General features: G+C 44.3%; 1 protein-coding gene across 1 annotated transcript; it reads right to left on the minus strand.

Annotated features, from left to right (window-relative positions):
• Window positions 1-1,817: 1,817 nt before the first annotated feature.
• ACER3 (alkaline ceramidase 3) lies at window positions 1,818-60,097 on the minus strand. Its single transcript, XM_056561164.1, has 11 exons — window positions 59,727-60,097; window positions 24,470-24,583; window positions 24,324-24,376; window positions 16,235-16,287; window positions 15,015-15,096; window positions 9,936-9,971; window positions 8,523-8,581; window positions 7,176-7,277; window positions 5,108-5,212; window positions 4,458-4,503; window positions 1,818-1,923 (listed from the first exon to the last, which is right to left on the minus strand). Exons 1-11 carry the CDS (start codon window positions 59,827-59,829, stop codon window positions 1,870-1,872), a joined length of 807 nt encoding a protein of 268 aa, XP_056417139.1. The 5' UTR covers window positions 59,830-60,097; the 3' UTR covers window positions 1,818-1,869.
• Between the last annotated feature and the right edge of the window lie 11,992 nt (window positions 60,098-72,089).

Raw genomic sequence — 72,089 nt, forward strand, 5'->3', positions numbered from 1 at the left:
TGTGGGGATCAGATGAGATAGCGGTTTGCAGCTTCCCCAACCTCTTTCGGTTTAGTACACATGCATGCTCAGCCAAGGTGAGCGTGCATACATAGCTGTTGGCAGCTTTCTCCCATCTCTCCATTCGGTAGACATGCATGCTAGGCCAAGGTGAGCATGCATGTATATAGTGGAAGTCAAGTGAAATAGCTGTTGGCAGCTTTCTCCCATCTCTCCATTCGGTAGACATGCATGCTAGGCCAAGGTGATCATGCATGTATATAGTGGAAGTCAAGTGAAATAGCTGTTGGCAGCTTTCTCCCCTCTCTCTATTCAGTATGCACACATGCTCAGCCAAGGTGAGCGTTCATGCATAGCTGTTGGCAGCTTTCTCCCCTCTCTCTATTCAGTACACACACATGCTTAGCCAAGGTGAGCATGCATGCATGTAGTGGGAATTATGTGAGATAGTTGTTGGCAGCATCCCCACCCTCTTTTGATTTTGTATACATGCGTGCTCAGCCAAGGTGAGTGTTCATACATACTGTGGGGGATCAGATTATATAGCTGTTGGCAGCTTCCCCACCCTCTTTCCGTTCAGTACACATGCATGCTCAGCCAAGGTGAGCTTTCATACATAGCTGTTGGCAGCTTTCTCCCATCTCTCCATTCAGTACACATGCATGCTCAGCCAAGGTGAGCATGCATGTAGTGGGAATCATGAGAGATAGTTGTTGGCAGCTTCCCCACCCTCTTTCCATTCAGTATACGTGTACTCAGCCAAGGTGAGCGTTCATACATAGCTGTTGGCAACTTTCTCCCCTCTCTACATTCAGTACACATGCATGCTCAGCCAAGGTGAGCGTTCATACATAGCTGTTGGCAGCTTTCTCTCCATTCAGTACACATGCATGCTCAGCCAAGGTGAGCGTTCACACATAGCTGTTGGCAGCTTTCTCCCGTCTCTCCATTCAGTACACATGCATGCTCAGCCAAGATGATTGTGCATGCATAGGGTGTGGGATCATGTGAGATAGCTGTTGCCAGCTTTTGTCCCTCTCTTTAATCAGTACACGTATGCTCAGCCAAGGTCAGTGTGCATACATACGGTGGGAATCGGCAGAGAAACATAGGGCCAGCTTTAGACAACTTGAGTTAACAAGGAGAATAGGAACAAACTGTAATCCAAGGTGTAACCTGTTGGCTAAACATTGACTCGGGGGGTATGAATACTTATGCACCGGACTATTCTGTGTTTATAAAGCAACATATGAGCTTATTCACCACTGGACGCAAAGCAAAAACCCCAAAGAACAAATGATGGGGAGGGGTGTGAATACTTTTTAAAGGGTACTGTATCCCCCCAGAACAGTTCCATATCCAGTCATCTATACCGTCTGCTCATGTTACACTGTGACCCCGACAGACACGGACGCTCTTATGGGGCGACTGTCCATACATCCCTCGGACCTAAACCGATAATACAGATTGTGCGTTCCGATCATCCCGCGGGGGGGACGAGGCTGTAATACTTCATCACCGCCAGATTAGAATCTGCGCGTCCCAGAAAAAAAAAAAGGCAATAATATAGGTAATGACTGACGTCACATTATACCAGGAGGATGATGGGAGCGCTGGTCGCTCCGCTCCTTCAGTCTCCAGTGGATGATGGTTGGAGTAGTCAGTTTGTAGTTGGCAGTACCGGTGTGAGGCTGTATATACTTCTGTATATAGGGGGCGCCACTGCACACACCAGGTGTATTGGGAATAGATAACGTGTAGTCTCTGCATAGGATGGCGGAGTCCTGCTGAGATCGGGGCAGGAAATCCTCGGAATGTTTTTAGTTATTTCTGTCTCCTTTTTTATTAGTTTTTTTTTTTAATCTTCCATCAAAGCTTCTTGGGAGACTCCACCATAAGGACCGGCCACATCCCACAGACAAACTGAGGAAGAACAGAGAGAGTGAGGGCACAGCGCCACCCCTATCTACAGGTTGTGTAAGGTACTGCAGCTAGGCCACATTCATTTAAAGGGGTACTCCTGTGGAAAACTTTTTTTTTAAATCAACTGGTGCCAGAAAGTTAAACAGATCTGTAAATTACTTCTATTAAAAAAATCTTAATCCTTCCAGTACTTTTTAGGGGCTGTATACTACAGAGGAAATGGTTTTCTTTTTAGATTTCTCTGATGTCACCACAGTGCTCTCTGCCGACCTCTGCTGTCCATTTTAGGAACTGTCCAGAGCAGTTTATGTTTGCAATAGGATTTTCTCCTGCTCTGGACAGTTCTTAAAATGGACAGCAGAGGTCAGCAGAGAGCACTGTGGTCATGACATCAGTGAAATCAAAAAAGAAAAAAGCATTTCCTCTGTAGTATACAGCCCCTAAAAAGTACTGGAAGGATTAAGATTTTTTAATAGAAGTAATTTACAAATCTGTTTAACTTTCTGGCACCAGTAGATTTAAAAAAATTAAGTTTTCCATGGGAGTACCCCCTTAAGGAGTATTCCACCCTTAGGGTATGTTCACACGGGCTGATTTGTTTTTTGCGGGTTTTCCGCTGCGTATTTGGAAGTGGGCGGGCTCTTCTCGTCTGTCCACAGCAGATTTTCTGCTGCGGACAGCCGAGAAGAGCCCGCCCACTTTCAAATTCCCAGCGGAAAACCCGCAAAAAAACATCTGCCCATGTAAACGTATCCTTAGACATCTTTGGAAAGGGGGGATAAGATGTCTAAGGACGGAGTACCCCTTTAAGGCTACATAAATTATATAAAAAAAATAACAATAACAATAATAAAACCCACCCTCATTTTTATTCTCCTTGTGTTTTTTTTTTAAATAGTGTTTTTTGTATCGGATTTTTTTTTTATGGCGTTTTATCCCTTCATTCAAGGATTTCTATATTAAAAAAAAAAAAAAAAGGGGAGGCCAATCTACATGCATAGATGGAGATGTATTTTTTTTCACCTATAGAAGTCTATGGGAGGAAAAGCACCACAATTTCGTGCAAAAAAATAAAAATAAAAAAAATTATGAAAAAATTAATAAAATGGATGGAGAAAAAGATTAAAGGGGTATTCCAGGAACAAACTTTTTTTTTTATATATATGAACTGGCTCCAGAAAGTTAAACAGATTTGTTAATAACTTCTATTAAAAAGTCTTAATCCTTTCAGTACTTATGAACTTCTGAAGTTAAGGTTGTTCTTTTCTGTCTAAGTCCTCTCTGATGACACGTGTCTCGGGAACTGCACAGAGTAGAAGAGGTTTGCTATGGGGATTTACTTCTAAACTGGGCGGTTCCCGAGACACATGTCATCAGAGAGCACTTAGACAGAAAAGAACAACCTTAACTTTAGAAGCTCATAAGTACTGAAAGGATTAAGATTTTTTAATAGAAGTAATTTACAAATCTGGCACTTTCTGGCACCAGTTGATATATAAAAAAAAACAAAAACATTTTTTTCCTGGATAACCCCTTTAAAGGGGTACTCCGGTGGAAAACTTTTTTTTTTTAAATGAACTGGTGTCAGAAAGTTTAACAGATTTGTAAATGACTTCTATTAAAAATCTTCATCCTTTCAGTACTTTTTAGCAGCTGTATGCTGCAGAGGAAATTCTTTACTTTTTGAATTTCTTTTATGTCTTGTCCACAGTGCTCTCTGCTGACACCTCTGTTCGTGTCAGAAACTGTCTGGAGCAGCATAGGTTTGCTATGGGGATTTTCTCCTGCTCTGGACAGTTCCTGATACGGGCATCAGGTGTCAGCAGAGAGCACTGTGGACAACACAAAAAAGAAATTAAAAAAATAAAGAATTTCCTCTGTAGCATACAGCTGCTAAAAAGTACTGAAAGGATGAAGATTTTTAATAGAAGTCATTTACAAATCTGTAACTTTCTGTCACCTGTTTATTTTCCACCGGAGTACCCCTTTAAGTGTTCGTTTTTACGGGAAAACTTGTACTATGATCATCTCCTGTTCTGTTTGGATCGGGACGTTATTATTTATTTATTTTTACAGCGCTCAACATGTGGCATAGATTATATAATAATGATATTGTTTGGGTCATAATGATCGTTGTGGAGATACCAAATATGTGTATGCAGAAAATCAAAAAAAAAAAATTAGGTGGAGGCTGGGAATTTTTTTTCATTTTTATTATTTTTACACTAGTCCCACTAGCTGATCTCTTATATAATACACTGCACAAGTGCTGTAGTATTCTGCCCGTCAGGGTAACACTGATTTCACATAGGCTTTGTGTTTTAGACTTCTTCACATTATTGAGTTTTGGCTGGAGCGCTCCAGTGTTAAGCTCCACCCCCTTCCCCAAAACTAGGCGGGGGTGGACCTGACACGCTCCTCTGAGGCCGGCCCTGAGCTCCACTGACAGAGGACCTCTCTACTGGTGTCAATTTAACTTGCCTTGGAGACACTACCCTTAGCAGTCACCAGACGGAGGTGTAACAGACACTTACCTTTACCTTGGGCCGATATTTAAGGAAAAGCGTCCTTGTATACAGGCTGAAACAGACAAGAGGAGAAGATCAGATTCTTACAGATTCTTACAACCTGACTACCCGAAAATTCAGAAACGACTCCCCTCCCTATGTTAGACCCCTAGGAGTCCAGGATGTTATGGAGTTTTATTAGTTGACCTACTGCTACAAGAACTTGTGGACCTCCATTCTTAAAGGGGTACTCCACTGTTCGGAACAAAATGTTCAGAACGCTTAGAGCTGACGCGGGGGGCTTGTGACGTTACAGCCCTGCCACCTCTGTTTCACACCCAGCCCCCTCAATGCAAGTCTATGGGAGAGGGCGTGACGGCCGTCACGCCCTCTCCCATAGACTTGCATTGAGGGGACGCGGTGTGACACCAATAGGGGGTAGGGCCATGACATGACGAGCCCCTGAAGCCGCCTCTTAGAGTATCCCTTTAAGATTGCTGGAGGTCCCGGACCAGTAGACAGACCCCCCCCACGATCACACATTCATCACTCATCCTGTGGACTAACGTTGTTTCTCTCCTGTTTCTCAGACAGGGTCGGAGCTCCTGATTGGAGGGACAGGAAGCAAAAGAGAAAATAAAACCTGGATTGGCGACCAGAAGAAAGTCCATAGTTACCTAAACAAAATGTGCAGGTAGGAGCCCAGTCCGGTCAGTATGTGCCACCAGGCGTGGAACTGGGTCACAGCCCCGAGAACAGGGGGCATCTTCTGTCGGACGTCCCTGCAAAAGGACAGAAGTGAAACTTTAATGTGGAGAACGTCTGTAAGAAAAACAGTCCGGCTCTCCATTATAGGATGTCTGAGGCCTCTGTGTAATGTGCTGGTCACCTCCCTGACAATAATGTAGACACCGATTGTGTATATCAAGACAGGGAGGCAGTACTATCTGTGCCTACATTACTAACAGGAAGGCAGTACTATGTGTACCTCCATTACTTACAGGAAGGCAGTACTATGTGTGCCTCCATTACTAACAGGAAGGCAGCACTGTCTGTGCCTCCATTACTAAAGGGAAGACAGTACTGTCTGTGCCTTCATTTCTAACAGTAAGGCAGTACTATCTGTGCCTACATTACTAACAGGAAGGCTGTACTATGTGTGCCTCCATTACTAAAGGGAAGACAGTACTGTCTGTGCCTCCATTACTAACAGGAAGGCGGCACTGTCTGTGCCTCCATTACTAACAGGAAGGCGGCACTGTCTGTGCCTCCATTACTAACAGGAAGGCGGCAATGTCTGTGCCTCCATTACTAACAGGAAGGCGGCACTGTCTGTGCCTACATTACTAACAGGAAGGCAGCACTGTCTGTGCCTACATTACTAACAGGAAGGCAGCACTGTCTGTGCCTACATTACTAACAGGAAGGCAGCACTATCTGTGCCTACATTACTATCTGTGCATACTTTACTAACAGGAAGGCAGTACTATATGTACCTACAATACTAACAGGAAGGAGGTATTATGTACATTACTAACAGGAAGGCCATTATAGGGATAGGAGAACTATCTTTGTCTATATTACTAAAAGGAAGGTGATGATATCTGTGTCTATATCTGTGCCTCAGATAGTACTGCTTCCTGTAAATGATATACTCCGTGCTCCATCTCTGCCTCTAAATCATTTAAGTACAATTGGCACTACCTTCCTGCCAATCATGTATATCACTAATATTTCCTCCCTGTCAAGGCTGTAGACACTGATAGCACAGACAACATACATCTTGCTGTAAAAGAATTGGGCACAGATAGTACTCCTAGCGCTGTCTTTCACTATGGACAATATAGGCACAGAACATACTGCTGCATTGTTTATACCTGTTAATTATGTAGTTACAGACAGTGCTACCTCCTCACTTCTCTCGGTAAACAATTTAAGTACAGATAGTACTGCCTTCCTGTACACAACGTTGGTACAGACAGTACTGCATCCTAGTTGCTCTTTGTAAATAATGTACATATAGTACTGCCTTCCTGCCTCTCATTGTAAATGAGGTAATCACAGAGAGCACTGCCTGCCAGTCTATTCTCTGTAAATAATGCTGGCACAAGTAGTACTGCCTTCCTGCCTCTCCCTGTAAATAGGTTAGACATAAATAGTACGGCATCTTTGTGTTCCCCAATACTTTCATGTCTCCCTGTCTTTTCTTGTAGGTATAAATATGTAAGCACAGACAGCACTAGGTTCTCGTCTGTTCCTGTAAATCATGTAGGCACAGATAGTACTATGTACCTATCTATTGTCATAAATGATCTTATTATAAAAAGAAACATTTCACATAAAAATTCTGAATATCTGTATGGCTCCTAGCCAAAACTTCTGGGCGCCAGAGAGGGGCGCTACGTGTGCCTTAAAGGGGTACTCCACTGCCCCAGTTTCCGGAACGTTTAGTCACGGCCACGCACCTCATGACGTCACCCCCCCCCCTCAATGCAAGTCAATGGGAGGGGGCGTGACGGACGTCACGCCCCCTCCCATTGACTTGCATTGAGGGGGGGGGGGTGACATCACAACCCCCACAGCCCGAACCCAGCATTCGGAACTAAATGTTCCAGACACTGGGGCAGTGGAGTACCCCTTTAATGTTGCCATCAACGTGAAGGTTTCACATTGTTTTGTTACCATATATACCCAAGATCCGCAGTATTGGCAACAGGAGAGCATGCCCGCCAACTCCATTCTTACCTCCACGTATCGCAGAAAATGTTGTCCACGTTCCAGAGCAAAAATCCAAGTAAAAACACTCCTAAAGAGGTGTAAGCCAGGCCCCTCAGCCACGGGTACACCCTGCAAGAAGACAAGCAGTAAGAAAAACATCCTCAGGATGGAGGGGAGTGGGTATTGTACGGGTCCTAATTATCACTATTACTAGTGGGAACCACAGGGGGCAGTATTGGAGGGAGTACTATTACTATGGAGACCACAGGGGGCAGTATTGGAGGGAATTACAGTTACTAGTGGAGACCACAGAGGGCAGTATTGGAGGGGATTACAGTTACTAGTGGAGACCACAGGGGGCAGTATTGGAGGGGGGGTTACAGTTACTAGTGGAGACCACAGGGGGCAGTATTGGAGGGGGGGTTACAGTTACTAGTGGGGATCACAGGGGGCAGTATTGGAGAGGTCACAGTTACTAGTGGAGACCACAGGGGGCAGTGTTGAAGGGGGGTTACAGATACTAGTGGGGATCACAGGGGGCCGTATTGGAGGGGGTTACACTTACTAGTGGGGATCACAGGGGGCAGTATTGGAGGGGTTACAGTTACTAGTGGAGACCACAGGGGGCAGTGTTGGAGGGGTCACAGTTACTAGTGGAGACCACAGGGGGCAGTATTGGAGGGGTCACAGTTACTAGTGGAGACCACAGGGGGCAGTATTGGAGGGGTCACAGTTACTAGTGGAGACCACAGGGGGCAGTATTGGAGGGGATTACAGTTACTAGTGGAGACCACAGGGGGCAGTATTGGAGGGGTCACAGTTACTAGTGGAGACCACAGGGGTCAGTATTGGAGGGGATTACAGTTACTAGTGGGGACCACAGGGGGCAGTATTGGAGGGGTCACAGTTACTAGTGGAGACCACAGGGGTCAGTATTGGAGGGGATTACAGTTACTAGTGGGGACCACAGGGAGCAGTATTGGAGGTTTACAGTTACTAGTGGAGACCACAGGGGGCAGTATTGGAGGGGATTACAGTTACTAGTGGAAACCACAGGGGGCAGTATGGGAGAGGTCACAGTTACTAGTGGAGACCACAGGGGGCAGTATTGGAGGGGATTACAGTTACTAGTGGAAACCACAGGGGGCAGTATGGGAGAGGTCACAGTTACTAGTGGAGACCACAGGGGGCAGTATGGGAGAGGTCACAGTTACTAGTGGAGACCACAGGGGGCAGTATTGGAGGGGATTACAGTTACTAGTGGAGACCACAAGGGGCAGTATTGGAGAGGTCACAGTTACTAGTGGGAGTATTGGTTGGGTCACGGTTACTAGTGGGACACAGGGGCAGTATGGGTTAATACAAGGGCCTTACCATGTAACTATATACACAGAACGGAGGACCAGGAAGGTCACCAGTAACCCGTACATCACCTGGAGAGACAAGAGGAAAATCACTCAATGCAGACGATACAGACCCTGCAGTGTGATGACTCTCAGCGCCCCCATCTGACTGGTCCCCTAAAGTACACAGAGCAGTATGGGGAGAGGCTCCTGCTGCAGACCATATCCCCTTTAAAGAGGTACTCCGGCCCTAATACATCTTAGGATAGGGGATAAGATTATGATTGGGGACCCCCGCAAACAGTCAATGTGCACCCACCTTTGTGAGCTCTCCGCAGCGCTGGAGGCTCTGAGTGCATAGCGTGACGACCACGGGGACGGAGTATCGTGACGTCATGACTCCGCCCCCGTGTGATGTCACGCCTCGTCCCCTCAATGCAAGTCTATGGGAGGGGCTGTCAAGGTGGGTGCGCAGTGACAGACTGCGGGGGTCTCCAGCGGCACCACCCTCGCGATCATACAACTTATCCCCTAGCCTTTGGATAGGCGATAAGATGTATTAGGGCCGGAGTGCCACTTTAAGTGTTTCTGCAAGGGATTGTGACATGAGCTTTGTATGTCAATCAACCAGTCAGGTAGGGGGTAAGGAGGGGTACCCAGGAGGTGAGCGATGCCTTGGCACTTAAAGGGGTACTCCCGTGGAAAACAATTTTTTTTTTTTATCAACTGGTGCCAGAAAGTTAAACAGATTTGTTAATCGCTTCTTTTAAAAAATCTTAATCCTTCCAGTACTTTTTAGGGGCTGTATACTATAGAGAAAATCCAAAAAAGAAACTGTCCAGAGCAGCATATGTTGGCTATGGGGATTTTCTCCTGCTCTAGACAGTTCCTAAAATGGACAGCAGAGGCCAGCAGAGAGCACTGTGGTCATGACATCAGAGGAAATGCATTTCTTTTTGGATTTCTCTTTAGTATACAGCCGCTAAAAAGTACTGGAAGGATTAAGATTTTTTAACAGAAGTGATTGATTTAAAAAAATAAAAATAAAAGTTTTCCATGAGAGTACCCCTTTAAGTAATTGTCCAGGCTGCTGAAGAGTCAGAGAGACGGGTTCTTCCCGCCCAGCTCCCTGTAAATGCAGTGTTTATCCAGCCAGGGTGCCTCCAGCTGTTGCAAAACTACAACTTCCAGCATGCCCGGACAGCCTTCGGCTGTCCGGGCATGCTGGAAGTTGTAGTTTTGCAACAGCTGGAGGCACCCTGGCTGGATAAACACTGTATAAAGTGCATTCACAAACACACCGGATGCAGATTTTACAAGGCAATTATGTATTTTTTTATGAGCACGTCAACAAAGCTCGTAAAATCTGCGGCACATATGGTGTGTGTGTGAATAGACCCTTAAAAGTATAACAGGTTTTTCTAGTCTTCGTGGGTAACCGTACCTGATGGAACACCGGCTCCTGCCATAGCAAGTAAACCTGATGGGGGGAAAACAAAGACACGCAACGTTACTGACGGCATCGCAGACACAACATCGATCTAAGTGAACAAGTTTCTATAGGAACCCTGACAATTTTCTGACTTTATTAAGTTTTTCACATTCAAAAAGGGCCACTAGGGGGAGCCATCCACACAGTCTACAACAGTCCTTCCCAAACAAGGTGCCTCCAGCTGTTGCAAAACCACAACTCCAAGCATGCCTGGACCGCTCAGTTGATCTGTCAGTCAGCCCTGTATTATTCACAGCAGTTCGGAATCCGCTTTACGGCGTGACTTGTAGCGGTTTAACTCCGTGCGCACCTCCAGCTCCTGTCCGTAGTAGTCCCCCACGTTTGAGAATCTGTTTTGCAGCAGACTGTAAAATGAGTCTGTACTGCAGTTTGGGATAGTGACATCTAATGGCCAGAATGAGAACTGCAATTTTAATTCATTCATCGGGCATGCTGGGAGTTGTAGTTCAACAGCTGGAGGCGCCCTGGTTGGGAAACACTGGGTCTATGGAATTTGGCAATGTTCAGAAGCCCCATAGTAAAAGAAGTAAATGAACCAAAAAATAAATAAATTAAAAAAAGAAAAGCAACTATGTTTTTCTAACTGTGTGATGTAGTTTTTTCTTCTCGTCTTGAATTTCATCTTGTCCGATATCCGGCTCCCAAGACTGGATAAAAGTAATGACTTTATTGATTCATATTAAAATCCAAAATGGAAAATGAAAATAGCTAAAAGCACAAACGAAACGCACCGACGCGTTTCGACTTGTATACAAGTCTTAATCATGGTCAACATAGAAGACAACGAATGTACCTTAAAGGGGTTATCCAGGAAAAAACTTTTTTTTTTATTTTTTTTATATCAACTGTCTCCAGAAAGTTAAACAGATTTGTAAATTACTTCTATTGAAAAAATCCTAATCCTTTCAGTACTTATGAGCTTCTGAAGTTAAGTTCTGTCTAAGTGCTCCCTGTCTCGGGAAACGCCCAGTTTAGAAGCAAATCTCCATAGCAAACCTCTTCTAAACTGGGCGTTTCCCGAGACAGGTGTCATCAGAGAGCACTTAGACAGAAAAGAACAACCTTAACTTCAGAAGCTCATAAGTACTGAAAGGATTACGATTTTTTAATAGAAGTAATTTACAAATCTGTTTGACTTTCCGGAGCCAGTTGAGATTATATTATATATTATATTATATATATATATATATATATATATATATATATATATATATATATATATATATATATTTTTTATAATATATATATATATATATATATATATATATATATATATATATATATATATATATATATATATATTTTTTATAATATATATATATATATTTATATAAATATAAATAAATAGGGTTTTTCCTGGAATACCCCTTTAAATACAATTCTAATGACGTCACACGCTGAAAACAGGTGGACTGAGGGGAAAGATAAAATGTGGAGTGGACACATACCAATGAAAATATATAGCACATGAAAAATATTAATGACAGACATATACCGTATTTTTCGACCTATAGGACGCACTGGCGTATAAGACGCACCCAATTTATAGGTGCAAAATCTAAAAAAATTAAGATTTTGAACCCAATAGTGGTCTTCAACCTGCGGACCTCCAGATGTTGCAAAACTACAACTCCCAGCCGTTGGCTGTCCGGGCATGCTGGGAGTTGTAGTTTTGCAACATCTGGAGGTCCGCAGATTGAAGACCACTGCTTAGGAGGTAATACTCACGTGTCCCCGCCGCTCCGGACCCGTCACCGCTGCCCTGGATGTCGCTCCATCGCTGTCGCCGTGTCCCCGTCGCTCCGGAACGTCTCTGCTGCCGGCCGGGTATCCTCGCTCTCCGTCGCAGCCATCACGTCGTTACGCACGTCGACGCACGTATGCGACGACGAGGAAGGAGAGCGCCGGCCATACAGGGGATCCCTGAACGGAGAAGACACCGAGGAGGCAGGTAAGGTCCCCCCCGGTGTCCTGTAAGCACTAACCCGGCTATTCAGTCGGGCTGTTCGGGACCGCCGCGGTGAGATCGCTGAACAGCCGGGTTAGTGTCACTTTCCCTTCAGACGCGGCGGTCAGCTTTGATCGCCGCGTCTGAAGGGTTAATACAGGGCATCACCGCGATCGGTGATGTCCTGTATTAGCCACGGGTCCCGGCCGTTGATGGCCGCAGGGACCGCCGCGATAGGTGTGTGTATTTGCCGTATAAGATGCACCGACTTTTTCCCGCCAGTTTTGGGGAAGAAAAAGTGCGTCTTATACGGCGAAAAATACGGTGCCGATCGACAATGTGTTTCGTAAAGCCTGACATGGATTTGTTAGTAATTCTACTACTGTCTGGTATGTAAAGATGCTCTTGTATTCTGGCTACAGATGAGCGAACTTACAGTAAATTCGATTCGTCACGAACTTCTCGGCTCGGCAGTTGATGACTTTTCCTGCATAAATTAGTTCAGCTTTCCGGTGCTTCCATGGGCTGGAAAAGGTGGATACATTCCTAGGAGACTCTTTCCTAGGACTGTATCCACCTTTTCCAGCCCACCGGAGAACCGGAAAGCTGAACTAATTTATGCAGGAAAAGTCATCAACTGCCGAGCCGAGAAGTTCGTGACGGATCAAATTTATTGTAAGTTCGCTCATCTCTAATTCTGACCTTCAGTTTTCTGCTCGTACAACCTACCTGGTGAGTTTGACAGTTGAGAAAACTTTTTATATTAAATTCTCTTTACCCTCAGTTCACCTGTTTTCAGCGCGTGACGTCATTAGTCAGAATTGTATTTAAGCTACATTCGTTGTCTATGTTGACCATGATTAAGACTTGTATACAAGTCGAAACGCGTCGGTGCGTTTCGTTTGTGCTTTTAGCCATTTTCATTTTAGATTTTAATATGAAATCAATAAAGTCATTACTTTTATCCAGTCTTGGGAGCGGGATTTCCTCTTTCCTTTTTGCTATAATAGAGCTACCTTTCCCACAATGCATTATGGCAGACGACTGCAAGGTATGATAATCGTAGAAATAATAGTATAAAAATAATAATTGTAATAATTAAATAACAATAATAAGTATTATAAAATAATTATTATTTTGTATTACTTATTTTTAGAGATGAGCGAACTTACAGTAAATTCGATTCGTCACGAACTTCTCGGCTTGGCGGTTGATGACCTATCCTGCATGAATTAGTTCAGCTTTCCGGTGCTCCCGTGGGCTGGAAAAGGTGGATATAGTCCTAGGAAAGAGTCTCTTGGGACTGTATCCACCTTTTCCAGCCCACGGGAGCACCGGAAAGCTGAACTGATTTATTCAGGAAAAGTCAGCAACCGCCGAGCCGAGAAGTTCGTGACGAATCGAATTTACTGTAAGTTCGCTCATCTCTAATTATTTTTATTTATTTCATTAATTAGTATTCATTTTAATATACATTTTTTTTCATTATTTTATATTTTATTATTATTTTAAAAAAATAATATTTTATTATTTTTATTTATTATGATTATTTATATTAGAGTTGAGCGAACTTACAGTAAATCGGCTCGTAGCGAACCTCGCAGCTCGGCTGTTGATTACTTTAGTCTGCATACATTAGTTCAGCTTTCCAAGGGCTCCAGTTGTCTGGAAAAGGTGGATATAGTCCTAGGAGACCTAAGACTGTCATCCCGGACTTCTCCTGGCAAACAGAGCCCTTGGAAAGCTGAACTAATTTACGCAGACTAAAAGTAATCAGGGGCCGAGCTGTGAGGTTCGCTACGAGCCAATTTACTGTAAGTTCGCTCAACACTAATTATTATTAAAATTACTAGTAGTAATAATAAAAATAAATAAAATTAGTAATAATAACAACAATAATGATAAAAAATACCGTATATACTCGAGTATACGCCGAGTTTTTCAGCACGATTTTTCGTGCTGAAAAAGCCCCCCCCTCAGCTTATACTCGAGTGAACTCTCCGCTTGTCAATCCCTTCTCAGTGGTCTTCAACCTGCGGACCTCCAGATGTTGCAAAACTACAACTCCCAGCATGCTGGGAGTTGTATTTTTGAAACATCTGGAGGTCTGCAGGTTGAAGACCACTGTGCAGGCCTTCATCATCATCCAGACCCCCCTTTAGTTTTGTACTCACCTCCTGGTGAAAACGTACAGCCCGGAACGACTAACCCTCCCCACCGGACGGTCCCTGCAGCATAGATGGCCCGGACCAGCTCACCCTTCCTTCCCACCGAGGGGAGGTGAGTAGAAAACTAAAGGGGGGGCTGGATGATGACGAAGGCCCGCGCAGTGGTCTTCAACCTGCGGACCTCCAGGTGTTTCGAAACTACAAGTCCCAGCATGCCCGGACAGCCGATGGCTGTCCGAGCATGCTGGGAGTTGTAGTTTTGCTACATCTGGAGGTCCGCAGGTGGAAGACCACTGAGGGGATTGACAGGCTGTGATGATGAAGGGGGGGATGATGACAGGGGTGAAAATTACAGGGGGTCTGGATGATGACATGGGGGAGGGGGGGGACGAGAGAAATTATGTATTTCCCACCCTAGGCTTATAGTCGATTCAATAACTAACTGAGTTTTTGGGGTGAAATTAGGGGCCTCGGCTTATATACGGGTCGGCTTATACTCGAGTATATACGGTAATAATTTATATAATTAATAATTATTATTTTATTATTATCACTTATTTTCATTATTATCACAATTATTATTTTCATTATTATTATCTTCATCATCATCATTATTATTATTATATAATCATTAATAATTGATAATTGATGATGAAATAATAATAATATGAAATAAAAATAATAATGATGATGATGATGAAATAATTTATTATTAATTATTATTATAATATGTTATTTCCTGAGTCCTTTTCTGAGTTTTCCCAGCAGAATTCAGAATGCAGCTCTGGAGGCGAATGATGCAAAAATGCATTTTATGACTGTCAGTGACATAAGTGTAGACTGGCTCTAAAGTGAACAGGTCGTACAACAAGGACGGACGAACGCGACACTTACGGTAGTTACTACTACACTGAAAAGTATTAAAAGGGTGAGCAGCAAATAATTATAGGAGTTTCTGTTCTTGAAACATTCGTATCTAAAAAAAAAAAAGAGATCCAAAGCGTTACAGTACGTTACAGACTCGTGTGTGCGCAGTTACATCATTCTACCACTAGATGCCAGCAGAGCACCACTATAAAAGTTCTATAAGTTCTGTTGCAGCGTTTCCCAACCAGGGTGCCTGCAGTTGCTGCAAAACTACAAGTCCCAGCATGCCCGGACAGCCGAAGGCACCCTGGTTAGGCTACACTAATCTATTTGTGAAACTACAACTCCCAGCATGCTCTACAAGAGCTTAAAGGAGAACTCCGGATATAAAAATTGTCACCTATACTGCCGGCGATAGGCTGAGCGGCAGTGTGAAAACACTTCAGGACACAAAATTCTTCACTACACCTGAGGCCGGGGCCGAAAACGTCACCCTGCCGCTCAGCCTATCGCCGGCCTTCACTGCGGCTGGTGATTGGCTGAGCGCAGTATGACTCATCCGACCACCGGCAACCAGGAAGTGGATTGCGGCGGAGACCGGAGCCGTTTACCGGAGGCCCCGGGGGAGCGGAGGAAGGTATGTACAGCTTTATTTTTTTTTTTTACTGCCGGCACTATGGGGGACAATTTTTATGTTCTGGAGTTCGCCTTTAAAGGGGTACTCCCCTGGAAAACTTTTTATATAAATCAACTGGTGCCAGGAAGTTAAACAGGTTTGTAAATTACTTCTATTGAAAAATCTTAATCCTTCCAGTACTTATCAGCTGCTGTATGCTCCACAGGAAGTTCTTTTCTTTTTGAATTTCCTTTCTGTCTGACCACAGTGCTCTCTGCTGACACCTCTGTCCATTTTAGGAACTGTCCAGATCAGGAGCAAACCCTCAAAGCAAACCTATTCTGCACTGGACAGTTCCTAAAATGGACAGAGGTGTCAGCAGAGAGCACTGTGGTCAGACAGAAAGGAAAGAACTTCCTGTGGAGCATACAGCAGCTGATAAGTACTGGAAGGATTGGGATTTTCTAATAGAAGTAATTTACAAATCTGTTTAACTTCCTGGCACCAGTTGATTTAAAATAAAATGTTTTCCAGGGGAGTACCCCTTTAAGTTTGGAGACCAGTAATGTATGGTAATCTACGCACTGCTTTTTGGGGCGTACGCCCGTACAGTACATGACGTGAGACTTACAGACAGTAGACGAACACGCTGCAGCTGTAGATCATCGGCAGCTCATCCAGAAGCTGAAAGAGAGATTTATTTTATTATAATTATTATTAATAATAGTAATACTAAAAATAAATAAAACTAGTAATAGTAATAACAATAATGATAAAAAAAATTATAATATTTTATAATAATATTATTAATTTACTATAAATTTTATTATTTTTAGAGATGAGCGAACTTACAGTAAATTCGATTCGTCACGAACTTCTCGGCTCGGCAGTTGATGACTTTTCCTGCATAAATTAGTTCAGCTTTCCGGTGCTCCGGTGGGCTGGAAAAGGTGGATACAGTCCTAGGAGACTCTTTCCTAGGACTGTATCCACCTTTTCTAGCCCACCGGAGCACCGGAAAGCTGAACTAATTTATGCAGGAAAAGTCATCAACTGCCGAGCCGAGAAGTTCGTGACGAATCGAATTTACTGTAAGTTCGCTCATCTCTAATTATTTTATTATTATTACTATTTTCATTATCATCACAATTATTATTTTCAGTATTATTTTCATTATTTTTATTTTCATCATCACCATCATTATTATATCATCATTAATAATAATAATAATAATAATAATAATAATAATAATAATTATTAAATAATAATAAAAAATAATATATATATTTATTTATATACCGTATTTTTCGCCGTATAAGACGCACTTTTTCTTCGCCAAAACTGTGGGGGAAAAAGTCGGTGCGTCTTATACGGCGAATACACCCCTATCGCGGCGGTCCCTGCGGCCATCAACGGTCGGGACCCGCGGCTAATACAGGACACCACCGATCGTGGTGATGCCCTGTATTAACCCTTCAGACGCGGCGATCAAAGCTGACCGCCGCGTCTGAAGCGAAAGTGACACTAACCCGGCTGCACTGGGAGGGACCTTACCTGCCTCCTCGGTGTCTGCTCCGTGCCGGGATCCCCTGCATGGCCGGCACTCTCCTTCATCATCATCACGTCGTCGCGCACGCCGCCCCGTCATCCAATAGGAGCGGCGCGCGTAGCGACGTGATGACAGCGACGGAGAGCGTGGATCCCGGGGAAGACTACGTCCGGAGCGTCGGGGACACCACGGGGACGCGGCGACAGCGATGGAGCGACATCCAGGGCAGCGGCGGGGACACTTAAGTATTACCTCCTATACCAGTGGTCTTCAACCTGCGGACCTCCAGATGTTGCAAAACTACAACTCCCAGCATGCCCGGACAGCCAACGGCTGTCCGGGCATGCTGGGAGTTGTAGTTTTGCAACATCTGGAGGACCGCGGGTTGAAAATCACTGTTGGGTTCAGAATCTTTTTTTTCTAGATTTTGCACCTTTAAAATTGGGTGCGTCTTATATGCCGGTGCGTCCTATAGGGCGAAAAATATGGTAAATATATTCAATGCAACAGCCTAATATATTGTCTCCATCTCTGCTTGCTGTCAGTCAACAGGAACAATCCAGTAATGGCAGCCACAGCCACTGGTTACTGGTCTGGACCACGTTGAAAGAAATGGTCGGCTGACGTCACTGCACCGCGGAGCGGGAGTACAGTAAAGGGGAAGCGCGGGCACTGGGTGCTGTGGGCAGGAACTACCATCAGCTTTGTTGCTCCACTGTCCCTGCAGACCGGGGACCTACTGCCATGAGCCATAACGATAGGTCCCCAGACCAGAGGAGCTTGTCCCCCTTTACCCGGCGGCGCAGGGATGGGAAGTGGTGAGTGGGATAGTGGATTGTCTCTTGCCTGTAGTCCTCTAAAAGTAAGTGTCTGATGCGCTCTGCAGTGCTGGAGACCCCTCACTTGTGGACCACTCTACCCCGGCGGCACGTGGAAATTCAGTGCAAGTTATTGAGTGGGTTTGGGGTTTAGCACACTGTGCCTCTTACCAGTACTGTCTCGGAACGTGATTGCCGGACTCGGATTTCCACCGGGGAGATGTTTGGTGGCCAGCGAGATGTGCGCAGTCCCGGGATCGTACTCTTGTATAATCCTTACGGTCCGGTTGGTAGTGGTGAGGATCGTTAGGGTGGCCAATGCTGAAGAAATTTGGTATAGGCTAGACGCGTTTCGAGACACTCTATGTCTTTTTCAATAGCAAGAGAAAGACAGAGGAGTGTCTTGAAACGCGTCTAGCCTATACCAGATATCTACAACATTGGCCACCACACCGCTCCTAATCACTACCAACCGGACCGTAAGGATTATACAAGAGTACGCTCCCGGGACTGCGCATATCTCGCTGGCCACCAAACATCTCCCCGGTGGAAATCAGAGTCCGGCAATCACGTTCCGAGACAGTACTGGTAAGAGGCACAGTGTGCTAAACCCCAAACCCACTCAATAACTTGCACTGAATTTCCACGTGCCGCCGGGGTAGAGTTGTCCACAAGTGAGGGGTCTCCAGCACTGCAGAGCGCATCAGACACTTACTTTTAAAGGACTACAGGCAAGAGACAATCCACTATCCCACTCACCACTTCCCATCCCTGCGCCGCCGGGTAAAGGGGGACAAGCACAAGGAGTCCCCAGCGCCGCAGAGCGCACTATCCTAAAAACCTCATTCAGCAATCATATATCAACACGGTGCCGCACGCAGTACAGTGATCCCTCAACTTACAATGGCCTCAACATACAATAGTTTCAACATACAATAGTCTTTTCTGGACCATTGTAACTTGAAACCAGACTCAACATACAATGCTATGGAATCTGCAAAACATGTCATTGGCTGGAAGAACCGATCAATCATAATGGATATTTCACTGGTAAAACCTGTCTATTCCTAAAGTGTATGCACTGACTGGTGTCTGGTAGCGCCCCCTACAGCACAGGGAGGTATTACATGTTCTGTACTCTTTACCTGTATTACTGAAGTGTATGCACTGACTGGTGTCTGGTAGTGCCCCCTACAGCACAGGGAGGTATTACATGTTCTGTACTCTTTACCTGTATTACTGAAGTGTATGCACTGACTGGTGTCTGGTAGTGCCCCCTACAGTACAGGGAGGTATTACATGTTCTGTACTCTTTACCTGTATTACTGATGTGTATGCACTGACTGGTGTCTGGTAGCGCCCCCTACAGTACAGGGATGTATTACATGTTCTGTACTACTCTTTACCTGTATTACTGAAGTGTATGCACTGACCGGTGTCTGGTAGCGCCCCCTACAGCACAGGGAGGTATTACATGTTCTGTACTCTTTACCTGTATTACTGAAGTGTATGTACTGACTGGTGTCTGGTAGCGCCCCCTACAGTACAGGGAGGTATTACATGTTCTGTACTCTTTACCTGTACCAGGGTTACCTGCTCCTTTGGACACCAGGTGAGGGCGACTCCATTACTTTTTTAGGACACTGTGTGTACTGTAATAGGACCCTGAAGAAGCTCCTGTCCTCTACATAGATTAGAGTTTCCCAAAGAGGGTGCCTCCAGCTGTTGCAAAACTACAACTCCCAGCATGCCCGGACAGCCGAAGGCTGTCCGGGCATGCTGGGAGTTGTAGTTTTGCAACAGCTGGATGCTCCCTGCTTGGGAAACATTGACCTAGACAGTGATTACAGCTCCCAGCAGATCTTTATTACTTTTATATGGAAGGATTTGCTTTATCTATATTAATTATCTACTTATTTTTCTATAATCCTCACTTTTTCCTATTTTTGGATGACATTTTGGTGGCTTCAGAACCAATTACCAGGTTTCCATAGAGTTCTGCTCTCAACATACAATGGTTTCAACATACAATGGTCGTCCCGGAACCGATTAATATTGTAACTTGAGGGACCACTGTACTTAGATACATTGTTACAAACTTCCGGCTACCTAGAATTGTGTGACGTTGCATTCTGCCATCTACAGCACCACCTCGGTCTGTATACACATAGCGCTACCTATATCCTGAGAATTGTTATTATACACGTTGATTCAACCATTTAATACGTTTTTATTCATTGTATGAACATACATACATACACACATATATATATATACATATATATATATATATATATATATATAATATATATATATATATATATATATATATCTACATATATATATATATATCTACATATATATATATATATATATATCTACATATATATATATATATATATCTACATATATATATATATATATATCTACATATATATATATATATATATATATATATATATATATATATATATATATCTATCTATCTCATCTCCTATCGTGGTCATCTGATCTCTGGTCCCTACCAAGGACACCACAGGAATTCCCATTGTTTTATGAATAAATTGTTACAACACACTGGACATTTCACATTATTTTTGACCATATACCGAATATACCGATTTATTTAAGCCCAGGCTGGAGGAACGTGTACCCCCCCCCCCCTACTACTCTATATGGATTATACTATAATCATTACAAAATGTCTCTAATATGGGGGTAAAATATTTGGGGAATGGGCCGTCAAGGAAACACTCAGGCAAAAAAAAAAAGGGTTGAAAACAACTGATCTAGGTCACAGCTCGTCAGTAAAGATCGGAGAAGTAAGTGTCCGCTCCCAGACGCCACATGTGAGATTACTGATAAGCGGTAAAATTCCCAGCCATGGGGTGTGATCACCTCTATATACAGGTTAAGACATAATCCCTCTATATAGGGCACGGCCAGGACTGTGCACACAATTCACACCAGGAAACCAGATAACTACTATAATACTGCTCCTATATACAAGAATATAACTACTATAATACTGTCTCCTATATACAAGAATATATCTACTATAATACTGCTCCTATATACAAGAATATAACTACTATAATACTGCTCCTATATACAAGAATATAACTACTATAATACTGCTCCTATATACAAGAATATAACTACTATAATACTGTTCCTATATACAAGAATATAACTACTATAATACTGCTCCTATATAGAGGAATATAACTACTATAATACTGATCCTATATACAAGAATATATCTACTATAATACTGCTCCTATATACAAGAATATAACTACTATAATACTGCTCCTATATACAAGAATATAACTACTATAATACTGCCCCGTATATACAAGAATATAACTACTATAATACTGCCCCGTATATACAAGAATATAACTACTATAATACTGCCCCGTATATACAAGAATATAACTACTATAATACTGCTCCTATATACAAGAATATAACTACTATAATACTGCCTCCTATATACAAGAATATAACTACTATAATACTGCCTCCTATATACAAGAATATAACTACTATAATACTGCCTCCTATATACAAGAATATAACTACTATAATACTGCCTCCTATATACAAGAATATAACTACTATAATACTGCTCCTATATACAAGAATATAACTACTATAATACTGTTCCTATATACAAGAATATACCTACTATAATACTGCTCCTATATACAAGAATATTACTACTATAATACTGCCTCCTATATACAAGAATATAACTACTATAATACTGCCTCCTCTATACAAGAATATAACTACTATAATACTGCCTCCTATATACAAGAATATAACTACTATAATACTGCCTCCTATATACAAGAATATAACTACTATAATACTGCCTCCTATATACAAGAATATAACTACTATAATACTGCCTCCTATATACAAGAATATAACTACTATAATACTGCTCCTATATACAAGAATATAACTACTATAATACTGCTCCTATATACAAGAATATAACTACTATAATACTGCTCCTATATACAAGAATATAACTACTATAATACTGCTCCTATATACAATATAACTACTATAATACTGCCTCCTATATACAAGAATATAACTACTATAATACTGCCTCCTATATACAAGAATATAACTACTATAATACTGCTCCTATATACAAGTATATAACTACTATAATACTGTCTCCTATATACAAGAATATACCTACTATAATACTGTCTCCTATATACAAGAATATACCTACTATAATACTGTCTCCTATATACAAGAATATACCTACTATAATACTGCTCCTATATACAAGAATATACCTACTATAATACTGCTCCTATATACAAGAATATAACTACTGTAATACTGCCTCCTATATACAAGAATATAACTACTATAATACTGCCTCCTATATACAAGAATATAACTACTATAATACTGCCTCCTATATACAAGAATATAACTACTATAATACTGCCTCCTATATACAAGAATATAACTACTATAATACTGTTCCTATATACAAGAATATACCTACTATAATACTGTTCCTATATACAAGAATATACCTACTATAATACTGCTCCTATATACAAGAATATAACTACTATAATACTGCTCCTATATACAAGAATATAACTACTATAATACTGCTCCTATATACAAGAATATAACTACTATAATACTGCCTCCTATATACAAGGAATATAACTACTATAATACTGCCTCCTATATACAAGAATATAACTACTAGAATACTGCTCCTATATACAAGAATATAACTACTAGAATACTGCTCCTATATACAAGAATATAACTACTATAATACTGCTCCTATATACAAGAATATAACTACTATAATACTGCTCCTATATACAAGAATATAACTACTATAATACTGCCTCCTATATACAAGAATTTAACTACTAGAATACTGCCTCCTATATACAAGAATATAACTACTATAATACTGCCCCTATATACAAGAATATAACTACTATAATACTGCTCCTATATACAAGAATATAACTACTATAATACTGCTCCTATATACAAGAATATAACTACTATAATACTGCCTCCTATATACAAGAAATAACTACTATAATACTGTCCCTATATACAAGAATATAACTACTATAATACTGCTCCTATATACAAGAATATAACTACTATAATACTGCCTCCTATATACAAGAATATAACTACTATAATACTGCTCCTATATACAAGAATATAACTACTATAATACTGCTCCTATATACAAGACATATAACTACTATAATACTGCTCCTATATACAAGAATATAACTACTATAATACTGCTCCTATATACAATATAACTACTATAATACTGCCTCCTATATACAAGAATATAACTACTATAATACTGCCTCCTATATACAAGAATATAACTACTATAATACTGCTCCTATATACAAGTATATAACTACTATAATACTGTCTCCTATATACAAGAATATACCTACTATAATACTGTCTCCTATATACAAGAATATACCTACTATAATACTGTCTCCTATATACAAGAATATACCTACTATAATACTGCTCCTATATACAAGAATATACCTACTATAATACTGCTCCTATATACAAGAATATAACTACTATAATACTGCCTCCTATATACAAGAATATAACTACTATAATACTGCCTCCTATAATACAAGAATATAACTACTATAATACTGCCTCCTATATACAAGAATATAACTACTATAATACTGCCTCCTATATACAAGAATATAACTACTATAATACTGTTCCTATATACAAGAATATACCTACTATAATACTGTTCCTATATACAAGAATATACCTACTATAATACTGCTCCTATATACAAGAATATAACTACTATAATACTGCTCCTATATACAAGAATATAACTACTATAATACTGCTCCTATATACAAGAATATAACTACTATAATACTGCTCCTATATACAAGAATATAACTACTATAATACCTGCCTCCTATATACAAGAATATAACTACTAGAATACTGCTCCTATATACAAGATATAACTACTAGAATACTGCTCCTATATACAAGAATATAACTACTATAATACTGCTCCTATATACAAGAATATAACTACTATAATACTGCTCCTATATACAAGAATATAACTACTATAATACTGCTCCTATATACAAGAATATAACTACTATAATACTGCCTCCTATATACAAGAATATAACTACTATAATACTGCTCCTATATACAAGAATATAACTACTATAATACTGCTCCTATATACAAGAATATAAATACTATAATACAGCCCCTTCTATACAGGGAATAAACCGCCTTACCTGCATCTCATATTGTAGCGTCATATGGAAGCACCAGGATCCCATCCCGACAGCTGTAAAACACAAGATCATTTATAAGTCACTACAATGGGGCAGACTTGGAATAGATGGGGAAGGGGCATGCTGGGAGTTGTAGTTGTACTCACCTGCTAACCCCAGGTAGGCCACCAAGTACCTGGTCTCCAGTCTGTCCCCTGAGGGCCGGTGGACGGCCCCGTAGATGGGCGGGAGGATCATGATCAGGTTGCTGACAGTGTTCCCTGTATGGAGAGAAGATTCGCTCTTTAGTTCCTCTTATACCGTATAAGCACCTGGTAGACCTGCCTTTCAGCAGCCTAGGAAAGACAGGTGACAACCCTGTAATAGTAATAACAGTGGTCCAATGGTGGTCACCCAGCTTTGCAAACCTCCTAATGGGCATTAATGTATAGCCAAAACATTGAAAAGGCTAGGAAAGCTGAATGAATGCTCTGTAGTTGCGTACCGCCACTGACTATTCATTCAGCTTTCCTACGGCCATTCGGGGGCCTGTAAAAGCTGTGGTAACCATCAGCTTTCCCATGGCCACTCTTACTATATAAAGCATTGTTTCCCCTACCAGGGTGCCTCCAGCTGTTGCAAAACTACAACTCCCAGCATGCCCGGACAGCCAACGGCTGTCCGGGCATGCTGGGAGTTGTAGTTTTGCAACAGCTGGAGGCACCCTGGTTGGGGAAACAATGATATAAAGGCTTAGAAAATAAACCTATGAGAGAGTGTTGGATGTAACTTTCTCAGCATCCTGAAAAACATTGTCCATGAATAATGGCTGCAACCCTGTGGGAGGGGTAACAGCAGCCGTAGTGACCAAAACCCAGCTTTCCCAGTCTCCTGAATGGTCAAATCCCTGCATCACTAAGCAGAAAGGCTGTTCAAGTGTCTAGGAAAAGCTTGTGATGAGCTCTGTAGGATTTGGCATCGGTGACCATGCACGTTGTCAACTCAGCTTTCCCAGCATCCTGAAGAAACCAACATGGCTGGAACTAAGCAGATTGGTGGTTGAAAAGCCGGAGAAACGAGTGGGAGTTGGTAGTGTTGGTATCACTTAGTATATTTACTGGCCATGTAGGAGTCTAAAGAAAACAGGGCACTAAGTACTGCAGAGAGTTCTCACTCAGCTTTCTAGGAATCCTGAAAAGGCCACATGCCCATAGTTATCATAACTAAGCATCCGGTCTACTGGGAAGTCTAGGAAAGCTGGGTGACAAACCTTGTGATAGAGTTGTAATGGTGACCCATATTTGCAGTCACCTAACTTTCCCAGGTTCCCGAAAAAACAACATAGAAGGAAGCAGATTGGCCACTAAAAGCCTAAGGCTCAAGTGCTAGTATCACTGGTCATACAGGAGTCTAGGAAAGCAGAGCACTAAGGTATAGAGTGAATATTGGGTTATTTATGTTTGGCTAAATATATAGTCGGGCCCCTAAAATGCGTGGGTGAGGGTTTTTTTTTTGTGGGGGGGGGGGGGGGCATTTCTACGGTTATTGTTTTAGGGCTGGGTAACAGATCAGGTACCTCCTACTCTCCAGGCTCGGAGAGGTTTGGTTTAGTCGTAGGGATAGAGAGTGTTAAAATTTTGTTAATAAATGCATACCGTATTTTTCGCCCTATAGGACGCGGCGGCGTATAAGACGCACCCAATTTATAGGTGCAAAATCTAAAAAAAAAAAATAACGATTTTGAACCCAATAGTGGTCTTCAACCTGCGGACCTCCAGATGTTTCAAAACTACAACTCCCAGCATGCCCGGACAGCCAACGGCTGTCCGGGCATGCTGGGAGTTGTAGTTTTGTAACATCTGGAGGTCCGCAGATTGAAGACCACTGGTATATGATTTAATACTCACGTGTCCCCACCGCTCCGGACCCGTCACCGCTGCCCTGGATGTCGCTCCATCGCTGTCGCCGCGTCCCCATCGCTCCGGAACGTCTCTGCTGCCGGCCGGGTATCCGCGCTCTCCGTCGCCGCCATCACGTCGTTACGCACGTCGACGAGGAAGGAGAGCGCCGGCCATACAGGGGATCCCTGAACGGAGAAGACACCGAGGAGGCAGGTAAGATCCCTCCCGGTGTCCTGTAAGCACTAACCCAGCTATTCAGTCAGGCGGTGAAATCGCGGTGGTCCCGAACAGCCGGGTTAGTGTCACTTTCCCTTCAGACGCGGCGGTCAGCTTTGATCGCCGCGTCTGAAGGGTTAATACAGGGCATCACCGCGATCGGTGATGTCCTGTATTAGCCGCGGGTCCCGGCCGTTGATGGCCGCAGGTAGAGATGAGCGAACTCACAGTAAATTCGATTCGTCACGAACTTCTCGGCTCGGCGGTTGCTGACTTTTCCTGCATAAATTAGTTCAGCTTTCCGGTGGGCTGGAAAAGGTGGATACAGTCCTAGGAGACTCTTTCCTAGGACTGTAGCCACCTTTTCCAGCCCATCGGAGCACCGGAAAGCTGAACTAATTTATGCAGGAAAAGTCATCGACTGCCGAGCCGAGAAGTTCGTGACGAATCAAATTTACTGTAAGTTCGCTCATCTCTAGTTATAAGCTACTAACATGATATTGGAGAGGGTTTTTACATTTTTTGGTTTTTTCTACCCTAGATGTTTTATGTGATACATTCTATCGCTAATAGTCCTGTATTCTGATGTATGATTTGATATGTTGTATATATATATTTTAGCTACCGCATATATTTTTTCCTTTCGAACATTGTATATTATTATGTTGGATATTGTGTAATGTCAGATATGAAGAAATAAATGCATAAAATGAAAATAAAAACTGCAGAGCTGTATGTGCTCCATACTCCAACCAGCTTTCCACGACATCCTGACAAGCCAATACCCCCCCCCCCCCCCCCCCCTAGTTTTCAGCTGGCCCACTCAAAAGTCTAGGAAAGCTGAATAAATGACCGGTAGTGCTATTGGTGGTCACAAAACTTTCCCAGCCCCTCCTGAATGGTCAAATATGACCAGATACATGTTTAGGAAAAAAAAAAAAAAAAACCTACGGAGAGGATGGCTGTAACTCAGCTTTCCCTGCATCCTGAAAACCCAACACACCCATAAGTAACATTACTAAGCAACCGGTCCCCTGAGAAGTCTAGGGAAGCTCAGCAATGACCCTTGTGAGAGAGCTGTAATGGTGACCATATTTGTCATCACCCAGCTTTCCCAGCATCCTGGAAAAAAAATAAAAATACTACATGGATGGAACTAAGACTGGACCTTAAAAAGTCTGGGAAAACAAGTTGAAGTTTAAGTGTTTACCATTCAGGAGTCTAGGAATGCAGAATACCAAGTACTGTGCTCCATTCAGGCTGTCACCCAGCTTTCCCGCCACCCAGAAAAGTTACATAGTTATTCCAAAGTAAGCAGCCGGTCCACTGAGAACTCTAGGAAAGATGGGCGACGACCCTTGTGCGAGCTGTAATGGGGACTACATTTGTCATCACCCAGCTTTCCCAGCACCCGGAAAAGTCAACACACCCATAGCTGTCATAGCTAAGCAGCCGGTCCACTAAGAAGGCTAGGAAAGCAGGGGGACAACCTTTGTGAGAGAGTTGTAACGGTGACTGTATGTGCCGCTACCCAGCTTTCCCAGCACCCTAAAAAGCCAATAATCGTGTAGTAATGGTTTAAGGGGGGACCTTTACAGACTCCACTCTTCTCCTGTAATAGAATCACTAGAATAGATTTGCCTGCGGGTTAGATAGGAAAATGTACAATCCCCGATTTTGCCGACACCGGATAAGGTGCGGCCGAGACAGATTTCCATACATGTTCTGGGGATTTGCATCTGTACAACGCCACAGCTTATGCTCCCGAGACACGGAGATGTCTGCGTAATCTCACTGGGGTGGGGGAAGGGACTGGGGCACCTACTATTACTTTAAGTCAGTGGTTCTCAACAAGGGTGCCTCCAGCTGTTGCAAAACTACAACTCCCAGCATGCCCGGACAGCCGAAGGCTGTCCGGTCATGCTGGGAGTTGTAGTTTTGCAACAGCTGGAGGCACCCTAGTTAGGAAATACTGCTCTATGTAGCTGTCGCATCATTAAGTTTACATCCTATATCACTAAATTCATAGGAATTAATTAATTAAAATTGCAGTTCTCATTCTGGCCATTAGAGGTCACTATCGCAAGCTGCAGTACAGACTCATTTTACAGTCTGCTGCAAAACAGATTCTCAAACGTGGTGAACTACTACGGACAGGAGCAGGAGATGCTTCATGGAGTTAAACCGTTACAAGTCACGCTGTAAAGCGGAATCCGAACTGCTGTGAAAAGACAAAAAAAATAAAAAAAAATTAAAAAAACATGGCCGACTGCCAAATAAATGTAGGCTACGAGTCGCTACAACCACGTTTTATGACTTATGTCATTTAAGTTTATTAAACTCTGAAGTTTGGGATAATTAGGAATCCGCCAAAAAAAAAACTCAGCGACGGAAAGATGCCGAAAAAAGGGGACTTTAGGATGTCACGGATACATTTTATGCATGCGCATTCTTTCTACTGCAACTTTGCTTCATTACACCTTATGTGCGTATGCATTGACTTTCCATTGAAAAAAAACGTATGCCAAACGATGCATCCAGTTGTGTCCGTTTTGCGTCTTTTTCGGTTTTGTCCGTTTTTTCCCGTACTCAAACCCGTAGCCTACCACGGTTTTTGGTCCGGGTGAAAAACCGTATTGCAATCTTTTTTTCTTCTTTTTTTTTTAACATGGAGTCAATGGGAACCGTACAGAACTGTATGTGCGTACGGTTCCATCCGGTTTTCACCATACGGTTTTTGACTTTGGCCAGTTTTTTTTTCTTGGAATTTCAATCAAACAAGTGAAACTTTATTCATAATGGAGTGAAAAGTTAAAAACGTATATTTTTTTTTCTTAAAAAGCGGATGTAACCGGACATCATTTTTCAAACCGTATACGGAATAAAATTTGTACACACGTTTTGATACAGTTTAGTCCGGTTTTGAGGAATCCGTTTTTTTTTTAAATCAAAAAACCTGATACGGGAACTGTATTGCAAAAACGTGGTGTGAACCCGGCCTAAGACAGGCCTCCTGTTTCATCAGTAGCAGCTGTTCTGTGTTTTTTTTCTACCCCCCCTTGCTTTATACTGCAGCTCTGCTTTGTTAGCAAACCAAGGAGTCCCAAGGAGTCCAGCACCGTATAGGTGTGGGGTCCCTATCTGCCATCGGGCCCCTCTACATCAGTGATCTCCAAACTGTGGACCTCCAGATGTTGCAAAACTACAACTCCCAGCATGCCCGGACAGCCAACGGCTGTCCGGGCATGCTGGGAGTTGAAGTTTTGCAAAAGGGAAGCCTTGATTTACCCTTCATGATCAGTGTGGATCCTCTGGAGGAGGCAGACAGGTGTTTGGCTGTCCGGCATGCTGGAGTTGAAGTTTTGCAACATCTGGAGGAAATTCCTCAAAACCGGACTAAACTGTATCAAAACATGTGTACAAACTTTAACCCCTATACCGTTTTAAAAATTATGTCCGGTTGCATCCGTTTTTAAGAAGGAAAAGCCGCATACGTTTTTAAATTTTCATTCCATTATGAATAAAGTTTTATTTGTTTGATTGAATACCAAGGAAAAAATAACTGTGCAAAGTCAAAAAACCGTATGGTGAAAACTGGATGGAATCGCACGCACATACAGTTCTGTACCGTTCCCATTGACTCCCATGTTAAAAAAAAAAAAAAAAAAAAACGTATACGGTTCAATACGGTTTTTCACCCGGACCAAAAACCATGGTAGGGGTGCGGTTTTGGATACGGGGAAAAAAAAAAACGGACAAAACCGTACAAGACGCAATAGGGAAACAACCAGATGCATCTTTTGGCATACGGTTTTCAATATGGATTCGTACGGTTTTCAAATTGAAAAATGTATACGGGAACTGTATTGCAAAAAGGTGGTGGTGAACTCGGCCTAAACCGGATGCAATTGTAGCAAATTCCTCAGCTGTGAAAAGTTCTGAATCTAAAGAAGAACATTCTTTTCCTTTATAGCAGTGTTTTCTCGACCCGAGTCAGTCAGTGCATTCTGGGAGTTGTAGTGTTGCAACAGACGGGGAACCTGGGGTCGACGAACGGTGACTTGCAGCAAGCAGAGGTCTTGAAAGGGCTAAACTAAGTAATTTGGAACGCAGCAGAACTCTTACAAAAATGGCCACTGGGTGGTCCCCAGCGCTGGCAGCGGTCATGACACACGAGAATGCAACTAAACCGAAGTCACGTGCCGCCCATTACCTCGCATCACTGACCTTAACACATCTCAGACGCACTGCGTCATGTGACCATAAGGAGAGATATACTGCGGGGGAACAGCTGAAGGACATCTCCATAGGGAAGCTAATCTAGATCCTCCAGGAGCCTGATCAGATGTATCCAGATCTCTATGGAGAAATTGTCCTGGTCAGATGGATCCAGATCTCTATAGAGAAACATGACCTGGTCAGATGGATCCAGATCTCTAGGAAGAAACATGACCTGGTCAGATGGATCCAGATCTCTATAGAGAAACATGTCCTGGTCAGATGGATCCAGATCTCTATAGAGAAAACATGGCCTGGTCAGATGGATCCAGATCTCTATAGAAACACATGACCTGGTCAGATGGATCCAGATCTCTATAGAGAAAACATGACCTGGTCAGATGGATCCAGATCTCTATAGAGAAACATGTCCTGGTCAGATGGATCCAGATCTCTATAGAGAAACATGACCTGGTCAGATGGATCCAGATCTCTATAGAGAAACATGACCTGGTCAGATGGATCCAGATCTCTATAGAGAACATGACCTGGTCAGATGGATCCAGATCTCTATAGAGAAACATGGCCTGGTCAGATGGATCCAGATCTCTCTAGAGAAACATGTCCTGGTCAGATGGATCCAGATCTCTATAGAGAAACATGGCCTGGTCAGATGGATCCAGATCTCTCTAGAGAAACATGTCCTGGTCAGATGGATCCAGATCTCTATAGAGAAACATGTCCTGGTCAGATGGATCCAGATCTCTATGCAGAAACATGGCCTGGTCAGAAGGATCCAGATCTCTATGCAGAAACATGGCCTGGTCAGATGGATCCAGATCTCTATAGAGAAACATGTCCTGGTCAGATGGATCCAGATCTCTATAGAGAAACATGTCCTGGTCAGATGGATCCAGATCTCTCTAGAGAAACATGTCCTGGTCAGATGGATCCAGATCTCTATAGAGAAACATGGCCTGGTCAGATGGATCCAGATCTCTATAGAGAAACATGGCCTGGTCAGATGGGTCCAGATCTCTATGGAGAAACATGGCCTGGTCAGATGGATCCAGATCTCTATGGAGAAACATGGCCTGGTCAGATGGATCAGATCTCTATAGAGAAACATGGTCTGGTCAGATGGATCCAGATCTCTATGGAGAAACATGGCCTGGTCAGATGGATCCAGATCTCTATGGAGAAACATGGCCTGGTCAGATGGATCCAGATCTCTAGGAAGAAACATGTCCTGGTCAGATGGATTCAGATCTCTATAGAGAAACATGTCCTGGTCAGATGGATCTAGATCTCTCTAGAAACACATGGCCTGGTCAGAAAAGTCATCAACTGCCGAGCCGAGAAGTTCTTGACGAATCGAATTTACTGTAAGTTCGCTCATCTCTAGTTATAAGCTACTACATGATATTGGAGAGGGTTTTACATTTTTGGTTTTTTCTACCCTAGATGTTTTATGTGATACATTCTATCGCTAATAGTCCTGTATTCTGATGTATGATTTGATATGTTGTATATATATATATTTTAGCTACCGCATATATTTTTTCCTTTCGAATATTGTTATGTTGGATATTGTGTAATGTCAGATATGAAGAAATAAATGCATAAAATGAAAATAAAAACTGCAGAGCTGTATGTGCTCCATACTCCAACCAGCTTTCCACGGCATCCTGACAAGCCAATACCCCCCCCCCCCTACTTTTCAGCTGGCCCACTCAAAAGTCTAGGAAAGCTGAATAAATGACCGGTATTGACTAGTGCTATTGGTGGTCACAAAACTTTCCAGCTCTCTCTCCTGAATGGTCAAATATGACCAGATACATGTTTAGAAAAAAAACAAAAAAAAACAACCCTACGGAGAGGATGGCTGTAACTCAGCTTTCCCTGCATCCTGAAAACCCAACACACCGTAAGTAACATTACTAAGCAACCGGTCCCCTGAGAAGTCTAGGGAAGCTCAGCAATGACCCTTGTGAGAGAGCTGTAATGGTGACCATATTGTCATCACCCAGCTTTCCAGCATCCTGGAAAAAAATAAATAAAAATACTACATGGATGGAACTAAGACTGGACCCTGAAAGTCTGGGAAAACAAGTTGAAGTTTAAGTGTTTACCATTCAGGAGTCTAGGAATGCAGAATACCAAGTACTGTGCTCCATTCAGGCTGTCACCCAGCTTTCCCGCCACCCAGAAAAGTTACATAGTTATTCCAAAGTAAGCAGCCGGTCCACTGAGAACTCTAGGAAAGATGGTGACGACCCTTGTGCGAGCTGTAATGGGGACTACATTTGTCATCACCCAGCTTTCCCAGCACCCGGAAAAGTCAACACACCCATAGCTGTCATAGCTAAGCAGCCGGTCCACTAAGAAGGCTAGGAAAGCAGGGGGACAACCTTTGTGAGAGTTGTAATGGTGACTGTATGTGTCGTTATCCAGCTTCCCAGCACCCTAAAAAGCCAGCAATCATGTAGTAATGATTTAAGGGGGGACCTTTACAGACTCCACTCTTCTCCTGTAATAGAATCCCTAGAATAGATTTGCCTGCGGGTTAGATAGGAAAATGTACAATCCCCGATTTTGCCGACACCGGATAAGGTGCGGCCGAGACAGATTTCCATACATGTTCTGGGGATTTGCATCTGTACAACGCCACAGCTTATGCTCCCGAGACACGGAGATGTCTGCGTAATCTCACTGGGGTGGGGGAAGGGACTGGGGCACCTACTATTACTTTAAGTCAGTGGTTCTCAACTAGGGTGCCTCCAGCTGTTGCAAAACTACAACTCCCAGCATGCCCGGACAGCCGAAGGCTGTCCGGTCATGCTGGGAGTTGTAGTTTTGCAACAGCTGGAGGCACCCTAGTTAGGAAATACTGCTCTATGTAGCTGTCGCATCATTAAGTTTACATCCTATATCACTAAATTCATAGGAATTAATTAATTCAAATTGCAGTTCTCATTCTGGCCATTAGAGGTCACTATCGCAAGCTGCAGTACAGACTCATTTTACAGTCTGCTGCAAAACAGATTCTCAAACGTGGTGAACTACTACGGACAGGAGCAGGAGATGCTTCATGAGTTAAACCGTTACAAGTCACGCTGTAAAGCGGAATCCGAACTGCTGTGAAAAGACAAAAAAAATTAAAAAAAAATAAAAAAAACATGGCCGACTGCCAAATAAATGTAGGCTACGAGTCGCTACAACCACGTTTTATGACTTATGTCATTAAAGTTTATTAAACTCTGAAGTTTGGGATAATTAGGAATCCGGCCAAAAAAAAAAACTCAGCGACGGAAAGATGCCGAAAAGGGGACTTTAGGATGTCACGGATACATTTTATGCATGCGCCATTCTTTCTACTGCAACTTTGCTTCATTACACCTTATGTGCGTATGCATTGACTTTCCATTGAAAAAAAAACGTATGCCAAACGATGCATCTAGTTGTGTCCGTTTTGCGTCTTTTTCGGTTTTGTCCGTTTTTTCCCGTACTCAAACCCGTAGCCTACCACGGTTTTTGGTCCGGTGTGAAAAACGGTATTGCAATCTTTTTTTTCTTCTTTTTTTTTTAACATGGGAGTCAATGGGAACCGTACAGAACTGTATGTGCGTACGGTTCCATCCAGTTTTCACCATACGGTTTTAGACTTTGCCCAATTTTTTTTCATGGAATTTCAATCAAACAAGTGAAACTTTATTCATAATGGAGTGAAAAGTTAAAAACGTATATTTTTTTTTTCTTAAAAAGCGGATGTAACCGGACATCATTTTTCAAACCGTATACGGAATAAAATTTGTACACACGTTTTGATACAGTTTAGTCCGGTTTTGAGGAATCCGTTTTTTTTTAAATCAAAAAACCTGATACGGGAACTGTATTGCAAAAACGTGGTGTGAACCCGGCCTAAGACAGGCCTCCTGTTTCATCAGTAGCAGCTGTTCTGTGTTTTTTTTCTACCCCCCCTTGCTTTATACTGCAGCTCTGCTTTGTTAGCAAACCAAGGAGTCCCAAGGAGTCCAGCACCGTATAGGTGTGGGGTCCCTATCTGCCATCGGGCCCCTCTACATCAGTGATCTCCAAACTGTGGACCTCCAGATGTTGCAAAACTACAACTCCCAGCATGCCGGACAGCCAACGGCTGTCCGGGCATGCTGGGAGTTGAAGTTTTGCAAAAGGGAAGCCTTGATTTACCCTTCATGATCAGTGTGGATCCTCTGGAGGAGGCAGACAGGTGTTTGGCTGTCCGGGCATGCTGGGAGTTGAAGTTTTGCAAAAGGGAAGCCTTGATTTACCCTTCATGATCAGTGTGGATCCTCTGGAGGAGGCAGACAGGTGTTTGGCTGTCCGGGCATGCTGGGAGTTGAAGTTTTGCAAAAGGGAAGCCTTGATTTACCCTTCATGATCAGTGTGGATCCTCTGGAGGAGGCAGACAGGTGTTTGGCTGTCCGGGCATGCTGGGAGTTGAAGTTTTGCAAAAGGGAAGCCTTGATTTACCCTTCATGATCAGTGTGGATCCTCTGGAGGAGGCAGACAGGTGTTTGGCTGTCCGGGCATGCTGGGAGTTGAAGTTTTGCAAAAGGGAAGCCTTGATTTACCCTTCATGATCAGTGTGGATCCTCTGGAGGAGGCAGACAGGTGTTTGGCTGTCCGGGCATGCTGGGAGTTGAAGTTTTGCAAAAGGGAAGCCTTGATTTACCCTTCATGATCAGTGTGGATCCTCTGGAGGAGGCAGACAGGTGTTTGGCTGTCCGGGCATGCTGGGAGTTGAAGTTTTGCAAAAGGGAAGCCTTGATTTACCTTTCATGATCAGTGTGGATCCTCTGGAGGAGGCAGGCAGGTGTTTGGCTGTCCAGGCATGCTGGGAGTTGAAGTTTTGCAACATCTGGAGGGCCACAGTTTGGAGACCACTGGTGTAGATCAACACTATTTCAGATGCTTCGGAGATTGGGTGTGTATACGTTTTCCAGCCAAGCCCCACCATACATCCACACGGGCACACACCCCGAGGATGCTGGGAGTTGTAGTTTTGCAACATCCAGAGGCCCATATTTTGGAGATCACTGCCCTAAATACACCTCAGCTTTTTAGGAGCACTATCTAAGGCCGGGTTCACATCAGGTTTTTGCAATACAGTTCCTGTATCAGGTTTTTGAGAAATTCCTCAAAACCGGACTAATCTGTATCAAAACGTGTGTACAAACTTTAACCCGTATACGGTTTTAAAAAATGATGTCCGGTTGCATCCGTTTTTTTTAAGAAGGAAAAGCCGTATACGTTTTTAAATTTTCATTTCATTAAGAATAAAGTTTTATTTGTTTGATTGAAATTCCAAGAAAAAAAAAACTGTGCAAAGTCAAAAACCGTATGGTGAAAACTGGATGGAATCGCACGCACATACAGTTCTGTACGGTTCCCATTGACTCCCATGTTAAAAAAAAAACAAAAAAAAAAAACAAAAAAAAAAAACGTATACGGTTCAATACGGTTTTTCACCCGGACCAAAACCGTGGTAGGGTGCGGTTTTGGGTACGGGGAAAAAAAAAAAAAACGGACAAAACCGTACAAGACGCAATAGGGAAACAACCAGATGCATCTTTTGGCATACGGTTTTCAATATGGATTCGTGCGGTTTTCAAATTGAAAATGTATACGGGAACTGTATTGCAAAAACGTGGTGTGAACTCAGCCTAAACCGGATGCAATTGTAGCAAATCCTCAGCTGTGAAAAGTTCTGAAGCTAAAGAAGAACATTCTTTTCCTTTATAGCAGTGTTTCTCGACCCGAGTCAGTCAGTGCGTTCTGGGAGTTGTAGTGTTGCAACAGACGGGGAACCTGGGGTCGACGAACGGTGACTTGCAGCAAGCAGAGGTCTTGAAAGGGGCTAAACTAAGTAATTTGGAACGCTGCAGAACTCTTACAAAAATGGCCACTGGGTGGTCCCCAGCGCTGGCAGCGGTCATGACACACGAGAATGCAACTAAACCGAAGTCAACGTGCCGCCCATTACCTCGCATCACCGACCTCAACACATCTTAGACGCACTGCGTCATGTGACCATAAGGAGAGATATACTGCGGGGGAACAGCTGAAGGACATCTCCATAGGGAAGCTAATCTAGATCCTCCAGGAGCCTGATCAGATGGATCCAGATCTCTATAGAGAAACATGTCCTGGTCAGATGGATCCAGATCTATATGGAGAAACATGGCCTGGTCAGATGGATCCAGATCTCTATAGAGAAACATGGTCTGGTCAGATGGATCCAGATCTCTAGGAAGAAACATGACCTGGTCAGATGGATCCAGATCTCTATAGAGAAACATGTCCTGGTCAGATGGATCCAGATCTCTATAGAGAAACATGTCCTGGTCAGATGGATCCAGATCTCTCTAGAGAAACATGTCCTGGTCAGATGGATCCAGATCTCTATAGAGAAACATGGCCTGGTCAGATGGATCCAGATCTCTATAGAGAAACCTGACCTGGTCAGATGGATCCAGATCTCTGTGGGGAAACATGGCCTGGTCAGAGGGATCCAGATCTCTATAGAGAAACATGTCCTGGTCAGATGGATCCAGATCTCTATAGAGAAACATGGCCTAGTCAGATGGATCCAGATCTCTATAGAGAAACATGGCCTAGTCAGATGGATCCAGATCTCTATAGAGAAACATGGCCTGGTCAGATGGATCCAGATCTCTATAGAGAAACATGGCCTGGTCAGATGGATCCAGATCTCTATAGAGAAACATGTCCTAGTCAGATGGATCCAGATCTCTATAGAGAAACATGGCCTGGTCAGATGGATCCAGATCTCTATAGAGAAACATGGCCTGGTCAGATGGATCCAGATCTCTATAGAGAAACATGTCCTGGTCAGATGGATCCAGATCTCTATAGAGAAACATGTCCTGGTCAGATGGATCCAGATCTCTCTAGAGAAACATGTCCTGGTCAGATGGATCCAGATCTCTATAGAGAAACATGGCCTGGTCAGATGGATCCAGATCTCTATAGAGAAACCTGACCTGGTCAGATGGATCCAGATCTCTGTGGGGAAACATGGCCTGGTCAGATGGATCCAGATCTCTATAGAGAAACATGTCCTGGTCAGATGGATCCAGATCTCTATAGAGAAACATGTCCTGGTCAGATGGATCCAGATCTCTATAGAGAAACATGTCCTGGTCAGATGGATCCAGATCTCTCTAGAGAAACATGTCCTGGTCAGATGGATCCAGATCTCTATAGAGAAACATGGCCTGGTCAGATGGATCCAGATCTCTATAGAGAAACCTGACCTGGTCAGATGGATCCAGATCTCTGTGGGGAAACATGGCCTGGTCAGAGGGATCCAGATCTCTATAGAGAAACATGTCCTGGTCAGATGGATCCAGATCTCTATAGAGAAACATGGCCTAGTCAGATGGATCCAGATCTCTATAGAGAAACATGGCCTAGTCAGATGGATCCAGATCTCTATAGAGAAACATGGCCTGGTCAGATGGATCCAGATCTCTATAGAGAAACATGGCCTGGTCAGATGGATCCAGATCTCTATAGAGAAACATGTCCTAGTCAGATGGATCCAGATCTCTATAGAGAAACATGGCCTGGTCAGATGGATCCAGATCTCTATAGAGAAACATGGCCTGGTCAGATGGATCCAGATCTCTATAGAGAAACATGTCCTGGTCAGATGGGTCCAGATCTCTATAGAGAAACATGTCCTGGTCAGATGGGTCCAGATCTCTATTGGGAAAGACGTCCTGGTCAGATGGATCCAGATCTCTATGGAGAAACATGACCTGGTCAGATGGATCCAGATCTCTATGGAGAAACATGGCCTGGTCAGATGGATCCAGATCTCTATAGAGAAACATGGCCTGGTCAGATGGATCCAGATCTCTGTGGAGAAACATGTCCTGGTCAGATGGATCCAGATCTCTATAGAGAAACATGTCCTGGTCAGATGGATCCAGATCTCTATAGAGAAACATGGCCTAGTCAGATGGATCCAGATCTCTATAGAGAAACATGTCAGAGATCTCTATAGAGATCTGGATCCATCTGACCAGGTCATGTTTCTCTATAGAGATCTGGATCCATCTGACTAGGACATGTTTCTCTATAGAGATCTGGATCCATCTGACCAGGACATGTTTCTCTATAGAGATCTGGATCCATCTGATCAGGCTCCTGGAGGATCTAGATTAGCTTCCCTATGGAGATGTCCTTCAGCTGTTCCCCCGCAGTATATCTCTCCTTATGGTCACATGACGCAGTGCGTCTGAGATGTGTTGAGGTCGGTGATGCGAGGTAATGGGCGGCACGTGACTTCGGTTTAGTTGCATTCTCGTGTGTCATGACCGCTGCCAGCGCTGGGGACCACCCAGTGGCCATTTTTGTAAGAGTTCTGCTGCGTTCCAAATTACTTAGTTTAGCCCCTTTCAAGACCTCTGCTTGCTGCAAGTCACTGTTCGTCGACCCCAGGTTCCCCGTCTGTTGCAACACTACAACTCCCAGAACGCACTGACTGACTCGGGGCGAGAAACACTGCTATAAAGGAAGAGAATGTTCTTCTTTAGATTCAGAACTTATCACAGCTGAGGATTTGCTACAATTGCATCCGGTTTAGGCCGGGTTCACACCACGTTTTTGCAATACAGTTCCCGTATACATTTTCAATTTGAAAACCAAGAAGGGATGGGCCGAGCTGGCATAATGCTTCGATAAGCCATACTGTCCACCATTACACCTCCTCCACCACACTAGACAGGAAGGGCTCATACATTCTGCTTGGGACAAAGAGCCACAGAGATCTGGATCCATCTGACCAGGCCATGTTTCTCCATAGAGATCTGGATCCATCTGACGAGGCCATGTTTCTCTATAGAGATCTGGATCCATCTGACCAGGACATGTTTCTCTATAGAGATCTGGATCCATCTGACCAGGTCATGTTTCTCCACAGAGATCTGGATCCATCTGACCAGGCCATGTGTTTCTATAGAGATCTAGATCCATCTGACCAGGCCATGTTTCTCTATAGAGATCCGGATCCATCTGACCAGGTCATGTTTCTTCCTAGAGATCTGGATCCATCTGACCAGACCATGTTTCTCTATAGAGATCTGGATCCATCTGACCAGGACATGTTTCTCTATAGAGATCTGGATCCATCTGACCAGGCCATGTTTCTCTATAGAGATCTGGATCCATCTGACCAGGACATGTTTCTCTAGAGAGATCTGGATCCATCTGACCAGGACATGTTTCTCTAGAGAGATCTGGATCCATCTGACCAGGACATGTTTCTCTATAGAGATCTGGATCCATCTGACCAGGCCATGTTTCTCCATAGAGATCTGGATCCATCTGACCAGGTCATGTTTCTCCATAGAGATCTGGATCCATCTGACCAGGCCATGTTTCTCCATAGAGATCTGGATCCATCTGACCAGGACATGTTTCTCTATAGAGATCTGGATCCATCTGACCAGGCTCCTGGAGGATCTAGATTAGATGGATCTAGTTTCTCTATAGAGAAACATGTCCTGGTCAGATGGATCCAGATCTCTATAGAGAAACATGTCCTGGTCAGATGGGTCCAGATCTCTATTGGGAAACATGGTCTGGTCAGATGGATCCAGATCTCTATAGAGAAACATGTCCTGGTCAGATGGATCCAGATCTCTATAGAGAAACATGTCCTGGTCAGATGGGTCCAGATCTCTATTGGGAAACATGGTCTGGTCAGATGGATCCAGATCTCTATAGAGAAACATGTCCTGGTCAGATGGATCCAGATCTCTATAGAGAAACATGTCCTGGTCAGATGGATCCAGATCTCTATAGAGAAACATGGTCTGGTCAGATGGATCCAGATCTCTATAGAGAAACATGTCCTGGTCAGATGGATCCAGATCTCTATAGAGAAACATGGCCTGGTCAGATGGATCCAGATCTCTATAGAGAAACATGGTCTGGTCAGATGGATCCAGATCTCTAGGAAGAAACATGACCTGGTCAGATGGATCCGGATCTCTATAGAGAAACATGTCCTGGTCAGATGGTTCCAGATTTCTATAGAGAAACATGGTCTGGTCAGATGGATCCAGATCTCTAGGAAGAAACATGTCCTGGTCAGATGGATCCTGATCTCTATAGAGAAACATGGCCTGGTCAGATGGATCCAGATCTCTATAGAGAAACATGGCCTGGTCAGATGGATCCAGATCTCTATAGAGAAACATGGCCTGGTCAGATGGATCCAGATCTCTATAGAGAAACATGGCCTGGTCAGATGGATCCAGATCTCTATAGAGAAACATGGCCTGGTCAGATGGATCTAGATCTCTATAGAAACACATGTCCTGGTCAGATGGATCCAGATCTCTATAGAGAAACATGGCCTGGTCAGATGGATCCAGATCTCTATAGAGAAACATGGCCTGGTCAGATGGATCTAGATCTCTATAGAGAAACATGGCCTGGTCAGATGGATCTAGATCTCTATAGAAACACATGTCCTGGTCAGATGGATCCAGATCTCTATAGAGAAACATGGCCTGGTCAGATGGATCCAGATCTCTCTAGAGAAACATGGCCTGGTCAGATGGATCTAGATCTCTATAGAGAAACATGGCCTGGTCAGATGGATCTAGATCTCTATAGAAACACATGTCCTGGTCAGATGGATCCAGATCTCTATAGAGAAACATGGCCTGGTCAGATGGATCCAGATCTCTATAGAGAAACATGGCCTGGTCAGATGGATCCAGATCTCTATAGAGAAACATGGCCTGGTCAGATGGATCTAGATCTCTATAGAAACACATGGCCTGGTCAGATGGATCCAGATCTCTATAGAGAAACATGGCCTCGTCAGATGGATCCAGATCTCTATGGAGAAACATGGCCTGGTCAGATGGATCCAGATCTCTATAGAGAAACATGACCTGGTCAGATGGATCCAGATCTCTGTGGCTCTTTGTCCCAAGCAGAATGTATGAGCCCTTCCTGTCTAGTGTGGTGGAGGAGGTGTAATGGTGGACAGTATGGCTTATCGAAGCATTATCCAGCTCGGCCCATCCCTTCTTGGAACTCTGTCAGCAGTACAACCATCCACAAGGGTCTTCTAGTCATGGATCACTTCCAGGAACATGACAGTTTTCCTCGCGTCCTTGACCTTCACCGTCCTCAGATCCTAATTCTATCACCATCTTCGGGAACATGTAGAACGGGCTGTTCAGGGCACGTCAGGTCCTCCATAGAATGTGTGAACAATCTTGTACAGCGTCATCACCTCGTGTGATCTAGGTCAGGATGATCTGAAGGCCAGATGATGGACAACGTACTACTAGAGGGGAATCTCTAAGGGGACATCTGGTCTGGATCAGTGGTCTCAAACTGTGGCCCTCCAGATGTTGCTAAACTACAACTCCCAGCATGCCCGGACAGCCAACGGCTGTCCGGGCATGCTGGGAGTTGAAGTTTTGCAAAAGGGAAGCCTTGATTTACCTTTCATGATCAGTGTGGATCCTCTGGAGGAGGCAGACAGGTGTTTGGCTGTCCGGGGATGCTGGGAGTTGTAGGTTTGCAACAGCTGAAGGGCCACAGTTTGGAGACCACTGGTGTAGATCAACGCTATTTCAAATGCCCCGGAGATTGGGTGTATATACGTTCTGCAGCCAAGCCCCACCATACATCCACACCAGCACACACCCCGAGGATTAACCCGGCTTTACAGAAATAAAAAGGAAACACACCGCTCTGGATCAGGATCAAATATTCCAGAAGATGTTTACTCAGCGTGAGAGCCTCCACTACATCTGAGGTAAAGAGGCCGAGACGACCGCACCTCTCTGCTGTGTACACACACAGCACAATGGAGGAAGCCCCCAGCCTGGTGTACAGTGACCCAACACCTGGGCACAGATATGGGCATCAATTGTGACTGTAGGGACTAGTCATGGCCAAGGTCACACACCCCATTACCAAGGTCACACACCCCATACGGCTCCTGCTGGACCTTACTGGGTCACTAAAGAGGAGTTAGACGTCTGGTGGCTGCTCAATGCCATAAAGTGAAATAAGGCGAGTGGTAATGATGAAGGGGGGGGATGATGATAGGCGGTGATGATGAAGGGGGGGGGGGGAGGGGGGGGGGGATGAAGACTGGATAATGATGACAGGCGGTGATGATGAAGGGGGGGTGTGGGATGATGACAGGGGGATGATGACAGGCGGTGATGAAGGGGGGGTGTGGGATGATGACAGGTGGTGATTATGAAGGGGGAGTGTGGGATGATGATAGGCGGTGATGATGAAGGGGGGGGGGGGGAGGGGTGTGGGATGAAGACTGGGTAATGATGACAGGCGGTGATGATGACAGGGTAATGATGACAGGCGGTGATGATGAAGGGGGGTGTGGGATGATGACAGGGGGATAATGACAGGCGGTGATGATGAAGGGGGTGTGTGGGATGATGGCAGGGGGATGATGACAGGCGGTGATGATGAAGGGGGGTGTGGGATGATGGCAGGGGGATGATGACAGGCGGTGATGATGAAGGGGGGGTGTGGGATGATGACAGGGGGATAATGACAGGGGGATAATGACAGGCGGTGATGATGAAGGGGGGGGTGTGGGATGATGACAGGGGGATGATGACAGGTGGTGATGATGAAGGGGGGTGTGGGATGATGACAGGGGGATGACGACAGGCGGTGATGATGAAGGGGGGGGTGTGGGATGATGACAGGGGGATGACGACAGGCGGTGATGATGAAGGGGGGGGTGTGGGATGATGACAGGCGGTGATGATGAAGGGGGGTGTGGGATGATGAGAGGGTGATAATGACAGGCGGTGATGATGAAGGGGGGGTGTGGGATGATGACAGGGGGATGATGACAGGCGGTGATGAAGGGGGGGTGTGGGATGATGACAGGTGGTGATTATGAAGGGGGAGTGTGGGATGATGATAGGCGGTGATGATGAAGGGGGGGGGGGAGGGGTGTGGGATGAAGACTGGGTAATGATGACAGGCGGTGATGATGACAGGGTAATGATGACAGGCGGTGATGATGAAGGGGGGTGTGGGATGATGACAGGGGGATAATGACAGGCGGTGATGATGAAGGGGGTGTGTGGGATGATGGCAGGGGGATGATGACAGGCGGTGATGATGAAGGGGGGTGTGGGATGATGGCAGGGGGATGATGACAGGCGGTGATGATGAAGGGGGGGTGTGGGATGATGACAGGGGGATAATGACAGGGGGATAATGACAGGCGGTGATGATGAAGGGGGGGGTGTGGGATGATGACAGGGGGATGATGACAGGTGGTGATGATGAAGGGGGGTGTGGGATGATGACAGGGGGATGACGACAGGCGGTGATGATGAAGGGGGGGGTGTGGGATGATGACAGGGGGATGACGACAGGCGGTGATGATGAAGGGGGGGGTGTGGGATGATGACAGGCGGTGATGATGAAGGGGGGTGTGGGATGATGAGAGGGTGATAATGACAGGCGGTGATGATGAAGGGGGGGTGTGGGATGATGACAGGGGGATGATGACAGGCGGTGATGATGAAGGGGGGTGTGGGATGATGGCAGGGGTATGATTACAGCGGTGATGATGTAGGGGGGATGATGACAGGGTAATGATGAAGGGGGGATGATGACAGGGTAATGATGAAGGGGGGATGATGATGGGGGTTTTAATGAGGGGGTCTGGATGATGACATGAGGGGATGATGTATTTCCCACCCTAGGCTTATAGTTGAGTCAATAACTTTTCCTGGGTTTTTGGGGTGAAATTAGGGGCCTCGGGTTATATTCGGGTTGGCTTATACTCGAGTATATACGGTATATTATATATACACACACACATAGATTATATATATATATTATTATTAATAATTATAATGAAAAAAATTTAATATATATATATATTTTATTTTTTCATTATAATTATTGTTAATATATATATATATATTCAGAATTGTTATAATAATTTTATAATTGTTAATATTGTTTTTAATAATGATCTTAATTATCGATTAGAGTTGAGCGAACTTACAGTAAATTGGCTCGTAGCTCGGCTGTTGATTACTTTAGTCTGCATAAATTAGTTCAGCTTTCCAAGGGCTCCAGTTGCCTGAAAAAGGTGGATATAGTCCTAGGAGACCTAAGACTGTCATCCCAGACTTCTCCTGGCAAACAGAGCCCTTGGAAAGCTAAACTAATTTACGCAGACTAAAAGTAATCAACAGCCGAGCCACGAGGTTTGCTACGAGCCGATTTACTGTAAGTTCGCTCATCTCTATTATCGATGATATTATAAGTAATATTTTTTGTTATATATTTATTCATTATTATTATTGAAGATGATCATCAATAATTATTATTATATGTGTGTGTGAATTCTGTAAAATACATTTTTTACTAACATGTTTTTTTTTCTATTTTATATATCATTTTTTATTTTATACATTTCAAACAATTGGAGAAATATCTAATTCTGGACAGTACATGAACATACACATCGGAGAGGGGGAATTTATCATTAGCGCAGATTTCAGCACAACGCGAAATCTGCAGCCCAAGTGTGTAATTTTCCCCCACTTGCTGCCCAAAATTAATCCCGTTGCTCACGTCGCTTCATAAATTTGCGAAAATTACAGGAAGCCTCTGGATAGTTAAAAACAAACAACAACAAAAAAGTCTGAAGCCTCATGCGCAATCTGGTCACTGTAGTTCATTTGCACTAAAACAAAAAAAAAAAAAAAACACAATCTAACTCAAAAGGCAAAATGCCATTCATAGTGCTAGAAGAGGAGCGCGCCCGGGACCGGAAGATGGCAGGGGCACAACATGAACCAGATGTATCAGTACACCCTCAGCCACTGTGCAAGGGTCGCCAACAGCAGTGATATATGGCCGACATCCATGCTGCTTAAGGGGTACTCCGGTGGAAAACTTTTTTTAAATTCAACTGGTGTCAGAAAGTTAAACAGATTTGTAAATTACTTCTATTAAAAAATCTTAATACTTCCAGTACTTATTAGCGGTTGTATACTACAGAGGAAATTATTTTCTTTTTTAATTTCCTTTCTGTCTGACCGCGGTGCTCTCTGCTGACACCTCGGTCCATTTTAGGAACTGTCCAGAGCAGCATTTTTTTGCTATGGGGATTTTCTCTTGCTCTGCACACACACATGGACAGAGGTGTCAGCAGAGAGCACTATGGTCAGACAGAAAAGAACTCCAGAGCTGTACTCACTAGTCTGCTGGTGGGGTCACTGTGTACATACATTACATTACTTATCCTGTACTGATCCTGAGTTATATCCTGTATTATACTCCAGAGCTGTACTCACTATTCTGCTGGTGAGGTCACTGTGTACATATATTACATTACTTATCCTGTACGGATCCTGAGTTATATCCTGTATTATACTCCAGAGCTGTACTCACTATTCTGCTGGTGAGGTCACTGTGTACATACATTACTTATCCTGTACTGATCCTGAGTTATATCCTGTATTATACTCCGGAGCTATACTCACTATTCTGCTGGTGGGGTCACTGTGTACATACATTACATTACTTATCCTGTACTGATCCTGAGTTATATCCTATATTATACTCCAGAGCTGTACTCACTATTCTGCTGGTGAGGTCACTGTGTACATACATTACATTACTTATCCTGTACTGATCCTGAGTTATATCCTGTTTTATACTCCGGAGCTATACTCACTATTCTGCTGGTGGGGTCACTGTGTACATACATTACATTACTTATCCTGTACTGATCCTGAGTTATATCCTGTATTATACTCCAGAGCTGTACTCACTATTCTGCTGGTGAGATCACTGTGTACATACATTACATTACTTATCCTGTACTAATCCTGAGTTATATCCTGTATTATACTCCAGAGCTGTACTCACTATTCTGCTGGTGAGGTCACTGTGTACATACATTACATTACTTATCCTGTACTGATCCTGAGTTATATCCTGTATTATACTCCGGAGCTGTACTCCGACTCTTCCATTCATCTATTCATAGAATTCTTAGAAATTTTAGCAATAAAAACAAAAATGTCTCGATTTTGTCATGAAACCTAATAAAACTCCATTAGTACAATGGAGCGCACTGTGGGAGCGGAGACCTTGTAGTAATAGTAATAATAGGTGTAGTATGGCGGTATATATGCGCAGGGAGCCTGTAATAAAGTCTGGACGCGCCTTTGGCTGTCCGGGCATGCTGGGAGTTGTAGTTTGGCCACAGCTGGAGGCACCCTGGTTGGGAAACACTGCTATATACTGATCCCTTCACATATACAAGATCCCTGGTTGCTGGCAGTAAATTAAAGGGCTACAATTGTTTCCACAGCTGGTGGGTTGTTACATTATATCGTGTAGGGAATTGTACAGTGGATACAAGTGTAACAAAATAGTGACAAAATACCGACCCGACATTTGCACAAGTACTTGTATTCGGATACCTACAGACCATAAAAAAAAAAAAAAAAAATCCTACTCACCTTCCCTACTCTCCCGCACTGAGGCCTCTTCATCGTTCGCTCCGTAGTGGGTGGGACATCATGTCATCACACGGCAGGACCTGCCCCGGGACATCCCGTCATCACGCAGCAGGACATCATATCACCACACGGCAGGACCTGCACCTCGGGACATCCCGTCATCCCACAGCAGGACCTGCACCTCGGGACATCATGTCATCCCACAGCAGGACCTGCACCTCGGGACATCATGTCATCCCACAGCAGGACCTGCACCTCGGGACATCATGTCATCCCACAGCAGGACCTGCACCTCGGGACATCATGTCATCCCACAGCAGGACCTGCACCTCGGGACATCATGTCATCCCACAGCAGGACCTGCACCTCGGGACATTCAGTCATCACACAGCAGGACCTGCCTCGGGACATCCCGTCATCACACAGCAGGACCTGCCTCGTACATCATGTCATCACACAGCAGGACCTGCCTCGTACATCATGTCATCACACAGCAGGACCTGCCCCGGGACATCCCGTCATCACACAGCAGGACCTGCCCTGGGACATCCAGTCATCACAAAGCAGGACCTGCCCTGGGACATCCAGTCATCACACAGCAGGACCTGCCCCGGGACATCCCGTCATCACACAGCAGGTCCTGCACCTCTAACAGAGCTGAGGATGCGGAGAACTCAGTGCGGGAGCGGAGGGAAGGTGAGGGGGATTTTTATCATTTTCTTTTGGAGGGGACTTATTGGGGGAAACTAATGGGGACATCTACTTAATAGGAGGTTGCCTACCTACCTGACTACTGGAGGCTTCAACCAAAAAGGGGAAGTTTCCCTTTACTGGGGACCTGCCCCGGGACATCCCGTCACCACACAGCAGGACCTGCCCCGGGACATCCCGTCACCACACAGCAGGACCTGCCCCGGGACATCCCGTCACCACACAGCAGGACCTGCCCCGGGACATCCCGTCACCACACAGCAGGACCTGCCCCGGGACATCCCGTCACCACACAGCAGGACCTGCCCCGGGACATCCCGTCACCACACAGCAGGACCTGCCCCGGGACATCCCGTCACCACACAGCAGGACCTGCCCCGGGACATCCCGTCACCACACAGCAGGACCTGCCCCGGGACATCCCGTCACCACACAGCAGGACCTGCCCCGGGACATCCCGTCACCACACAGCAGGACCTGCCCCGGGACATCCCGTCATCACACAGCAGGTCCTGCACCTCTAACAGAGCAGAGGATGCGGAGGCTTCAGTGCGGGAGCGGAGGGAAGGTGAGGGGGATTTTTATCATTTTCTCTTGGAGGGGATTTATTGGGGGAAACTAATGGGGACATCTACTTAATAGGAGGTTGCCTACCTACCTGACTAACTAACTACTGGGGGCTTCAACCAAAAAGGGGAAGTTTCCCTATGTATCTACTGGGGACTTATACCCTACCTACTAGGGGCTTCAACCTAATAGAGGGATTCCCTATTTGCCTATCATCAGGGGTTTCTACCTGAAAAAAAAAAAAAAAAAAAAGGGGGGGGGGGGGGGATGTCCTACTTACTGGGGGCTTCAACATGAAAGGAAAGATTCCCTACCTGCTGGGGGCTTCTACCTGAAAGAGGAGTATTCCCCACTTTATCTTCTGGGGGCTTCTACCTATAAAAGGATTGTGGGGAAAAAAAAAAAATAAAGAGTGGGGGTTGGGGGAGATTCTCTACCTACCTACCTACCGGGGACTTCAACTTAAAGGGATACTCTGGAAGAAATTTTTTTTTTTTTTTTTTTATATCAACTGGTGCCAGAAAGTTAAACAGATTTGTAAATTACTTCTGTTAAAAAAAATCTTTATCCTTCCAGTACTTATTAGCAGCTGTATGCTACAGAGGAAATGCTTTTCTTTTTTTATTTCTTTTTTGTCTTGTCCACAGTGCTCTCTGCTGACACCTGATGCCCATATCAGGAACTGTCCAGAGCAGCAGAAAATCCCCATAGCAAACCTATGCTGCTCTGGACAGTTCCTGATACGGACATCAGGTGTCAGCAGAGAGCACTGTGGACAAGACAAAAAAAGAAATTCAAAAAGAAAAAGAATTTCCTCTGTAGCATACAGCTGCTAATAAGTACTGGAAGGGTAAAGATTTTTTAATAGAAGTCATTTACAAATTTGTTTAACTTTCTGGCACCAGTTGATTTAAAAGAAAAAAATGTTTTAAAGTGGAGTACCCCTTTAACAATCTTCTGGGGGCTTCTACCTAAAAAAGGATTAGGGTAAAAAAATAAATAAATAAATAAATAAAAATAAAAAGGAGTGGGGGAGATTATCTACCTACCGGGGTACCTAAAAGGGAAGCATTTCTACCTACCTACCTACCTTCTGGGAATTCTACCTTATAGGGGGGTTCCCTACCTATTGGAAGCTTCAACCTAATTCGGGTGGGGAATTCCCTACCTACTGGGGGTATATCTTATGATGTCAATAAGGTCCAAAAGCATTGGTAAAATATTGGTACGCCGTCTTTAAGGGGTACTCCACTGGAAAATGTTTTTTTTTTTTTTTTTTTTTAATCAACTGATGCCAGAAAGTGAAACAGATTTGTAAATGACTTCTATTTAAAAATCTTAATCCTTCCAGTACCTATCAGCTGCTGTTTGCTCCACAGGAAGTTCTTTACTTTTTGGATTTCTTTTCTGTCTGACCACAGTGCTCTCTGCTGACACCTCTGTTCATTTTAGGAACTGTCCACAGCAGGAGAGGTTTGTTATGGGGATTTGCTCCTACTCTGGACAGTTCCCGACATGGACAGAGGTGTCAGCAGAGAGCACTGTGGTCAGACAGAAAAGAAATTCAATAAGAAAAGAACTTCCTGTGGAGCATTCAGCAGCTGATAAGTACTGGAAGGATTAAGATTTTTAAATAGAAGTCATTAAAAAAACCTGTTTAACTTTCTGGCACCAAAATTTTTTTTATGTTTTCCAGTGGAGTACCCCTTTAAACGTCCCCCCCATCCCAAAATAAATGATATCAGGACATCTATACCGAGAAAAAGTATCGGCCTTCCTATACATGTTCCCGTACACTGAAAGCAAGCGGAGATCTTATGATTAAAGTGTATGAGAGATCTCCAGAACGTTTTATTTATACAAGAGCATGGTGACCTAAACCAGTTGGCGAACTACAACTCCCAGCATGCCCGGGAGCGCAGACGGACACTCGCAGGTTGCAGTTGTGTGCCCCAATGATGTGCGTGTTGTCACTGCGGACAATAGCGTTGTCTACAATAGGAGATTGTGGAAGGACGCGGTCATGTGACTGCGCACTTTAATCGAATTCCCGAAGAGCACAGTGACCTCTCAACCAGTTTTTAGGAAGGTGGGGGGGGGAAGGGCAATCTTGAAGTTCCAGACAGAATTGGTGCCGCAAAGTCCTGATTCCTACAAAGAGAGATAAGGAAGACGCGATAATCTGCAGAGCAAGGGTCAGGATCGGGAGATGACACACAGTAGTACCAGCTTCTTAAAGGGACAGTCAAATAATAAGCTGCATGATTACTAGCTGTTGCAAAACTACAACTCCCAGCATGCCCGGACAGCCGTTGGCTGTCCGGGCATGCTGGGAGTTGTAGTTTTGCAACAGCTGGAGGCTCCCTGGAGGGAGGTGAACAGAGTTTTGAGAGCAGAACTTATCTCTATCTATATGTTAATGATACAGGTCTATACAGGCGGTATTCAAATGAGGAGGGAGGGGCGGGTTATACCGGGGCGGCCAGAGATTAATCATATATAGATAACGAATGATAGAACACACCACCTGTTCTCCCACATTAGTCAGCGCATTCCTGTATACTGCACCAGAGCGCGGAATAGTGAGCGCAGCTCTGGAGTATAATACAGGATATAACTCAGGATCAGTACAGGATAAGTAATGTAATGTATGTACACAGTGACCTCACCAGCAGAATAGTGAGTACAGGTCTGGAGTATAATACAGGATATAACTCAGGATCAGTACAGGATAAGTAATGTATGTACCCAGTGATCTCACCAGCAGAATAGTGAGTACAGCTCTGGAGTATAATATAGGATATAACTCAGGATCAGTACAGGATAAGTAATGTAATGTATGTACACAGTGATCTCACCAGCAGAATAGTGAGTACAGCTCTGGAGTATAATACAGGATATAACTCAGGATCAGTACAGGATAAGTAATGTAATGTATGTACACAGTGATCTCACCAGCAGAATAGTGAGTACAGCTCTGGGGTATAATACAGGATATAACTCAGGATCAGTACAGGATAAGTAATGTAATGTATGTACACAGTGACCTCACCAGCAGAATAGTGAGTACAGGTCTGGAGTATAATACAGGATATAACTCAGGATCAGTACAGGATAAGTAATGTAATGTATGTACACAGTGACCTCACCAGCAGAATAGTGAGTACAGGTCTGGAGTATAATACAGGATATAACTCAGGATCAGTACAGGATAAGTAATGTAATGTGTGTACACAGTGATCTCACCAGCAGAATAGTGAGTACAGCTCTGGAGTATAATACAGGATATAACTCAGGATCAGTACAGGATAAGTAATGTAATGTGTGTACACAGTGACCTCACCAGCAGAATAGTGAGTACAGCTCTGGAGTATAATACAGGCTATAACTCAGGATCAGTACAGGATAAGTAATGTAATGTATGTACACAGTGACCTCACCAGCAGAATAGTGAGTACCGCTCTGGAGTATAATACAGGATATAACTCAGGATCAGTACAGGATAAGTAATGTATGTACCCAGTGATCTCACCAGCAGAATAGTGAGTACAGCTCTGGAGTATAATACAGGATATAACTCAGGATCAGTACAGGATAAGTAATGTAATGTATGTACCCAGTGACCTCACCAGCAGAATAGTGAGTACAGCTCTGGAGTATAATACAGGATATAACTCAGGATCAGTACAGGATAAGTAATGTAATGTATGTACCCAGTGACCTCACCAGCAGAATAGTGAGTACAGCTCTGGAGTATAATACAGGATATAACTCAGGATCAGTACAGGATAAGTAATGTATGTACCCAGTGATCTCACCAGCAGAATAGTGAGTGCAGCTCTGGAGTATAATACAGGATAACACTCAGGATCAGTAATGTGGGTTGTAGTATTAGATATCGCTCCCCTCTATCACTACAAGCGCCCCCTGTAGGTCACAAAAGGGGGAGATTTATCAAAACCTGTGCAGAGGAAAAGTGGACCAGTTGCCCATAGCAACCAATCAGATCGCTTCTTTCATTTTTAACTAGGCCTCTGCAAAATGAAAGCAGCGATCTGATTGGTTGCTATGGGCAACTGGTCCACTTTTCCTCTGCACAGGTTTTGATAAGTCTCCCCCATTGTCCCTTCAATCCATTCCATACACAGCTCGGCATTCCTTCCTATACGTGTCATGTGACCGCGCTCATCCCTTTAGACTTCGGGGTTAATGTTGTGTCCCTGGAACATGAATACAAGGCCAGGATCCAGGAAACAGGTGGAGCATGACAGACGGTCAGAAGCGTCCACCGAGGAGACGGGGATATTACTGCGCACACGGAGGGAGAAGAGCGCCGAGCGCCTATAAGGAGTTGGCCAAGCTACATGACAGCTTCATCCACCAACAGCGCCTCAACTGTTCACAGGATGTTTGCGGTATTGCGGTTCAGCCACATTTACGTCACTGCGGCTTAGGAGCAATACCTGACACCACCAGGTGTGGCGCTGTTTTCAAAAGACAGTCTAGAGCAGTGGTCTTCAACCTGCGGACCTCCAGATGTTGCAAAACTACAACTCCCAGCATGCCCGGACAGCCAACGGCTGTCCGGGCATGCTGGGAGTTGTAGTTTTGCAACATCTGGAGGTCCGCAGGTTGAAGACCACTGCTCTAGAGTACCAGAGAACCTGCTCATGATAGATTTGTCCCAAATGTAACTTAATAACGTACTGGGGGCGGCTACACAACCATAATACATTTGGCTGAAACCAGTCAAGCAGAATGGGATGACCCCCCCCCCCCCATCATGCTGTGGATGGATCGATCCATTATTGTAGGTAATGACTGTGCATTGGTTCAGCCCACAGATAGCTAAGAAAATGGGGGAGATTCATCAAACCCTGTGTAGAGGAAGAGAGGTGCAGTTGCCCATAGCAACCAATCAGATCGCGTCTTTCATTTTTCAGAGGCCCTTTTTAAGAATTAAAAAAAAAAAACTGATCCGATTGGTTGCTATGGGCAACTAGTCGACCTTTCCCTCTCGACAGGTTTTGATAACTCTCTCCCAATGAAAAAGCAATCCCAAGAACAAATAGTTAAAAAAATATATATATATATATTAAAAAAAAAAAAAAAAAAAGTGCAGTAAGACGAGAATGTGAGGAAGAAACGAGAGAAAGACGACAACATAGAACGAAGCCGCTACATGATCTCGGTTATCACTCACAGGTTTATATTAGATTGATAATAACGGAGCTCTTTACTTCAGGGCTCCACATATCCCAAGCGCCAGGTCACCATGGCTACTGGGAACCTCATCCTGACACCTAGGTGTTTGTCAGGCATTAGCAGCGTATAGAGATTCTATACATCCCGCAGTGTATACAGAGATTCTATACATCCCGCAGTGTATACAGAGATTCTATACATCCAGCAGTGTATACAGAGATTCTATACATCCCACAGTGTATACAGAGATTCTATACATCCGGCAGTGTATACAGAGATTCTATACGTCCGGCAGCGTATACAGAGATTCTGTACATCCCGCAGTGTATATAGAGATTATATACATCCCGCAGTGTATAGTGCATCTCCTATCACTGCTGTCACCCTCCCTCCTGCTGCACCTCCTGTCACTCTCCCTCCTGCTGCACCTCCTGTCACTGCTGTCACTCTCCCTCCTGCTGCACCTCCTGTCACTGCTGTCACTCTCTCTCCTGCTGCACCTCCTGTCACTGCTGTCACCCTCGCTCCTGCTGCACCTCCTGTCACTGCTGTCACCCTCCCTCCTGCTGCACCTCCTGTCACTGCTGTCACCCTCCCTCCTGCTGCACCTCCTGTCACTGCTGCCACTCTCCCTCCTGCTGCACCTCCTGTCACCCTTCCCTTCTCTTGCTGCACCTTTTGTCCCCCTCGTACCTGATCCAGCCCAGTCAATGGTGTAAAACACTATAATATATATTATATATATATATATATATATATATATATATATATATATTTATTTATTTATTTTATTGTAATTTTTTTTTTTTTTTTTTTATAAAATCACAGAAAAGTGAAACTACACAAAAGTGATTACAGCTCACGGCACAAAAAAAAACGGGAAAAAAAATTGCGTGGGTTGTAAAAAAAAAAAAGAAAAACAAACAATCTGGCTCCTAGATTCAAAGCTATGGGTGGAGAGGCTCATTAAGACAGAGTTCCCCCTTTAAGTGATTAACTAAGCCAAAGTGTAGCCCCCGCACCCCTCCAGGGACTGGGTGCTACGTTCATGACGGAGCGAGTGTGCCCAATCTGTAGCGCCGCTGGGCCATGGGAGTATCCTGGGTAAGTATTCGAGATATGACAGGTATGTGGAGTAAGAAGGAGCAGAACCGCCATAAACTGGATGTAAAGATATAAACTCTTTAAAAAAAAATATATATATGAAATTAACATTTTTTATATATTTTAATAACAACAATTAACAACATTAATAAAATTAATTAATAAATAAAATATAGCAATATTACAATATTAGTATATTTTATTTGTTATTTATAATTTTTATTATTATTTTATTTATTATGTTTTATTATTTTATTATTATTGTTGTTTTATTCATTATGTTTTATTATTATATTATATTATTATATTAGTATTGTTATGTTATTAACAATAAAAAAATTATAAAAATTATAATATAATAAAACATAATAAATAAAACAATAACAACAATTTTAGCAATATAAAAAATATATAATAATAATAATAATAAAAAAATAAAATAAAAAAAAAGCACAAAGCGCAATACGACCAGTGCACGTAGGATTGGTGGTGAATGTGGCTACGTGTCGTCCCATGATCAACATTACGGTGGTGGTCCGACCTAGAGGACCCCCACAATCCCAAGGATAAAGTCTTAGGACTGATCTTCAGCCTAATACAATCTTTCCATTCACTGACTGCTAGCAGAGATCTTACAAATGGTGCAGAATGTAGGCTTCGAACGTTGCATCCGGTGTGGATTTGGCCCCCGTTGACCCTTGGTGCCCGGGTGGTCCGGTGTATCCTGTAATACCTGTAGTGCAGGGACGGGCCCAGTTATCTCTGGGAACACCGGTGGCGCCTGCAATGGTTGTGACTGGTAATGATTTAGGACTGAGGGGGGGGGGGGGGGGGGGGGGGGGGAAGACCCCGTCCGACTAGTAGTGCAGGTTATACAAGCCCAATGACCAGCAGTGATCTCCCACCTTCAGCTGGTGCAACACTACAACTCCCAGCATGCCCTGACAGCCGGAGGCTGTCAGGCATGCTGGGAGATGTAGTTTTGCAACACAGATTTATAAAAGTGTGTAGGACAAGATAATGGACCCCAAATAGCCAGCACCTAATATAGGAGGTGAGGTATATAGGTATACGGCATATATACTGTCTCCAACAAATGCAGTGTAACCTATCAATCTATATACAGGCTGTATACACCGACACAAGATCACTGCGCTGTATATACTACAGGGTCACGGACAGTATACACGCTACAGGGTCGCGGACAGTACACACGCTACAGGGTCGCGGACAGTATACACACGCTACAGGGTCGCGACAGTATACACACGCTACAGGGTCCGCGGACAGTACACACACGCTACAGGGTCGCGGACAGTACACACACGCTACAGGGTCGCGGACAGTACACACACGCTACAGGGTCGCGGACAGTATACACGCTACAGGGTCACGGACAGTATACACACGCTACAAAGTCGCGGACAGTATACACACGCTACAGGGTCGCGGACAGTACACACACACGCTACAGGGTCGTGGACAGTATACACACGCTACAAAGTCGCGGACAGTATACACACGCTACAGGGTCGCGGACAGTACACACACACGCTACAGGGTCGCGGACAGTATACACACGCTACAGGGTCGCGGACAGTATACACACGCTACAGGGTCGCGGACAGTATACACACGCTACAGGGTCGCGGACAGTACACACACGCTACAGGGTCGCGGACAGTACACACACGCTACAGGGTCGCGGACAGTATACACACGCTACAGGGTCGCGGACAGTATACACACGCTACAGGGTCGCGGACAGTATACACACGCTACAGGGTCCGCGGACAGTATACACACGCTACAGGGTCGCGGACAGTACACACACGCTACAGGGGTCGCGGACAGTACACACACGCTACAGGGTCGCGGGACAGTACACACACACGCTACAGGGTCGCGGACAGTATACACGCTACAGGGTCGCGGACAGTACACACACGCTACAGGGTCGCGGACAGTATACACACGCTACAGGGTCGCGGACAGTATACACGCTACAGGGTCGCGGACAGTACACACACACGCTACAGGGTCGCGGACAGTACACACACGCTACAGGGTCGCGGACAGTATACACACGCTACAGGGTCGCGGACAGTACACACACGCTACAGGGTCCGCGGACAGTATACACACGCTACAGGGTCGCGGACAGTATACACACGCTACAGGGTCGCGGACAGTATACACATGCTACAGGGTCGCGGACAGTATACACACGCTACAGGGTAAGCAGTATGTACCATATATACTATAGCCGTGCACAGTATACACTACTATATATAGTGTGCACAATCTAAGACAGTATTTCCCATACCTCTATATACACTCTATACCCCCTACCTCCATATACAGTCTATACCCCATACCTCTATATACAGTCTATACCCCCCCTACCTCTATATACAGTCTATACCCCCCTACCTCCATATACAGTCTATACCCCATACCTCCATATACAGTCTATACCCCATACCTCTATATACAGTCTATACCCCATACCTCTATATACAGTCTATACCCCATACCTCTATATACAGTCTATACCCCATACCTCTATATACAGTCTATACCCCATACCTCTATATACAGTCTATACCCCATACCTCTATATACAGTCTATACCCCATACCTCTATATACAGTCTATACCCCATACCTCTATATACAGTCTATACCCATACCTCTATATACAGTCTATACCCCATACCTCTATATACAGTCTATACCCCATACCTCTATATACAGTCTATACCCCATTACCTCTATATACAGTCTATACCCATACCTCTATATACAGTCTATACCCCATACCTCTATATACAGTCTATACCCCATACCTCTATATATACAGTCTATACCCCATACCTCTATATACAGTCTATACCCCATACCTCTATATATACACAGTCTATACCCCCACTCCTCTACATACAGTCTATACCCCGTACCTCTATATATACAGCCTATACCCCGTACCTCTACATACAGCCTATACCCCGTACCTCTATATATACAGCCTATACCCCGTACCTCTATATATACAGCCTATACCCCATACCTCTACATACAGCCTATACCCCGTACCTCTATATATACAGCCTATACCCCATACCTCTATATACAGTCTATACCCCATACCTCTATATACAGTCTATACCCCATACCTCTATATACAGTCTATACCCCATACCTCTATATACAGACTATACCCCCGTACCTCTATATACAGTCTATACCCCATACCTCTATATACAGTCTATACCCCGTTACCTCTATATACAGTGTATACCCCATACCTCTATATACAGTCTATACCCCATACCTCTATATACAGTCTATACCCCATACCTCTATATACAGTCTATACCCCATACCTCTATATACAGTCTATACCCCATACCTCTATATACAGTCTATACCCCATACCTCTATATACAGTCTATACCCCATACCTCTATATACAGTCTATACCCCATACCTCTATATACAGTGTATACCCCATACCTCTATATACAGTCTATACCCCATACCTCTATATACAGTCTATACCCCATACCTCTATATACAGTCTATACCCCATACCTCTATATACAGTCTATACCCCATACCTCTATATATACAGTCTATACCCCCTACCTCTATATATACAGTCTATACCCCATACCTCTATATACAGTATACCCCATACCTCTATATACAGTCTATACCCCATACCTCTATATACAGTCTATACCCCCCTACCTCTATATACAGTCTATACCCCCCTACCTCTATATACAGTCTATATCCCCCTACCTCTATATACAGTCTATACCCCATACCTCTATATACAGTCTATACCCCATACCTCTATATACAGTCTATACCCCATACCTCTATATACAGTCTATACCCCACACCTCCATATACAATCTATACCCCATACCTCTATATACAGTCTATACCCCATACCTCTATATACAGTCTATACCCCCCTACCTCTATATACAGTCTATACCCCCCTACCTCTATATACAGTCTATACCCCATACCTCTATATACAGTCTATACCCCGTACCTCTATATACAGTCTATACCCCGTACCTCTATATACAGTCTATACCCCCATACCTCTATATACAGTCTACACCCCGTACCTCTATATACAGTCTATACCCCGTACCTCTATATACAGTCTATACCCCGTACCTCTATATATATACAGTCTATACCCCCTACCTCTATATATACAGTCTATACCCCATACCTCTATATACAGTCTATACCCCATACCTCTATATACAGTCTATACCCCATACCTCTATATACAGTCTATATACCCCATACCTCTATATACAGTATACCCCATACCTCTATATACAGTCTATACCCCGTACCTCCATATACAGTCTATACCCCATACCTCTATATACAGTCTATACCCCCTACCTCTATATACAGTCTATACCCCCTACCTCTATATACAGTCTATACCCCATACCTCTATACAGTCTATACCCCCCTACCTCCATATACAGTCTATACCCCCCTACCTCCATATACAGTCTATACCCCGTACCTCCATATACAGTCTATACCCCGTACCTCTATATACAGTCTATACCCCCCTACCTCCATATACAGTCTATACCCCGTACCTCCATATACAGTCTATACCCCGTACCTCTATATACAGTCTATACCCCATACCTCTATATACAGTATACCCCATACCTCTATATACAGTCTATACCCCATACCTCTATATACAGTCTATACCCCATACCTCTATATACAGTCTATACCCCATACCTCTATATACAGTATACCCCATACCTCTATATACAGTCTATACCCCATACCTCTATATACAGTATACCCCATACCTCTATATACAGTCTATACCCCCCGGGCCCCGGTACTCACAGAACTCGGCGATGTACCCGGACACGGCGTAGTTCTCCTCGCACCAGTCCAGGGTGGAGGTCGGGGGCCCCCAGTATCCGGGCCTGTCCACCGCCGGAGCCATAGCTCTGCTGCCCGTCACAGGCGACCGGGAGGAAAGAGGGAAGACGGACTCCACGCTCCGCCCAGTGGGCGGGGACCAGCGGGAATGACAACCGGAGAGGGCGGGGAAAAAGCGCTATTGGGCGGGGCTGTCCCACGGTTACTGTGAATTAAAGGGGCGTGGCTCGCGAGGCACAGGAGGCGGGGTACGTTTTTACCCGCATCAGGTGACACCGTTGTGGGCGGTGCTGAGAGCCGTTGAAAGGCGCGTGGGTGGGCGGAGCCTGAGGGAACGCGTCAGAGCGGGAGGTTTGTGTGTGATGCGCGTAGTCACCGGTACATGAGCTGGAGTCTCCCTTTAAGGCTGTATTCACACCTCGTTTTTGCAATACAGTCCCGTATACGTTTTCAATGTGAAAACCGTACGGAACCCTATTGAAAACCGTATGCATTGACTTCCCATTGAAAACCGTATGCCAAACGATGCATCAGGTTGTGTCCATTTTGCATCCTGTACGGTTTTGTCAGTTTTTTTTCCATACCCAAAACCGTAGTCTACCACTGAATTAAACCGTATACTTTTTTAACCCCTTAATGACCACGGACGTAAATGTACGTCCTGGTTTGGCGGTACTTTGTGCACCAGGACGTACATTTACGTCCTGTGTATGACCGTGAGCATCGGAACGGTCATACACAGGGGACCCGCCAGTAATGGCCGGCATCCGCAATCGCACGGCTGTCCGCCATTAACCCCTCAGATGCCATGAATAATACAGATCACGGCATCTGCAGCAGTGCGGGATCGGATCACCCGCAGCGCTGCCGCGGCGATCCAATCATCCAGCTTGGCGCCCGGAGGACCCCTCACCTGGCTCCGGCCGTCCCCCCCAAAAAATCCCCTCCCCTAATAAAAATGAAAATTGTCAGTTTTTCCCATTTTACCCCCAAAAAGCGTAAAATAAATTTTTTAATAAACATATTTGGTATCGCCGCGTAAATGTCCGAACTATCAAAATATAATGTTAATGATGCCGTACGTTGAACGGCGTAAACGTAAAAAAATTTAAAAAGTCCCAAAAATTCTGCTTTTTTGTCACATTTTATTAAAAAATTTTTAAATAAAAATCTAAAAGTTTTATATATGCAAATGTGGTATCGATAAAAAAAAAGTACAGATGACGGCGCAAAAAATGGGCCCTCATACCGCCCTAAATACGTAAAAATGAAAAAGGTATCGGTGGTCAAAATAGGGCGATTTTAGATTACTGATTTTGTATAAAAATTTGTACAAAAATATTAAAGTATCCAGCCATGGGTAACATTTCAATCGTATTGACCCACAGAATAAAGAACTCATATAATTTCTACCGTAAAGTGTATAGTGTGAAAAGGAAACCCTCCAAAATGCGCAAAATTGTGGTTTTCATTTAACCCCTGAAGGACTGAGCCCTTTTTCACCTTAATGACTCGGCCGTTTTTTGCACATCTGACCACTGTCACTTTAAACATTAATAACTCTGGAATGCTTTTAGTTATCATTCTGATTCCGAGATTGTTTTTTCGTGACATATTCTACTTTAACTTAGTGGTAAAATTTTATGGTAACTTGCATCCTTTCTTGGTGAAAAATCCCAAAATTTGATGAAAAAAATGAAAATTTAGCATTTTTCTAACTTTGAAGCTCTCTGCTTGTAAAGAAAATGGATATTACGAATACATTTTTTTTGGGTTCACATATACAATATGTCTACTTGATGTTTGCATCATAAAATTTATGAGTTTTTACTTTTGGAAGACACCAGAGGGCTTCAAAGTTCAGCAGCAATTTTCCAATTTTTCACCAAATTTTCAAACTCGCTATTTTTCAGGGACCAGTTCAGGTTTGAAGTGGATTTGAAGGGTCTTCATATTAGAAATACCCCATAAAATACACCATTATAAAAACTACACCCCCAAAGTATTCAAAATGTCATTCAGTCAGCATTTTAACCCTTTAGGTGTTTCACAGGAATAGCAGGAAAGTGAAGGAGAAAATTCACAATCTTCATTTTTTACACTCGCATGTTCTTGTAGACCCAATTTTTGAATTTTTACAAGGGGTAAAAAGGAGAAAATGTATACTTATATTTGTAGCCCGATTTCTCTCGAGTAAGCACATACCTCATATGTCTATGTTAATTGTTCGGCGGGCGCAGTAGAGGGCTCAGAAGCGAAGGAGCGACAAGGGGATTTTGGAGAGTACGTTTTTCTGAAATGGTTTTTGGGGGGCATGTTGCATTTAGGAAGCCCCTATGGTGCCAGAACAGCAAAAAAAAACACATGGCATACCATTTTGGAAACTAGACCCCTCGGGAAATGTAACATGGGATGAAGTGAGCCTTAATACCCCACAGGTGTTTCATGACTTTTGCAAATGTAATTTTTTTTTTACATTTTTAAAAAGGGTAAAAGCAGAAAATACCCCCCAAATTTTGTTAGGCAATTTCTCCCGAGTACGGCGATACCCCATATGTGGCCCTAAACTGTTGCCTTGAAATACGACAGGGCTCCAAAGTGAGAGCGCCATGTGCATTTGAGGCCTAAATTAGGGATTGCATAGGGGTGGACATAGGGGTATTCTACGCCAGTGATTCCCAAACAGGGTGCCTCCAGCTGTTGTAAAACTCCCAGCATGCCTGGACAGTCAGTGGCTGTCTGGTAATACTGGGAGTACTTGTTTTGCAACAGCTGGAGGCTCTGTTTTGGAAACAGTGGTGTACCAGACGTTTGTCATTTTTATTGGGGAGGGGAGGGGGGCTGTGTAGGGGTATGTGTATATGTAGTGTTTTTGACTTTTTATTTTATTTTTTGTTAGTGTAGTGTAGTGTTTTTAGGGTACAGTCACACGGGCGGGGGTTCACAGTGGTTTCTCGCCGGCAGTTTGAGCTGCGGCAGAAAATTTGCCGCAGCTCAAACTTGCAGCCGGTTACTTACTGTAAAGCTCCGCCCATGTGAGTGTACCCTGTACGTTCACATTGGGGGGGGGGGGGGGGGGGGACATCCTGCTGTTGCAAAACTACAACTCCCAGCATTAAGGGAGTTATGTATCACTGAGTTTGTGACCTAACTCAGTGTTTCACAACCAGTGTGCCTCCAGCTGTTGCAAAACTACAACTCCCAGCATGTACGGTGCATGCTGGAAGTTGTAGTTTGCAACAGCTGGAGGCACACTGAGTTAGGTAAAAAAAACCTCTGAGTTTCACAACCAGTGTGCCTTCAGCTGTTGAAAAACTACAACTCTCAGCAGTCACCAACGGGCATGCTGGGAGTTGTAGTTATGCAACCAGCAGATGCACCACTACAACTCCCAGCATGCATTTTAGCTGTTTGTGCAAGCTGGGAGTTGTAGTTATACAACAGCTGAAGGTACACTTTTCCATAGAAAAAATGTGCCTCCAGCTGTTGCAAAACTATAAGTCCCAGCATGCCCATAAGGGAATGCTGGGAGTTGTGGTGGTCTGCCTCCTGCTGTTGCATAACTACAGTTCCCAGCATGCCCTTTTTGCATGCTGGGAGCTGTTGCTAAGCAACAGCAGGAGGCTGTCACTCACCTCCAACTGCTGCTCCACGCCGCCGCTGCAGGTCAGTCCCTCGCCGTCGCTCCTGGGGCCCCGATCCCAACAGGGGCGCCGGGGATCGGGGTCCCCAGCTCCCGGGGTCCATGTCCCGCACCCGCTCACGTCCTCCGGTAGAGGGGCGGAGCGGGTTGCGGGAGTGACACCCGCAGCAGGTGCCCTGATTGGTCGGCCGGTAAACTGGCCGACGAATCAGGGCGATCGTGAGGTGGCACCAGTGCCACATCACCCCTGCTGGCTCTGGCTGTTCGGGGCCGTCGGAGACAGTAATTCCGGGTCACCGGAGACCCAATTGACCCGGAATCGCCGCAGATCGCTGGACTGAATTGTCCAGCGATCTGCGGCCATCGCCGATATGGGGGGTCATAATGACCCCCTTGGGCGATATGCCGGGATGCCTGCTGAACGATTTCAGCAGGCATCCGGCTCCGGTCCCCAACCGGCTAGCGGTGGGGACCGGAATTCCCATGGGTGTATGGATACGCCCTGCGTTCTTAAGGACTCGGAATGCAGGGCGTATCCATACGCCCTGCGTCCTGAAGAGGTTAAATTTCCTCCCTAAAAAAAATTTTTTTGGGTTCGCCATACATTTTATGGTAAAATGAGAGGTTTCATTACAAAGTACAATTGGCCACGCAAAAATCAAGCCCTTATATGGGTCTGTAGATGGAAATATAAAAGAGTTATGGATTTTAGAAAGGGAGGAGGAAAAAATGAAAACGCATAAATAAAATTGGCCTGGTCTTTAAGGTGAAAATGGGCTTGGTCCTTAAGGGGTTAAACATGGGAGTCAATGGGAACCGTACAGAACTGTATGTGCGTACGGTTCCATCAGGTTTTCCCCATCCAGTTTTTGACTTTGCACAGTTTTTTTTTCTTGGAATTTCAATCAAACGAGTGAAACTTTATTCATAATGGAGTGAAAAGTTAAAAAAACTTATACGTTTTTTTCATAAAAATGTAGGTTTGATTTTGTCGTACTTATGGAAAAAATCATAACTACATGCACAAAAATGAATATGTTTAAAATTGTCATCTTCTGACCCCTATAACTTTTTTTTTTCACGTACAGTGCGGTATGAGGACTCATTTTTTGCGCCGTGATCTGAAGTTTTTATCGGAACCATTTTTGTATTGATCGGACTTTTTGATCGCTTTTTATTCATTTTTTCATTATATAAAAAGTGACCCAAAAATACGCTATTTTGGACTTTGAAATTTTCTTCCGCGTACGCCATTGACCGTGCGGTTTAATTAACGATATATTATTATAGTTCAGACATTTCCGCACGTGGCGATACCACATATGTTTATGACAATGATCAGTGTTATCGGCGGTCGATTGCTCAAGCCTGGATTTCAGGCTTGGAGCAATCAATCGCTGATCGGACACGCCAGAGGCAGGTAACTGACCCTCTGCTCGCGTTCTAGCTGATCGGGACATCGCGATTTCACCGCTATGGTTCCGGTCAGCCTGACTGAGCTGCCGGGAGTGTAAGTTTGTTACTTTAGACGTGGCGATCAACTTTGAATGCCGCGTCGAAAGGGTTAATAGCACGTGGCACAACGATCAGTGCCGCATGCTATTAGCCCAGGGTCCCGGCTTTCATTAGCCACCAGGAACGGTCCGCTATGAGGCGGGGTCACGGCATGACCCTGCGTTATAGACCTGGTGCAGGGCGTACAGGTACGCCCAGCGTCCTTAAGAGGTTAACCCCTTCCCGACCTATGACATACCTGTACGTCATGGGTGGCAAGGTGTTCCCGACCCATGACATACAGGTACGTCATGAACATTACTGCCGCTACTCGCGGCACCCCGCAGCGCCCGGAAAGATGGTGGCTATCACTGATAGCCAGCCATCTTACCGTGCGACCACGGGGGGTTTCGTCCCCCACCCCCCCCAGCGATCGCTGCTATCAGCTGGTCAAATCTGACTAGCTGATAGCAGCGTTTCGCTATCAGAATACTTAGCAGCGCGGTGTGTGAGTTCCGATCACGGGGATCGGGACACACACCGCTCTGCTAAGTGTCCCTGACCCGTCCCCCGGCGTCACTTACCCGTCCGAGCGGTGTCCCGAGCGGTCCCGGCGTCCTCCATGCGGTCCTGGCTGCGCTGCGTCCCGGAGGTGAGTTTGCAGCAGCAGTGCGGCATCTTCATTGGCAGCAGTGAGATCGCCGTAAAGCGATCTCACTGCTGCCTCTGAGAGTTTCAAAACTGCAACTCCCAGCATGCCCAGACAGCCTTTGGCTTTCTGGGCATGCTGGGAGTTGTAGTTTTGCAACATCTGGAGGTCCACAGTTTGGAGACCACTGTATAATGGTCTCCAATCTGTGCTCTTCCAGATGTTGCAAAACTACAAATCTCAGCATGCTCAGTGTGTTCAGGCATGCTGGGAGTTGTAGTTCTCTAACATCTGGAAGAGCACAGATTGGAGACCATTATACAGTGGTCTCCAAACTGTGGACCTCCAGATGTTGCAAAACTACAACTCCCAGCATGCCCAGACTGCCCAAGCATGCTGGAAGTTGTAGTTCGGCAACATCTGATCCTTCAGATATTGCCGAACTACAACTTCCAGCATGCCTGGGCAGTCTGGGCATGCTGGGAGTTGTAGTTTTGCAACAACTGGAGGCACACTAGTTGGGAAACATTGTCCGTTTCCTACCTCAGTGCCTCCAGCTGTTGCAATTGTTGCAAAACTATAACTCCCAGCATGCACTGGCAGACCATGCATGCTGGGAGTTGTAGTTTTGCAACAGCTGGAGGCACACTGGTTTGGAAACACTAAGTTTGGTTGCAAAACACTTGAAAGTTTATTACTTAACTTAGTGTTTCCAAACCAGCGTTCCTCCAGCTTGTAGCAAAACTACAACTCCCAGCATGCACGGACAGCCAAAGGGCATGCTCGGAGTTTGCAACAGCTGGATGTTTGCCCCCCCCCCAATGTGAATGTGTAGGGTACACTCACATGGGCGGAGGTTTACAGTGAGTGCTGCAAGTTTGAGATGGCGCAAATTTTGCGCTGCAGCTCAAACTTCCAGCGGCAAACTTGCTGTGAACCTCTGCCCATGTGACTGTACCCTAAAAACACTACACTACACTGACACTAACCTAAAATAAAAAGTAAAAAACACTACATATACACATACCCCTACACAGCCCCCCTCCCCCCAAAAAATGAAAAACGTCTGGTACGCTACTGTTTCCAAAACGGAGCCTCCAGCTGTTGCAAAATAATAACTCCCAGTATTGCCGGACAGCCATTGACTGTCCAGGCATGCTGGGAGTTTTGCAACAGCTGGAGGCACCCTGTTTGGGAATCATTGGCATAGAATACCCCTATGCAAATCCCTAATTCAGGCCTCAAATGCGCATGGCGCTCTCTCACTTTGGAGCCCTGTCGTATTTCAGGGCAACAGTTTTGGGACACATATGGGGTATTGCCGTACTCGGGAGAAATTGCCTTACAAATTTTTGGGGGCTTTTTCTTCTTTAACCCCTTATGAAAAGGTGAAGTTGGGGTTTACACCAGCATGTTAGTGTAAAAAAATAATTTTTTTACACTGACATGCTGGTGTTGCCCTATACTTTTCATTTTCACAAGAGGTAAAAGGGAAAAAAGACCCCCAAAATTTGTAACGCGATTTCTCCCAACTACGGAGATACCCCATATGTGGGCGCAAAGTGCTCTGGGGGCGCACAACAAGGCCCAGAAGGGAGAGTGCACCATGTACATTTGAGGCGATTTGCACAGGGGTGGCTGATTGTTACAGCAGTTCTGACAAACGCAAAACAATAAATATCCATATGTGACCCCATTTTGGAAACTGCACCCCTCACGGAATTTAATAAGGGGTGCAGTGAGCATTTACACCCCACTGGTGTATGACAGATTTTTGGAACAGTGGTCTGTGAAAATGAAAAATAAAATTTTTGATTTGCACAGTCCACTGTTTCAAATATCTGTCAAACGCCAGTGGGGTGTAAATGCTCACTGCACCCCTTATTAAATTCCATGAGGGGTATAGTTTCCAAAATGGGGTCACATGTGGGGGGGTCCACTGTTCTGGCACCATAGGGGCTTCCTAAATGGGACATGCCCCCCAAAAACCCTTTCAGAAAAACTCACTCTCCAAAATCCCATTGTCGCTCCTTCCCTTCTGAGCCCTCTACTGCGCCCGCCGAACACTTTACATACACATATGAGGTATTTCCTTACTCGAGAGAAATTGGGTTACAAATTTTAGGGTGATTTCTCTCCTTTTACCCCTTGTAAAAATTCAAAAATTGGGTCTACAAGAAAATGCGAGTGTATAAAATGAAGATTTAGAATTTTCTCCTTCACTTTGCTGCTATTCCTGTGAAACACCTAAAGGGTTAAAACACTTACTGAATGTCATTTTGAATACTTTGGGGGGTGCAGTTTTTATAATGGGGTCATTTATGGGGTATTTCTAATATGAAGACCCTTAAAATCCACTTCCAACCTGAACTGGGCCCTGAAAAATTACGATTTATAAAATCTTGAGAAAAATTGGAAAATTGCTGCGGAACTTTGAAGCCCTCTGGTGTCTTCCAAAAGTAAAAACTTGTCAATTTTTTTATGCAAACACAAAGTAGACATATTGTATATGTGAATCAATATGTAATTTTTTTGGAATATCCATTTTCCTTTCAAGCAGAGACTTTTAAAGTTAGAAAAATGCTAAATTTTCAAAATTTTCATGAAATTTTTTGATTTTTTACCAAGAAAGGATACAAATATCAGTGAAATTTTACCAATAACATAAAGTAGAATATGTCACGAAAAAACAATCTCGGAATCAGAATGATAAGTAAAAGCATTCCAAAGTTATTAATGTTTAAAGTGACAGTGGTCAGATTTTCAAAAATGCCCAGGTCATGAAGGTGAAAATGGGCTGGGTCATGAAGGGGTTAAAGGGGTTATCCAGGAAAAAACTTTTTTTTATATATCAACTGGCTCCAGAAAGTTAAACAGATTTGTAAATTACTTCTATTAAAAAATCTTAATCCTTTCAGTACTTATGAGCTTCTAAAGTTTAGGTATTTCTTTTCTGTCTAAGTAATCTCTGATGACACGTGTCTCGGGAACCGCCCAGTTTAGAAGAGGTTTGCTATGGGAATTTGCTTCTAAACTGGGCGGTTCCCGAGACACGTGTCATCAGAGAGCACTTAGACAGAAAAGAACAACCTTAACTTCAGATGCTCATAAGTACTGAAAGGATTAAGATTTTTTAATAGAAGTAATTTACAAATCTGTTTAACTTTCTGGAGCCAGTTGATATATATATATATATATATAAAAAGTTTTTTCCTGGATAACCCCTTTAAGAAACCGTTTCATCCAGTTTTCTTTTCAGGATTAAGAGATCTCCTCATAGAAGATAGCTGTCAATCACACTGAAGCCCTGCCCACAATCAGCTGCTCAGCTGTGTAAACTCTATTGGCAACAATAAGTCACTACCAGTGTGCCTCCAGCTGTTGCAAAACTACAACTCCCAGCATGCCCGGACAGACAAAGGCTGTCCGGCCATGCTGGGAGTTGTAGTTTTGCAACAGCTGAAGGCACCCTGGTAGGGAAACACTGTTCTACAGTCAGGGTCAGACTCTGTGGAGGGGGACAGAATACGATCTATACCTCAGGATGACCCACACAGAGGAAAATTACAGAGACCCAGATCTATCCTCATGGATGGATTTAGGAATCCGAAGCCTTGTTATTTGCCAAAATACAGACACAATGAGGAACCTAGGATGAACTGAACAAAAACTGGGGAAAAACGAAACTAGAACAAGGCGCTGGAACATATGCAAGATATACTGGAAACAAACACACAGAGCATACGCTATAATCTGGCTGATGTTTTAGTCACTTTTGAATGCTGGCGGTGCTTTCACTCTAGTGGTAGCATGAGACGGAGTCTACAACCCACACAAGTGGCTCAGGTAGTGCAGCTCATCCAGGATGGCACATCAATGTGAGCTGTGGCAAGAAGGTTTGCTGTGTCTGTCAGCGTAGTGTCCAGAGCATGGAGGCGCTACCAGGAGGCAGGCCAGTACATCAGGAGACGTGGAGGAGGTCGTAGGAGGGCAACAACCCAGCAGCAGGACCGCTACCTCCGTCTTTGTGCAAGGAGAGCACTGCCAGAGCCCTGCAAAATGACCTCCAGCAGGCCACAAATGTGCATGTGTCCACTCAAACGGTCAGAAACAGACTCCATGAGGGTGGTATGAGGGCCCGACCTCCACAGGTGGGGGTTGTGCTTACAGCCCAACACTGTGCAGGACGTTTGGCATTTGCCAGAAAACACCAAGATTGGCAAATTCACCACTGGTGCCCTGTGCTCTTCACAGATGAAAGCAGGTTCACACTGAGCACATGTGACAGACGTGACAGAGTCTGGAGACGCCGTGGAGAATGTTCTGCTGCCTGCAACATCCTCCAGCATGACCGGTTTGGTGGTGGGTCAGTAATGGTGTGGGGTGGCATTTCTTTGGGGGGCCGCACAGCCCTCTATGTTCTTGCCAGAGGTAGCCTGACTGCCATTAGGTACCGAGATGCGATCCTCAGACCCCTTGTGAGACCATATGCTGGTGCGGTTGGCCCTGGGTTTCTCCTAATACAAGACAATGCTAGACCTCATGTGGCTGGAGTGTGTCAGCAGTTCCTACAAGAGGAAGGCATTGATGCTATGGACTGGCCGCCCGTTCCCCTGAATCCGATTGAGCACATCTGGGACGTCTCGCTCCATCCACCACAGACTGTCCAGGAGTTGGCGGATGCTTTAGTCCAGGTCTGGGAGGACATCCCTCAGGAGACCATCCTCCACCTCATCAGGATCATGCCCAGGCGTTGTAGGGAGGTCATACGGGCACGTGGAGGCCACACACACTACTAAGCCTCATTGGGACTTGTTTTAAGGACATTACATAAAGTAGGATCAGCCTGTAGTGGGGTTTTCCACTGTGATTTTGAGTGTGACTCCATATCCAGACCTCCAGGGGTTGATACATTTGATTTCCATTGATCATTTTTGTGTGATTTTGTTGTCAGCGCATTCAACTATGTAAAGACGAAAGTGTTTCATATGATTAGTTCATTCATTCAGATCTAGGATGTGTTATCTTAGTGTTCCCTTTATTTTTGAGCAGTGTATATTTTTTGTTACAAATTTCTTACAAATTTTGTTATATATGTCTTTTTACGTGTCTAGATTCTGTATTGCGCTCACAAATTTACCTATTTTGCTGCTGCTCACTCATTATGACATCCACTGCTCAGAAACAGGCGTGTCTGAGGCAAGTACTGAACGTGCCCTCACTCACCCTGTATTCCCTTCCTCCCTGAGTCTGCTGTACTTGGTCTCTTCATCCAATCACTGCAGGCTGCTCTATAATCCCTTCCTCTCTGTTTTCCTGCTGCAGTCTGATAGGACAGGAGTGAGCACAGAGGAGTGCTAGTCCCGCCCTCACTTCCTGGCCTTTGTCCCGGCCTGTGCTTCAGCTGGGATAAAGATGATGCTGCAGCTGGACAGGATTATGTTCTGGATTGTGTGGGGACCCCTAGAGGTCTTTATTTTTTTTTTTTAAGCCATGCTTTCTATAAAACAGAGATATTTTCTTATGAAGTATATTAGAAGTGAATTTGATTCTGACAGTGTCCATTAAAAATGTATTTTCTGGGATATGGTGTGACCAAAAATGAGTAAGTCTTGAATTTGGTGTTTTTTGGCATTTAGCTTTTATTTCTTTTTTTATTGAGCTTCTTGGTCATCTCCCTTACAAGACCATTCTCCCCCGATTACTTAGTTTGGTTGGGCGGCAGCTCTGGGAAGAGTCCTGGTTGTTCCTTCTTCTTCCATGTAGGAATTGTGGAGGACACTGAGCTCTTGGGAACTTTCAGTGCAGCAGAAATGTTTTTGTCTCTCTGTGGCCTCCACACAATCCTGTCTCTGAGCTCTACAGGCAGTTCTTTCCCCCTCATGGTTTGGTGTTTGCTCCGATATACACTGTCAGCTGTGAGACCTTATATAGACAGGGCTGTGTCTGAGCTCTACAGGCAGTACTTTCAACCTCATGGTTTGGTGTTTGCTCCGATATACATTGTCAGCTGTGAGACCTTATATAGACAGGGCTGTGTCTGAGCTCTACAGGCAGTTCTTTTCACCTCATGGCTTGGTGTTTGCTCTGATATACACTGTCAGCTGTGAGACCTTATATAGACAGGGCTGTGTCTGAGCTCTACAGGCAGTTCTTTCCCTCTCATGACTTGGTGTTTGCTCTGATATACATTGTCAGCTGTGAGACCTTACATAGACAGGCCTGTGTCTGAGCTCTACAGGCAGTTCCTTCCACCTCATGGCTTGGTGTTTGCTCTGATATACATTGTCAGCTGTGAGACCTTATATAGACAGGGCTGTGTCTGAGCTCTACAGGCAGTTCTTTCCACCTCATGGCTTGGTGTTTGCTCTGATATACATTGTCAGCTGTGAGACCTTATATAGACAGGGCTGGGTCTGAGCTCTTCAGGCAGTACTTTCCACCTCATGGTTTGGTGTTTGCTCCGATATACATTGTCAGCTGTGAGACCTTATATAGACAGGGCTGTGTCTGAGCTCTACAGGCAGTTCTTTCGACC

The sequence above is a fragment of the Hyla sarda genome, chromosome 2 (assembly GCF_029499605.1).
Source record: "Hyla sarda isolate aHylSar1 chromosome 2, aHylSar1.hap1, whole genome shotgun sequence".
Lineage (NCBI taxonomy): Eukaryota > Metazoa > Chordata > Amphibia > Anura > Hylidae > Hyla > Hyla sarda.

Excerpts from the sequence above, each read along its gene's own strand:
- ACER3 (XM_056561164.1), bottom strand. The coding sequence starts at position 59,829 with ATGGCTCCGGCGGTGGACAGGCCCGGATACTGGGGGCCCCCGACCTCC. Across the intron at positions 7,278-8,522 it reads TCTGTGTATATAGTTACATG|GGTGTACCCGTGGCTGAGGG; the intron begins GTAAGGCCCTTG and ends GTCTTCTTGCAG. Across the intron at positions 1,924-4,457 it reads AATATCGGCCCAAGGTAAAG|TTTGTCTGTGGGATGTGGCC; the intron begins GTAAGTGTCTGT and ends GTTCTTCCTCAG.